The 67651-nt window shown below is 35.5% G+C and overlaps 1 protein-coding gene across 2 annotated transcripts; it reads left to right on the plus strand.

Moving 5' to 3' along the window:
• Positions 1-14935: 14935 nt before the first annotated feature.
• Positions 14936-58397, plus strand: TSC22D2 (TSC22 domain family member 2; the record flags this gene model as incomplete). 2 transcript variants are annotated; one of them, XM_084230962.1, is made up of 4 exons in its annotated part: positions 14936-16905; positions 28202-28273; positions 57135-57186; positions 58137-58397. In XM_084230962.1, 4 exons carry the CDS (start codon positions 14936-14938, stop codon positions 58395-58397), a joined length of 2355 nt encoding a protein of 784 aa, XP_084087088.1. The 2 variants fall into 2 exon arrangements, with proteins under 2 accessions (XP_084087088.1, XP_084087089.1); XM_084230963.1 differs by lacking the exon at positions 28202-28273.
• Positions 58398-67651: the final 9254 nt, after the last annotated feature.

The following is a 67651-nucleotide window of genomic DNA, read 5'->3' on the forward strand; positions in this document are numbered from 1 at the left end:
GAGCTCCTGGATGAATGCTGGAAGTAGACCCCACAGTAGGTCTTCACGGGTCTCAGTGAGCCTAAGAACAGGTCCTTGAAACAACCCTATTAGCAGTAGGCAGAATTCAGTGAGGCCCAGGAGGTCTTGGAAGCAGCCTTCACCACAGTGCCCAGAGCAGACGTCAGTGAGTCCCATGATGGGACTGAGAAGCAGGCCTACTGCAGTAGGCCCCCAGAGACCACAGCAAAACCCAAGGAAATTCCTGGGAAGTAACCAGACCTGGTAGGAGGTATCACAGTCCCAGACTGTACTATAAGAATAAAGTAATAAAACAGTATGGCATTGGAATAAAAATAGACACACATATCAGTGGGATCGAATTAAAAACCCAGAAATAACACCATATTTATATGGACATTTAATCTACAGAAAAGGAGCCAAGAATACATAATGAAAAAAATTCTCTTCAACATACTGTGCTGGGAAAACTGGACAACCATATGCAGAAAAATGAAACTAGACCACTCTCTTACACCATGCACAAAAATGAACTCAAAATGGATTTAATACTGGAATATAAGACCAGAAATCATAAAACAGAAAAAAACATGCAAAACACTCCATAACAGTGGCTTCAGAAATGTGATGGGGATTCATCTCTAGTGGCAAGACAAACAAAAGCAAATATAAAGAAATGGTATTCTATAAAACTAAAAAATTTTCTGAACAGTGAATGAAACTATCAGTAAAACAGAAAGACACCCTACTAAATGAGAGAAAATATTTGCACAAAATACATCTGACAAAAGGCTGATACCCAAATATATAAAGAACTCCTGCAACTCAACATAAAGAAAACAACCAACCCAATCAAAAAATGGGCATAAGAGCTAAATAGAGACTTCTCCAAAGAAGATGTGCAATTGGACAACTGGTATATGAAAAAAATGCTTATCATCAATTATAATCAGGAAATGCAAATCAAAACCACAATGAGATACCATCTCACACCCAGGAGAACAGCCCACCTCAGAACTACCAGAAACAAGTGTTTGTGACAATATGAGGGAAAAGGAATCCTTATACACTCGGTGGGATTGTAGACAGATCCAGTGCCTATGGAAAATTATAGAGGGTCCTCAAAATATTGATAAACCTATCTAACGCAAGCACGCATAGGGCAGGTTCACGATTGATTTAGGCAGAGAGATAAATGAGAGTCCCAGAGTCTTGGATTTTTCAGGCTTTGGATTTTTCAGGCTTTAATGCTCTCTCAGGGAACCAGATACACAGGTACACCAAGCAGGGCGGCTGGCACGCATAGAGACAGGCATAGGCCTGGCAGAGGGGGCTGGGAAGCAGGCAGGTAACCCATCCTCCCAGCCTCCCATGAATCCTTGTACTTTCTCTGGGCTTTCTCTGGCATTTTCTCATGGTCTTGCCTCTTCTATAGTCCTCTTGTAACTGTCATCCTGTAGCCATCCTTATGTCCCTGACCTTTAGGCTTAGGTGTGCACACTTATCCATGACCACACCCATGCTCTAGGTGTCCACAGATAGGCACATGTGCCCCACACCCACACTCTCAAGAACCTCCTGCATTAGTACAATCCAGACCACAGGTGATACCCACAGATGTTAGAGGCACACAAAGCCTGACTAATTCATTTAACCTACAACCTCCCATATGATCCAGTAATTCCATGTCTAGGTATCTATCCAAAGAATACAAAAACACTAATTTGAATGGATATATATATATATATATATATGCTCTCATTTTCACTGCAGCCCTCTTTACAATAGCTATGTTATGGAAACAGTCTGATTGCCCAAGAACAGATTAGTGGATCAGAAAAATGTGGTATATATAATGGAATACTATTCAACTATAAGAAAGGATGAACTCTTGCCATTTGAAACAACATGGACAGAATTGAGGTGATTATGCTATGTGAAATACATCAGAAGGAGAAGACAAATACCGGAAGCTTTCACTCACATATGAAATATTTTTTAAAGAAAATAAAAGAATTGTCAAAACTAATCCAAAACAAACCCTAGAAAAAACTGCCAAATTAAGGCTCCCAGAGGGGTAGAAAAGTTTGGTGTAGGAACAAAACAGGGAAAGGACCCAGTAGCTAGGGTCAAGCATAATGTATGCTTTGATGACCTATTCTTACAAATAATTTTAATGACTTCAAATTACAGGTATATTAAAACTTGAAATAATATTTCAAATGTAATAAGTAAAATATTATAAACACAGTAGATAGGCATAGAGAAATTCAGTGGAGAATACTTGTATAATGTAAATGAATCATCACTAATAATGTATCTTTCTTGAAAATATGCATTTTTGTGGGATGGTTTGATTTTGATTTTTTTCACCAAAAGGGACAAAGCTGTAGTGTATTGATGGAGTATCTATAAAATAAGTAAGATTGGGGACTGCTTGTGGTGCAAGGGGTTAAGCACCGCACTATGAAGCAATCCACAACCTCTGCAGCATGAGTTCGATCCCCGGCCAGCCAGGGAGCAACCCACATTGCACAGCAGACCTCTCCTGACTCGCCCGCTGCTCCCCTCAGCAGTGTACTTCGGTCGATTTGCCTGTTCTGTTCCCCACTCTGTCTCTGGTGGATCCTCTAACCCCCCACATCTTTGACCTGTGCCCCAGCTCTTGTATGCATAAATAAATAAATCTTTTAAAAAAATAAGTAAGATTGAATATTTATATCTAGTTAATTGAGTTTAAAAATTAAAGCTATAAAATAGATGTCACAGTAAAACTGCTATGATCATTCAAAATTTTATGGGCAATACAGGAACAACCCAAAAGTTAACATTTCTTTTTGATTTTGCATTTCTCCCCTATTTCTTCAATTTTCATTAGCTTTCTTCTTCTCCAAAAATCCAAGGTACAAATGGGGGATGGTAGTAGAAATTTGCAGAAGCAGTTCATTACGTGGCCATTTAAAGTAAATTTTTATACAAACATGGACCATGGCTTCAGCTTTCAATGAGCATGAATGCTGTCAAAGTAGGATTTCAAGTATTCTAAAGTTAAATGCTAAAAGTATTTTTTGTTTTCAGCCACAAAAGAGCTAGCAATTTTGGAATTAAAATATAACTGAATACAAAGTAGTCAAGATTCTATCTGTATCTTTCAATCCCTTAGTTCCTATGAATTAAAAGTAACCCAATAAACTAGGTTAGAATTACCTTTAAATTATCAGTCAAAAATACTTAGACCGTTATTCAAGTCTAAAGTCTTGACAAGTGTCTCCAATCGAACACATTTTTTTTTTTTTTGGGAGGGGGGGACCCTCGGTGGTGGCCGGGGATCAAACTGGCGCTGCAGAGGCTGCAGGCAGCCTCACAACCCAGCGCTCAACCGCTGCGCCACCAGGGGAGGCCCTGAACACGTTTTTTTTTTAAACTTTGTAGGTCAACAACAGTAAAATACAGAGGGAACTATATTCCAGAAGTTTAAAAATTGGTAATGTCTATCAATTTTTTTTTGTGTGTGTGTGTTAAATTATAACTTAAAATTACGGGTATATTAAAACTTGAAACAATAAATAATCACACCTGCATAAATATCCAAATTCATAAATACATGAAAGACTAGATGGTAACAATTTATCTCAACAAAGTATACACCATTAAATATGTGTAAATAATCAGTTCATCTATGACAGAATATGAATTCTTCATAAAGTCATGCATATGTAAGAACTGGTTTCTTTTTTAATTAATAAACGATATTGGAAACATTACTGCCAGGCCTCCCTGGTGGCACAGGGGTTCAACTCTCAACGCTATCAAGCCATCACCAGCCACTGTGGCTTGAGTTAGATCCCCAGTCAGGAGCTAACACAAATGGCACAGCAGACGTCTGTCTCACCTGCTGCTCCCCTCAACAATGTATCTCAGTAGATATGCTCTTTCTCTGGTCAATTTTCTCACCCTTCTCTCTCCCCCACAGGTCTGGCCTATATTCCAGTTCTTGTACACATAAAATAAATGAAAAAATAAATCTTAAAAAAAAATTACTGCTGATAGTATAATGTAGTTACTCCGTGGAGTGTTATGTAGTTTTTTAAAAAGATACAAAAATACTATCACATCTGTGATCTTTTCTTAGCCACTCTTTCAATGGAATTGGAAATGAATACCTACTGCTTCTTTTTAGTACCATAATGGGGAAACTGAGGGATTAATAGAACTGTTAGCAGTCACAAAACAAGTTTATGTCAAAACTGGAGCTTACTCTTGATTTCAAGTTTTGTTTTGTTTTTTTTTTCCAACTAGGTGATATGGATTTCTTTAATTTTATCACAAGTAGTCACATACACTATTAAAAAAGTTAATAATTTTTAATAATCATTAATAATTTTTCTTAAAGTTGCACAATATCACAGCATTTACATTAGATTTTGAAACATGAACTAATGTTTTAGATTTAAATTAAGTTCTATAATAAAATTCTTTTAATTAGGACATTAATTCAAAATGCATCTTTTCATCCACCAAACTACTATGTTTTGCCTGAATCTTAGGATTCAAGAAAATCTTTACTATTATAAAGAAGACAAAGACTGAATCCCACCCACCAGCCCAGCAAGCTAGGGTCTGCTCCAGAGGAAGCCCCAACCACTGCCCCCCCCAACCTGGTGAACACTCAGAATAAAGGGAGAAGACCCATTTCCAACAGAAGCACCAATTATGGCAGAGCAAACTTGAAAACAAACAATAGGGAGAAAGAAAAGTACAAATGGTCAAGCAAGTCCTTAGGGGAACAATACACAAAAGAAAGAAAACAAATACCTAGAATAAAACCACAATGATCTGAAGGAGCTTTACTTGTTATCAGATATTCTATGGGGACTACACCTGAGGGAGAGTGGGAAGAAACACTGTTTAAAAATGAACAGTGACGTAAAGATAGATAGATAGATAGATAGATAGATAGATAGATAGATAGATAGATAGATAGATAGATAGATAGATAAAAAAAAAGAATTCAAAATAACTAAGAAAATCAATGAATTGGAAAAACACAAGATAACTCAGAAAAACAGGTCAGAGATACACAAGAAAACTCAGGAAAAAATGCAATGATAAACACAATCAACAAACAGAGGATCAAAATTGGCAAGAAAATAACTGAATTGCATGATGTAAAAAGATCAATGAAGGGCCTCCCCGGTGGCGCAGCGGTTGAGCGCTGGGCTGTGAAGCAGCCCGCAGCCTCTGCAGCACCAGTTTGATCCCCGGCTGCTCCCAGGCCACCAGAGGAGGGTCCCACATGGCGCGCGGACCTCTCCTGCCACCCGCTGCTCCCCTCAGCAGTGTACTTCGGTCCTTCTGCCTGCTCTGCTCCCCTCTCTGGCTCAGGTGAATTCTCTCACCCTCCCATGCTTCCGACTGTACCCAGTGCTTGTATAAATAAATAAATAAATCTTTAAAAAAAAAAAAAAAAAGAAACTCTTTAAAAAAAAAAAAAGATCAATGAAGGTAAACATTTATGTAGAAAGCCATGGAAATAGAAGAAATCAAATAGAAGAACAAATCAGTGATACTGAAGACACAAATTGGGAAAGAAGCAAGGTAGAAACAGACACAAAGGTAAATACAAAGTATTTAGAAATACTTCAAGAATTTTCAGATACCATGAAGAAAGGAATATAAGAATCAGAGGAATCCCAGAAGGAGAAGAGAGAGAAAAGGTAATTGCAGAAAAAAAGAAATTAATAATGGAAGAAAACGTCCCAAACTTGAAGAAGTAACTGAACATACAAATATAGGAAGCTAGAAGAACACCAACCTGCCTAAATAAAAGGAGGCCCACAAGAAGACACATAGTAGTAAAGCTTCCAAGAATCTGAGACAAAGAAAAAATAATGAAATTGATGAGTGATAATGAAATCTTCAGATTTCTCTGAAGAAACATTACAGGCAGAAGGTAATAGAGTGACATATTCAAATACTCCAAGACAAAAAAATGCCAGTCAAGAATATTTTATCCTGCGAAATTCTCCTTCCCATATCAGGGAGAAATAAGGACATTCTCAGACAAACTTGGGGAGTTTGCAACAATTAAACCCACCATCCAAGAAATATTAAGAGGAGGTTTTGGTAACTAAACCAACCAGAGGAATGAACAGAAATAACGGAACAAGGAATTAAATAGAATCAAAAAACCTTGAAAAAAGTGGCAGTAACACATTCACATACCAATAATCACCCTAAATCTTGATAGAGTAAATTCTACAATAAAAAGACACAGAGTGCATGGATGGATTAGGAAACAGAATATAAATGTCTGCCTCCAGGAGATGCACCTAATTTTCAAGGATAAACTTAGAGTGAAAATAAAAGATTGGAAAACAATTCTACAAGAAAATGGCACTCAAAAGAAGGCAAAGACAGTCATCCTTATATCAGATAAAAGACTTCCAACTTAAAAAAAAAGTGAAAAGAGACAGGGATGGACACTATCAATGATCAAAGGAACAATAAAACAGGATGACGTAACACTCATCAATATATACTCACCAAATGAAAGTACACCAAATTATATTAGACAAATGCTTTCATATCTGAAGACAGACATTGGAGAAAATACATATGTGGTTGGAGACTACAAAAGCCCACTCTCACCAATGGAGATCAACAAGACAGAACACAACAAGGACACAATTGCCCTAAACAAAGATCTAAACCAAATGGGTTTAATAGACAAATATAGGGCAGTGCACACCCCAAAAACAATAAACACTGTTCTCACATGTGCATGGATCATTCTCTAGGATCCACAGACTCAGTCCTAAGACCAATATGAACAAGTACAGGAAAACTAAAATCATACAAAGTATCTTCTCTGACCATAAATTATCAGACTAGAAATCAACTACAAAAACAAAGCACAGAAATCCTCCAATATATACAGAATGGACAACACACTATTGAAGACAACTGGGTTAATGAGGAAAATCAAAGAAGGAATCAAAAAATACCTTGAGAAAAATGATAATCAGGACACAACTTTTCAGAACATATGGGAAACAGCAAAAGAGTACTAAAAGGAAAGTATACAGCAATGCAGGCCCACATCAAGAAACAAGAAACAGTCCAAAGTAACAACCTAATCTCTCATCTGAAGGAACTAGAAAAAGAAGAAAACTAAAGAGCCAGTAGAAAGAAGGAAATAATAAAAATTAAAGTATGAATAAATGAAATAAGTCAAAAAGATCGTTCAAAAGATCAATGAAACCCAAAGCGGGTTTTTTGAAAAAATAAACATAGTTGACGAACCTTCAGCAAGGCTCACAAAGATAAAGAGGGGAAAAATTCAAATGAATAGGTTCAAAAATGAAAGAGAAGTTAGAAAGTTACAACAGTGATGGCAGATATCCATAAAATAATAAGAGATTACAATGAACATTTATATGCAAACAAATTTAATCTAGATGAGATGGGCAAATTCTTAGAATTATATAATCATCCAAGGATTAATAAGGAAGAAATAGAAAATCTGAACAAACAAATCACAAGCAAAGGAATTGAAACAGTAATTAAAAGTTTCCAAAGATACAAAAGTCCAGAACCAGATGGTTTCACTGGTGAATTCTACCAAACATTCAAAGATGAAGTAATACCTACTCTGCTCAAACTCTTTCAAACAATTAAGAAAGAGGGAATACTTCCAAATACATTTTATGAGGTCGACATCACACTAATATCAAAACCAAACAAAGACATCACAAGAAAAGAAAACTAAAGGCCAATTTCCCTAATGAACACAGATGCTATGATCCTCAATAAAATCTTAGTAAATCAAATCCAGCAATGTATTAATTATTATACACATGGTCAAGTGGGATTTATTCCATGGACACAAGGATGGCTCAACATCCAAAATTCAATAAATGTATTTTACCACATCAACAAAGAGAAAAGTAGAAACCATCTGATCAGATCAATAGATGCCAAGAAAGCATGTAATAAAGTTCAACATCCAGTTATGATGCAAGTGCTCAAAAAACTTGATGTAAAAGGAGCATAGCTCAATAAAAACCATATATGACAAACCTACATCATTCTTAATGGTGAAAAATTGAAATCGTATCCATTAAAATACAGTACAAGACAAATACATCCGCTTTCACCACTACTTCAACATAGTAATGGAAGTTCTGACTAGAGCAATTAGGCAAGAGAAAGACATAAAAAGAATCCAAATTGCGAAAGAAGAAGTTAAGCTGACTTTTTACAGATGATATAATATATAGAGAAAGCCATAAAAAATCCACAGAAGTTGGGCCTCCCTGGTGGCACAGGGCCTAAAGACACAGCACTATCAAGCTATCGCCAGCCACTACAGCACAAGTTTGATGCCTGGTCTGCCAGGAAGCTAACCCTCATGTTACAGCGGACCTCTCCTGTGTTGCCTACTGCTCCCCTCAGTGTATTTCAGTGGATCTGCCTGTTCTGCCCCCCACTCTCTCTGGTGAGTCCTCTTACCCTCCACACCTCTGGCCTACACTCCAGTTCTTGTATGCATAAATAAATAAATCCTTTTAAAAAAATCCACAGAAAAACTTATTAAAACAATTAAACCAGTTCAGTCAAAAGGCAGGTTACAAAATCAACACACAAAAATCAGTTGCCTTCTTATATGTAAGCAATCAGTCTAAAAAGAAATAAATTAAGAAAACCATCCCATTTACAATTGTCCATCCCAAAATTAAATATCTGGAAATAAACCTATCAAAGGAGGTAAAGGAACTATATAAGGGAAATTTCTTTTACACTGTTAAAGAAATTGAAGAAGAAACAAAGGAATGGAAAGATATTTCCTGCTCATGGACTGAAAGAATAAACATTATCAAAATGGCCACCCTACCCAAAGCAATTTATTGATTCAATGTAATCCCAATAAAAATCTCAATGTCATTCTTCAAAAAAATGGAACAAAATTGCTGAAATTCATATTAAAACACAAAAGAATCCAAATAGCCAAATTTCTCCTTACTGAAAAGAGGGAAAATTGGAATACTGCACTCCCAAACTTCAAATTATACTATAAAACTATAAGAATTAAAATAGCATGGTACTGAAACAAAAATAGACACATGCAAAAAAATGGAATAGAACTGAGATCTCAGAAATAAAATCACACACATATAAATAACTAATCTATGACAAAGGGGCAAAGAATATACAGTGGAACAAGGAAAGTCTCTTCAATGAATGGTGTTGGAAAAATTGGACTGCCACATGCAAAAGAATGAAACTAAACCACTATCTCACACGATACAGGAAAATCAACTCAAAATGGATAAAATACTTGAATGTAAGACCAGAAACCATAAAATACACATAAAAAAACATAGGCAAAACACTCTATGACATAAACTTCAGAAACATCTCTGAAGACTCATCTCTAGCAGAAATGAAAACAAAGGGAAAATAAAGAGCTGGGCCCACATCAAACTAAAAAACTTCTGCACAGTGAAATAGGTAGTAACCAAATTGAAGAGACATCCTATTGAATGGGAGACATCCTACTGATGATTGCATGCCATACATCTGATAAGGGACTGTTACAGAGGATTGACAAAGAGCTCACGACTCAACAAAATCAAAGCAAACAACCAATTAAAAAAAATGGGCAGGAAATGTAAATAGGCACTTCTCCAAAGATATACAAATGGCCAGCAGGCATATGAAAAAATGTTCATCATCACTTATCATCTGGAAAATGTAAATCAAAACCATAATGAGATACCACCTCACACATAGGAGAATGGCCCCTACTAAAAAAAAAAAAAAACAAAAAAAAAAAACCCAGAAACAAGTGTTGACAAGCTTGTAGAGAAAAATGGAACCCTCTTACAAAGCTTGTGGGAATGTAGACTGGTCTAGCCACTAAGGAAAGCTGTGTGGAGGTTCCTCAGAACACTAAAAATGGATGTGCCGTATGATCTACCATCCATTCTTAGGACTCTACTCTCAAAACACAAAAACACTAATTCAAAAGAAATTTGCACTATGTTTATTGCAGCACTATTTACAATAACCAAGATATGGAAATAACCTAAATGACCCCAAACACATGAATGGATCAAGAAGATATAATATATATACACAATGGAATAAAAAAAGATAAACTCATATTATTTTTACCTATATGGATGGAGTTGGAAGGGATTAAATGAAACAAAATAAGTCAGAAGGAGAAAGATAAAAATGGGTTTCACTTATTCTTAAATGTGAAAATGTTAAGCACTTCATTGTCAAGTAAATTTCGTGCATCTCAATTAGATTATATATCCTTTTATAAACTTATTCATGGAATTTCATTCCTTCTTCATTGTATTTTTTTTTTCCTTTTTGGATAACATTACAAAATGGTCTCAATGCAAGAGGTTATTAAGATATTCTTTCAGAAATGGAACACAAGAAAATCATAGAAATAGATCAAGTGTCACTTGTTTAGACAACTGATACTAATTTCAACAAATGCTTTTGGGAACCTGAAAACTATTCTTTCACTTTGTCTTTTTCCTAACAATTGGGTAACATAAACAGAGAAATGAGCATAAGCTATTTATAAATCCCAGAAAAACTTGTTGGCTGAGATAACAGGCTGTCCAATTCTTAATGGACACAATAAGCAATCTATAAATGTACTGTATTAATTCTAAAGGGTTAGTTCTCTCAGCCTAGGCAGTTGCTTGCTTTTTACTGAGTGTGATTTTCTTTTCTCTATCCCAGAATGCTTACATTAAAATACCACCCCTATTTTAAATGTTTTCATTGAAAAAGTTAAGTCAGGTTTGTTGAGTATCTGCAGTTCACATTCCAGGATCTTGTGACTATGAAACAATTTACCATCTGATACTGATATGGTTAGATAACAATGTAGTAGAATTGGGAGTATGTTCTCATATTGCTGAAGTAGTTGCTTTTTTTTTTTAATCAGTGGAAACAGTTTTCAGTTTCTAAGTCATCTTTCCCCGTTTATTACTCTTTCTAAATGTACTCCCCATACATTGCTCAAAGTAAGTTTTTTTTTGTTTTTTAAGATTTATTTATTTATTTATACAAGCACTGGCCACAGTCAGAAGCGCTGGAGGGTGAGAGAACCCACCAGAGCCAGAGTGGGGAGCAGAACAGGCAGACTGATGAAGTACACTGCTGAGGGGAGCAGCGGGCGGCAGGAGAGGTCTGTGTGCCATGTGGGACCCTCGCCTGGTGGCCTGGGATCGAACGGGCGCTCAACCGCTGCGCAACCCAGCTCTCAACCGCTGCGCCACTGTTGAGGCCCGCAAAATAAGTTTTTGCTGGAAGTACTAGGTGTGAGGGACGTGCCAAGCTGGGTGACCTAAGAGTATAATCAAGGATTCCTGCTGTTTCTACCTAAGGTTTTTTGGGGCAGTCACAGAACCAAGACAGCTGTTTTAGGACCACTACTCTGGAAATTTGACAGTTCAGTGATCTCCCTAGCTTTAGTGAGTTAAGGTACTTGTTACGTATAACTCTACACAGGAAGCATATGTACTTGCAGGTACATCCTGCTTTTTATCATTTTTATTAGTTATGTGAAGGCTTTTAATCTATTCTGGACCAACCATGAATTATATAGCTTTTGGCAGTTAAATAATATGATTTTTTTGTCATATTATTTTTTTTGTCCTCAGTAAAATCATTTCAAAGCTATTTGGGTAACAACCAGAATTCTTATTTCTTCATAGCCGCTTTATGCAATAAATTCTCCACATTTTTGAAAGAACAAATGTGCAAAAGAAGCTGGGGCCTTTGAAACTTTGGGGAATTTCACTTTCAAGAGAATAATTTTATTAGTTTTAAAAACACTCAAATCTTTCAGCACCTAAGTAACAATTTTTAACTTTATAAATCTTATTTTTTGCTGAGGTTTCTTTTTTTAACACCTTTAATCAAACCCTTATCAGAAATATAGTCCATTTCTTGATCTCTTCTAAACTGTCTTTATCATCACTTGTATTTTATAACAAATCCTTTTCATGTTCTTTAGGAAGGAATGGTCTTACAAATTTTCCCGATTTTTTTCTTTAAATGTGTAAATTAAGAGTATCCTAACAGGTCCTCCCTGGTGGCTCAGCGGGTTGAGTGCAGTGCTGTGAAGCTGTCTGCAGCCTCTGCAATGCAGGTTCAATTCCTGGCCAAGGAAATTCCCACATGGAGCAGCAGACCTCTCCCTCTGCACCTGCTGCTCCCCTCAACAGTGCTGTCTCTGATGAATCCTCTCATCCTCCTGTACCCCTGGCCTGTACCCCAGCTATTGTATATACAAAAAATAAATTTTAAAAAAAGAGTGTCATAACAAGTAATCAAGGTTTATGTAATAAGATAATGTAATGGGACAAGCAGCAAATGATATTTATTTTTCAAATAACCCTTCTACATGCAACATCACCCACTGATCACCACTTTTAGCAAAATTATTTCTTTATAAGTTCATAACGAATTTAACCAGTTGATCTAAATTACTGGTGGAAAACTGTCTCTAACAATTACTGAAATTACAGATTTAGAAATGAACTATTCCATTAACTGTCTCTGCCACAATAGCAGAGATAATGTTACACTTCATTCCTTTACTCTTTCCCACCCGCTGAAGAAACGGGGGATGTTATTATGTGGTCTTATTTCACATCCTGACCTCAGTCACTTGGATTTGCAAGACAAGGCTTCTACTAAGGTTAAAAGACAGTATCTCTGTATATTATTTACAACTAAGGACCTAAAGTTATCTGTAAATTTTAATTATCAAACGATCCTTTATTCTTCAAAGATTATAGAACTGAGTAAAGTGATTAGCTGATTTCTGAAGTCACCAAAAAACGACTACTAAAGTTGTAATTAGATATATCTTAGATTTTACGTCAAATTTCAAAAGCTGCCCTCCCCATTTTTAAGAACTGCTTAAAAGAATGGCCTCATCATTTCTTTGGCCATTGAAAGTAACTAATATATGATAAATTCTTCAATACTTTCATAGCTGCTCTCTGTACTACGACAGGAAAGGGTGCTTTCTGACTTACTCTGGTTGTTCATGGCCCAATCCAAACCATATTACACTCCGCTCCAACCAAGAGTTTTAGTATAAACAAAAGAAAGAAATACAACTATTTAACGTAGTAGGTTCTACATTTATGGAGCCCATAAGCTGATTTCACGCTGAAAGTAAAAACAGTCTCAAGAGCTTAAATGAATTCTTCGGTGCTGGAATCATAGCAAATTCGGGAAAATTAGGAATATGTTGGTAACCTCTAATCTTTTTTAAACTGACCTCACCCTGGGCAAGTAACCATCTCCTGATGCCATTGTTGGAGACAGAACTTCTGGCTGAAAGATCCTTTTTTCTGACTCAATCTGACTTGCTGTTCTTGGTTAATCACCCCCATTTCTCTCAACAGTTCGCTCCTCTGACTATAGAGGTCAACATTTATTTACAGGAAATACTTTTTAAGTGATTGGGTGCCTCCTCTTTATCCTCTCGCAAATCTTCCCAACCCCCATTCCTATCGCCCTCGCTTCACTAAGGTTTTGCTAAACATTAGACACAGCCCGTGACCTCCAGCCCTCAGCGGCTGGGAGCAGACCGATACGGAAACGTCCCACGGGCGCGACCGACAGCGTCTCCACACTCGGGAGGTGAGCGTACTTTGCTCTCGAACTCTTCAAGACCCACAGCGCAAATTTCAAATTAAAACATTTTAAATACAAAAACCGCCCCCCTTTTTTTCACCTTTAGTCCCGCCCACCGCCTCCCCTCCAGCCGCCTCGCAAAACGCCGCAGGAAACCGGAGGGGGCGGGACGCTGACGTCACGACGCCGGTGCGTCACGGAACGGCGGCGACTGCGGCGCTGGCTGTGGCTGCGGCAGCGGCGGCATTTTAGTCGGCAGCGGCGGCGGCAGCGGCGCGGCTGCTCCTCCCAGCATCCCTGGCGCGGCCATTTCAGCCCCATCTTGGCCGACGGGCGAGCGCTGCGGCCGCCGCTTCAGCAGTTTGAGTTTCAGTTTCTCCGGGGTCTGCGAACCGGGTGCACGGAGAGGAGCCGAAGACGCTACCGCCACTACCTCACCCCCGGAGCGCCTCCGCCCGCCCGCCCTCCGCCGCCCCTCTCTCCAGCGCCGCGAGGAGGCCGAGACAGCCGCCGCCGCCCGCCGCGGGTGGCTCCCCCTGTCAGGGGAGGACGCGCCGCGCTCCCCGCCCCCGGAGCGGCTTCCGCCGAGACGGCCGACATGTCCCTGGGGCTGAGCTCCGGCTAGAACCGGGAGGGAGGGCCGCCTGCCGCGCCGGAGCCCCGCCGCCCGCCCGCCCGCCCGCGGCCCTTCGGCTCGCCCCGCCGCGCGGCTCCCGCCGAACCCCGACTCTCCGCCCGGAGTCGCCTCTCCTTCCCGGAGCGCCGGAGCCCCCGCGGCGGGCGCCGGCCCCGGCCTGAGGAGCCGGAGCGCGGCAGCACCGCCCCTCGCGCCGCCGCCGCCTCTCCGCCCTCCCACTCCCACCCCCGGCCTGGGCCTGCTGGCCGCGCCGCGCCGGCTGACCACGGCGGCCCCGCGGCGGGAGGAGGAGGCCGCCGGCCCGCCCCTGGGACTGCGCTCGCCCCGCCGCGGAGGGGATTGAATTGAGGCGCCGCGACTGCGGGAGGAGAAAAGGAAGGAGGAGCCGGCGCGGGAGCGGCCCGGGGCCTGGGACCGGCCCTGAGAAGGAAGCTGGAAGGAGGATGTCTCTCGGGGCGGCCGGCGCCGGCCCGTGACTCTCGCCGCGGCGGGCCCAGACCCTGCGCACGCTCGGACTTTGTCATCGGGGGCCCGTGCTCAGCCCTTCCTGGTTTCCGGCGACACCGCGGAGGAGCCGGCTCGCCTCTCTGCCCTCCCGCCTGCCTCGCCATGTCCAAGATGCCGGCCAAGAAGAAGAGCTGCTTCCAGATCACCAGTGTCACCACGGCCCAGGTGGCCACGAGCATCACCGAGGACACCGAGAGCCTGGACGACCCGGACGAGTCACGGACAGAAGACGTCTCCTCCGAGATATTCGACGTTTCTCGCGCCACGGATTACGGCCCCGAGGAGGTCTGCGAGCGCAGCTCCTCCGAAGAGACGCTTAACAATGTTGGAGATGCAGAGACTCCCGGGACGGTCTCCCCAAACCTGCTTCTCGACGGGCAGCTGGCGGCCGTCGCCGCTGCTCCCGCCAACGGAGGAGCGGTTTCGGCCCGGAACGTGGCCGGGGCGCTGGCCAATACCCTGGCGGCGGCCGCCACCTCGGCCCCCTCCGCGGGGACACCCGGCGGCCTACCGGCTGCGGGCTCCTCTGCGGGACCAGGACCTGCAACCCCCTCGCAGCCTCCCACCGCTTGTAGTTCGCGTTTCCGAGTGATCAAGCTGGACCACGGGAGCGGGGAGCCCTACAGACGGGGCCGATGGACGTGTATGGAGTACTATGAGCGGGATTCCGACAGCAGTGTCCTGACCCGGTCCGGGGATTGCATTAGGCACAGCAGTACTTTTGACCAGACTGCAGACCGCGATAGCGGCCTGGGCGCCACTGGAGGGTCGGTGGTGGTGGTGGTGGCCTCCATGCAGGGGGCGCACGGGCCCGACTCGGGAACTGACAGCTCCTTGACTGCTGTGTCACAGCTACCCCCATTGGAGAAAATGAGCCAGCCTGTTCCGGCCCAGCCGCTGGGTTTTGGCGTTGGGCAGCCACAGCCGCCGCCGCCCGTAGGTGGGGCTGTGGCTCAAAGCTCTGGTTCCCTGCCGCTGTTCCCGGGATCCGGGGCCGGGGCGCACCAGATGATGGCAGCCCAGCAGCCCAGCCAGCCCCAGGGAACTGGGCCCGGCGTCACCCCTGCGGGACCTAAGGGACAGGGCCTACCGCTGACGAATGTAACCCTGGCGCAGCCCGGCCTGTCCCTGCCTCCGCAGCCAGTCCCGGCGGTCGGCGCTTCAGTGTCCCAGCCGGCCCAGCAGTTCGCCTATCCCCAGCCTCCGATACCGCCCGGCCATTTGCTGCCGGTCCAGCCCTCTGGTCAGAGTGAGTACCTGCAGCAGCACGTGGCCGGCCTGCCGCCACCAACCCCTGTGCAGCCGGTGTCCACCGGCGCTGGAACGAGTCCCGCCACAGCGGCCAGCCTTCCTCTGGGAACCGGCCCGAGTGCCTCCGCGGTGGGCGCGCAGATACTGGGTGCCTCTTCCCTGCCCAACGAAGCGGTGGCCCCGGGGTCGGGACCCGCGCAGGGCGGGTCGGCGGCTCCTACTCAGCCGGCTGGAGTGCCCCCAACTGCTGTGGGAGGCGCGGTGCAACCAGGCCTGGTTTCTGCCGGGGCTGGACAACCCCATTCTGTGCCTCCGCCGCAGATGGGTGGTAGCGGTCCGACGCCAGCCGTGCCTGGTGGCTCTCACGCCGTGGTGTCCGGAGTTCCAATCGTGCCTGCAGCCGTGCCCGCCCCAAGCGTGCCTAGCGTGTCTACCACTTCTGTTACTATGCCAAATGTACCCGCGCCTCTGGCCCAGTCGCAGCAGCTGAGCAGCCATACTCCAGTCAGCAGGAGCAGCAGCATAATCCAGCATGTGGGGCTGTCCTTGGCGCAAGGCACACCCAGTGCACCAACGAGTCTACCACAGTCAGACCTAAGCCAGTTTCAGACCCAGACCCAGCCTTTAGTGGGGCAAGTCGACGATACTAGAAGAAAATCAGAACCCCTACCTCAACCACCACTTTCTCTCATTGCTGAAAATAAGCCTATTGTGAAACCTGTTGCAGATGCCCTGGCAAACCCCCTTCAGTTAACACCTATGAACAGTCTCACCACCTCTGTATTCAGCATAGCTATTCCTGTTGATGGTGATGAAGACAGGTATGGAAATCTTATTTAAAATATTTGACGGGAATGCTTGGCTAAACATACTTTTAGAATGCAACTTTGGGAAAGGAGGTTGTTGTTGTTATTTCAGTTTGAGGCCCTTAGTGCACCAAAATATAAAAGTTGATTTGTGATTTATCAGGTCTTGAAAAGACATTAGTTTTACATTTTTGCTGTAGAGGTGTGAAATGGGAGAATTTGGTCTTGTCACAGTAGTTTCAAAGTGCTAAAGTGGACAGGGATGCAGCATTGTTTATTTGAGCAGTTGGGTGTTAGCTTACTCCTCTATTTAAAGGTCATAGTCACTAGTTATGTCCCATAGATACTTGAACACTTACGGTAGAAAATTTTGTGACTTTTGAGACAGGATAAAATTAGGAGTTTCCCAATTTCGGGAAGCCAGAAGACCCTCTAGTAGAGGATCGTGTGGGTAAGGCATGTCCTTCAGTGTATCTGGAAAGACTAGAGAGATATGGTGAAAAATGTCAGATTTGGCTTTGAAGATCATATCTTCATTCAGCCCTTTAATAGAAGAGGGTAGAAGGTCAGGAGGCTTCCAGGGGTGACTGTAAGGTTTGTTGTTTTTTTTTTTTTTTAAGCAAGTGTATTGGAAAGATGTTCTAATCTTCCATCAGTCTTTACCGCTGAAAGGGGAATTATGAGAGACTTTGACAGACAAAAACTATTTCTTGAAATTAAGAGTAATGATAAAAATATAAGTGTTAATTATAGGCTTCCTCTATTAAAGGATGCTTTTTTAATACTTAAAGTGCAAATTGATGTATTGCCACACCAATTCTCCAATAGTTGATGTTTGGCTATGGTTTAATGAGAATTTTAAGTGGTTTTCAGGAAGTAACACTTGAAATTTGACATAATGCAAATTTCTGAAATCTGGCTTGTTGCAAAGCTTTAAAAGTACAGAGAAAGTTTAAGGTATCTAATAAGTAGACTTTTGCTGGGGGTTTTGTTTGAGAGATTAGTTTTAGATGTGTTAAAAAATCAAAACCTTTTATGGAGTTCCAGAATAATTAGTATGTAGAATACAGTGAGATCTGTTAAAGCCTTCTCTTTCTGTTTTATCCTGAGTTCCTTCACATTCTTAATTTTCTATTTCTAATTAGCCTTGTATTTTTGTTGTATACGTCTGTTGGTTTGAAAAATGCTCACTGAACTTCATCTTCTCTGATTTTTGTAATTCAAAGTTCATCTTTTTTTGTAGGTGACTTGCTTATGGGGGAGTCTTCCACTTGAGAACTCTTAGCGAAATCACATTTCCATAAGTGAGCTCAGCTAGCTAGTGGCTGAGAAATTTTATATGGATGGTACTACCAAAAAACTGTTTCCAATAGCCATTCTGAAAACAAAAAAATTCCTCTTTATACCTATATTTCACTTTTCATATACAAGGGCACACCTGAAATGCAGTTTGAGTTCATTTGTTCACCTTTGGTTAATAGTCAGCATCTTCCCTTTTTAGCTATTGGAAACCAATCTTTTCTGATGAGTTGATTAAAAAACCAGTTACCTCTCCACCCATGTTGTTTCTGCCCCATATTTCTTCAAGAAATGATGATCGCCTTAACCAGTCTCTTCTGTTTCCTCCTCCTCCCTCCCCCACACACATATGCATACCTATGAATGAAGAATGTATTTTTCCTCCTGTTCACACCTATATACAAAATATATAATTATAGTTCCCAGAATGTCAGTGTGATATGGTGTGAAGTAGAGAGATCTATTGACAGATGGAAACTCTGGGATTTGTATTCTCTGGGTGTGACCTCAAAGATGCATTTATTTCACCTCTTACTGTATTAAAAGAGTTGATAATCTCAGGAGTCACATCTCCAAACATGTAAATGTTTGAACTACAGATACTACTGTATCAGTGTTCTTATCAATTGCAACAATTAATCCACTGTAGGGGTTTTGATCTGTGCTGCAGTTTTATTTTAAATGTGACACTTTTCTCCCCACCCATTCTTTTAAAATCTGCTTTGCTCATCAAATGTGCATTTCTAAATTTTGTTATAGTCTTCCATTGATTTTTAATTTAACATGCTAATTTCCAAGATGTAATCTTACATACACATTTGACTATTTTATCACTGGACCGATATACCTGGTGAAGGAATAAATCCATTAAGTAGTAGTAGTTTTGAGGGTTTTTTTCTGATGGAAAATCTTTGTAAAAGAGAGGGCATTTTAAAGTTTTATGCTTGAAATTAAATAACACGGTTTTTCCAGGCCTATGTTTAAGTTACTGAAATGAGTGCGTTTGAAGACATAGTACTAACAATCCTAGTTTTAATACAGTGATTTTTTAACTGCTTTTTTAAATTAGAGTCTGCGTACAGTTTTATTAGCAGTCATTCATAATGTAAGCTGAAACATTGGAGTAAAAAGTCTTGAGTAATTATGATATAAACGTTATAAACAGATTGACAAATTTCAGCTCCTCAAAATGTAATGTTAAGATCTTAGTAATGTTAAGATCTTAGTTAACAGTCTAGGAGAAAAAAGGAAGGAAAATGGAAGGTTAACATTATCTTGTGATTTTATTTGCTTTACCTAATACAAGATTCTCTTGGTTCATTTTGAAACCACTTACTTTAAAGAATCAAACATTATATTACTACACGTTACTAATACTGCCTTTCAACAGGACTAATAGTTGTGTATACAAAGTAAGAAATTTCTTGAAGTTCTCAGTTAACATTGCTTACTGCTATAAAGGGAATAATAATTACATTATTACTATAAAGTTTATATATCATTCTATACATTTTCATTAGTCTGACTATGGTTAGTTGAGTTTCTTCAAATTGATTTTGTGTAAACTGGAGGATATGATGGCTGAAATATAGTTTATAGCAAAATGTATAGCCACTTTTATAGTGAATGTTAGAAATTTGCTTAAACTACCTACACATTTAACAGACGCCTTTTTGGTAAGTGGAGGGAGCCACAAAATATTATGACTGGCCCTTTTGGGAAAGCAACAGTGCAGATCATTTTCCATAGATAGCTCACCAATGTGAACTCTTTAGGCCACATTCCAAGGAACTCTTATGAATGACTGCGATTGTAAACTGTCAACTGCAACCAAGAGACTGTTGAAAACCTGATTGCAAGGATTTCTTGGTGGAAAATATCTTGTTAATGGTTTTATTTTGTGTAGTTTACTAATGACTACTGATAAAGTATTATAAATTGCAAATGTTAATTGGTGTGTCCTGGTATGTACTCTTAAGTACAAATTTGGTTTGCCCAGTTACAGATAACACACACATACATGTTTTTATGCAGTTTTTTTTTTTTCCACTTGGAGTTTAAATGTTATAGATATCCTATTAATGTATATCAGGAGGCAAAACTGTCTATCACTGGTACAAAATCTGTAGTAAAAATTCTTAGAACCCCAATAGTCTGAACTGCCTTTAGACTTTCAAAATGAAAGCTTTCTTGAATCTCCTTTTTTGGGAAGTTTATGTTTCTTCCATATTGTGGAGGTAATTTAGCCCTTCTTCCTTTATTATAGATGAATATTTAATCTATAGTGCATTTATTAAATGGCACAGTGATTACTAAGAATATAGTTTAGTCATAAACATGGCTCTAAGGAAATTACTGTAGGTTTTCAGAAACCCAAACCAAGAGTTGTGCCAGTAGAAGTATGGCCTCTCTCATCTACAGCAGTATATTGTTTAAAATCTTCTATGTACAAAATGATATAGGCTAAACATTTACTTTTTAGAAAACATAAGGGCTTATATGTGTGTGAATAACACACTCCAAATAACTAATTTAGTAACATTTGTTTTATCCTTGAAAAAAAACTTAAACTGAGTCACCTTTGTGAAAAATCATTTGATACAATACTGGTAGTGGGGTGTATGTGTTTTTTTTACTTTCTGAGAATAAATGTGGTAATGTTATTCTCTGAAGATGCTAATGGCACTAATTTGGAAATAGTAAAATATACTAGCTTTGTGTATCTAGTACTTGGCTAATTTGAAATGAAGTTTAGTTCTCTGAACCAAAAAAAAAAGATTGGAAGCAAACATACTATCTAGTGTGTACCAGTAAAAAAGAGAAGCCCCACTAATCAGGTGGCAAAGAAACCAAAATGAATCTCTTTCCTTAGGTATTCCTGATAGAAGAGTTCAGTTTGTACTCCACTATCTAAAAAGTCAGAAGTTGCCATTTGGGGTGATGTTAGAGTTGAGGGTAGTAGCAGAAAACCAAGACATAAGAAATTACATGAAGGAATAGGAGCTCCTGTTTCTAGGGAGGAACGGTGATATAATTCCTTTAAGTAATTGCTTTAGACCGAAATGTATTTTCTTTTCTGAATAGATTCTGTTTACTTCTTAATTGAATTATTCTTTAGTATTTCAGTATGAGGAAGAAAGGCAGATCTTGGTTAAATACAGCCTGAATAATCTCTATTTAGTTTCTTAAGAATGGGAGTAGATTTTTAATAAGAAAACTTAGTAATTGAAAATGTTTAAAAGGTACGTCTAGCAAAATTCCTGAATGGGAGTCAGTCCTTTATGTGTATGATTTGCCTTTCATAGTAAAGCAGTGGACTTGTAATTTGAAGCTACTTTTTTAGATAGTGTAATACAAATTACTGCATCCACACAGAGTATGCATACCTGAATCATTGGTGTAATATAGGTCTTTCCTATAATTCTTGTATATACCAAATTATTTAATATTTGTTATATTCTTAATCTGGCATTGTTGAGGGCAAAAATAAGGACTCCTCTGTAAAAATTTAGGAATATACCAACTAGTTGTATCAATCCTCTACACTGTTACATGACTTTGCATAGTATATTTCAATGTATCTACACTTCAAATTTGACTAGTAATACTAAATATATGTTGATTATCTGCTTTATTTCTAAAAAGTATGTGTATAATTTCTACTTGTAAATCATAAATCTCATCTGTGTCACTTTGGATTGCTTAACTTCTCAAATTTAAAACCCCAAATCAAAATTAAATGTGTTTTTATTTCTTATGCTAACATTTGTTTATAAAGAGTGAACTGTCATCCTTTAAGTGGAAATTCTGCAGATAATTGCATTAATAATTTTAATAGTGTTCACTTAAAGCATAGACTATTAGTAAATGTCTTACTAATTTATACTAGTCAGAATAGGCAAGATACTGGAATGTTAAGTTACATAAGGCTTCCATTCTCATAAGCATGCACTAAAATTTGACTAAAGGGTATTGATACATAGAAGAGAAACTGATTAATGTGTCAATTGTTGGTAAATAATGCTGGTGTGTTTTAAATGTTATTTTTAATGTTTTAGAATATTATTATTCATTATTACACAAGTAAATTGGTTACTCTGTGAATGAGAGATTTTCTAAAGTACTATTCCTAAATCTTTATAGAATTAGAATTCAGTATTACCAAATGGTTTTGTAAGTTAAACTAAAACATTTCCTTGCTTGATATGCGGCCATCCTAGCCAAGGGATAAGGGAGCTCTTGATCAAATGAAATCAACAGTGTTTAGTTAATGTATTTTAGTATATCATATAAGTAACCATTATAGATATAGAGTCATATATGCCTGGACTGAAATCCAACTGTGCTGTCAAGGTCAAATGCCTAAGCCTAGATTTTAACCCTCTAAGCCTCTTGTTTACCCATATGAAAAATGGGGATAATACCCACTTTGGAGACTGAGAGGATTAAATGAGGTAAGTGCAAATAATTTGTGAACAATACATAACAATGATATATTACAAGCATAAAATATAGCAATGTCAAATCCAGTGTCCAAACTGTGCTCCCAGATCTCCCTTTGATCTGCTAAAATCATACCAAGAGTCTTCAGCTTTGATCTGAATGTGTAATTGTATGGTATGGATGTAATTAGAGAAAAGAGACATTGTTTTAGGTCAGGAAAGTCAAATTAAATTCTAATCCTGACTCTTCTACCACTTAGTTGATTTCTTTCATCAGGTTACTTAACTTATCTTTTCCTCATTAGTAAAATTAGAATTTGGGACTTGGTCAGATTTTAAGGTTCCCTAAATGATGAGTCCCTATATTTAAACATGTTTTTTGAGAGAGCTGCCAACTTAAAACCTTCCTCTTGTCAAACTCCTAGACTGCCACCAGACTTGTGGATTGAAAGTGGTATTGCAGATACTCGTTATGTAAATTGAATGCCCAAGAAGACATTGAAAACAACCACTTCTCAATCATTCAATGTTGTGCTCTCTTAGTAATAATTACTGGAATATAGGAATAACACTATCCTGCCCTCCAAGATTTCATGCTATATGGAAATAGTTATCAGATGCATAGTTTGATGTACACTATAGGCTCTGAAAAGTAAATATAAGGTGCTAAAATAGGAAACAGTTTAAGATATCACATCAGATTGGTGTGGGGAAGAAGTAGTTAGATTGACTTCTGTTTAAGAATTAATTTATTCTCTGCATTTATACAGTTCAAACTTTAATCAAGAGTATAAATTGAAAGTCTGTCTGGCACATCTGTCCTCCGGCCACCCAGTTTTGTCCTCAGACTATTATTACCAGTGCACCCTTTTGAGCCTAACTCTTGAACTGAATCTTAAAAGGGTCATTCAGACTAGATCATAGATTAGAGAAAAGGTTGGTTTCTCCAAATAGGGAAGAAGGCAGTTTGTGTAACAATGTGGAAGAATGAGACTATGTCAGATTTGGAAAATGTGAATAATTGATAGGAACCAGAGTGAAGCTTCAATGTCATGGTAAGAAATTGAGATTTTCATCATAAGTTTATGGTTGCTATTAAAGGTTTTTCTTGAAACTCTTGTTAATATGTATCGTGGACCCATTTCAGTATCTTTTCAGTGATTGTTGTATTTGTGTGTGTGTGCACGCCTGATTGTTGTATTTTTAATTAGAATCCTGTGGTAAAGTTATGTATAGGGAATACCTGTGGCAGAGAGAGGAGTACAGGCTTTGAGTCCCAAAAGCCAGGGTTCTCAAGCGTTAGAATGTACTAGTTATTTTGGTATACCTAACTTTTGAGTTTAAGTATTCTGTTTTTCTTTAGGTATTCTATTTTTCTTTACTCTGCCTCTATATTACCTTAATAACAATGGAATATTTGATACATGTCAGTTAATAAGATACTGTACCAAAACTTGATTTTATTTACAGCATAATAAAATCTATAACCATATATTAAACACAAACCAAGCTTAATTGTGTCAGGTTTTATGTATATGTAATCTCATTTGATCTTCTTAGCAACCTGCAAGGAAGTGTTTTCCCCCTGGTTTTTATGGGTTAAGGGAACTGAGGCTTTGAGGAATTGACTCACAGCTGTTAAGTGGCAAAGAACTAAATTCAGACCCAGGTTTTCTGACACTAAAGCTGGTAGTTTTGGGTATCTCCAGACGTAGTTTTCTTTTATTACCTTGCTGACTGTAAGATAGGAGGGAAGGGTTAGTTTACCTGTAGACACTGATCTATTGCATTTACCGAAGGATATTTTTGTAAACATTTAAAATCCGTGGATGATAACTTTGGAGATGGCCTTTGTTGTGCCCTCTGTTTATTATAGAGTTCTCTAGTTTCTGTTTAGAGATCACTGAAGTTGTTTTAACATAGAAGTACAAGGTATTCATTGACTTCAAGGCTCATGTGCCTTGTCCCTTAAGCTTCAATAATTTTTGTAGCTTAGTTTTGAGGTGTAAAACTGTATGTATGTTTTTCTTATCAGTAATAGTTACTTTACAAAGATAGTATCTCAGTAAAGCAAGCAAATGCCACATACTTTGAATCACCTTTCATGTACTTGAAAATTAACATGGCAGGCTAGTATATAAACTCAAAGAATAAAAAATAACCTGTGGGTTTTGAAAAATGTCTGCAAATAGGAAAACAGCACCTTCATTTAGTGAGTAAAATAAATTCAGTTTAAACTACAGTTCATTCTTCCTAAAAGCTGTTTATTGGCTTTGTATTTAGATTTGTAATTTAACTTGACATCAAATAGGTTGTTAGAAAACTGGTTTTAAATTTTACTGCACAGGTCGAAGAGGATTTATAACCAAAACTGCATAATGTATTTCTTTATAATAAAGTTTTAACATGTCAGTTACCTCTTAGTGCCTTCAAATTTCGTAAGCTATAGCCTTGAAATGGCCCCCAATAGCAAGTGTTTTCCTTGGGCTGTTAATTTCCTCAATTTTACCCCACCCAAAACCAAAGTCTTTGATGATTAGGCCTTTGGGTATTTAGAAAGGACTCTTTTGAAGTTCTTGATTGGAAAGATTTCACTGGCTTGACTTATTTAATCTATGCTTGTTAATCACTGTTTTGAGACTCATTATTGTTAATATTTGCTAAAAATCTCAGTTTCTGCATAACATCCCAGCGAAAGTATTCTGCAATAACCCTAGAAATCAGAAATTTCCACTTTTATAATAAGAATCTAAACATTTAGAATTTTCAGTAATACATAGATTATATAACCCTGTATGGCTTCTTCATTTTGCATATATGGAGAAAGTGGTAACTGTCAACTTTTGCAAATGAAGTGTATTTGTTACATGTTCTAGACTTTTATCTGTTTACAGTGCTTTATTTCATAGGTTCTTTTCACATCCCAAAATATATAACTGTAGATATTTTTTTCACTTATACATTTGACTTACAAGAAACATTTTATTATTAAAGTCTGTGCTGTAAAATACTGAAATTTCCCACCTTATATCATCTAACTTCATTTAAAACCATTATGTGGCATATGAATTTTATTCAAATTATATATGTATAGATTTATACCTATTTTTCCAAAGTTGGTGGATCTAAACTTCTTTTAAAGAATTAGCCTTAAAAATACATTGTATAAATACTCTTTAATGAATTTTAAATTAATGACTTGCAGAATAACTTCTAAGTTTACTCTTTGTTATTCTCTTGTATTTGCTATCCATCTCTTTGAGTCACTATTTATTTTAAACCCAGGGTATCCAAACAGACCTGTGTGACTAGCAAACTGGTTCTGTGGTCCTGGGTAAGCCTGGTAATAAAAAAGCTGAATTGAGTTGCTACTTGGTTCAGTTGGCTTTCATTTAATTTGGCAAGCTGATTTCTAAGTACAGTGAAATGGGGGTTAGAGAGAGACCTGACAAATATATCTTGAAAGGTTGTAAACTTTAAACAGTAGTTAATAGTCTCTTAATCCTTTCCTGAAAATAGTAGACTAATCACTACCTTTGATTGCCTTAGACCTAGTCAGAAGAAAAGTAGAAAAAGGTTTGAATGAATAAAAAGGAGTTGAAGTAGGGCAAACAAATAGAAGTACATATTCTAAAGACTCCTAATTAATCAAACAGTTGCTTCAGTGACATTCTAGTGTCCACTGTCTGTCTGCCTTTCCTAATTTGTAGTAATCTAAGAGATAGGCTACTGAGTAAAATTTAAATGTTTTCTAAAAAAAAAATTTTAATACTGTAGATAACAACTCAAGCCTTAATCTGAATTTTGAAATTCTATTATTAGTTTTGTTTCATGGTTGTAAAATATTTTTCTTGTTGTACTGGTAACACTGCAGAGACTTTTTTTTTTTAGATTTTTTATTTTTTATTTATTTATGAATACAAGGACTTGGGTGTAGGCCAGAGATGCGGGGGGTGAGAGAATTCACCAGAGACAGTGATGAGCAGAACAGGAGAATCTATGGAAATGCACTGCTGAGGGTAGTAGCAGGAGAGGCAGGAGAGGCCTGCTGAACCATTTAGGTTAGCTCCCTGGCTGGGGATCAAACTCAGGCCGCAGTGGCTGATGATAGCTTGATAACTGCGCCACCAGGGAGGCCCTGCAGAGACTCTTTAAAGGCACTCAGAATTGCCATACTAATCTGAACCTCATTTTGATGTTAAAATAATAGCTGTTTATTGGCTGTTGGCTTATGCTAGGAATTTTATGTATAGTCTCAATTCCTCAGTTGCCTTGCAGGCTAGATATGAATGCAATTTAAGTGATAAAGACAGATCTATAGAGGTTAAAATTTAGCTCTACTATATGTTCAGCATAATCGTTTAAGAGCATAAATTCCAGGAAAGATTGCCTCCTACTAGCTCTGTGACATCCAAGTTACTTTTTTCCCCCACATTTTACAAGGACAGGTTTATTAGGAAAAGGAGAAAGAAAAAGAGGCACCTTCATAGTCACCATGCAGGAGAGCCGCCCGGGTTACTTTTTATCTGACCCAATTTTCTTTATGTATGAGATAGATATACATCTATCTACATACATACATCTACATCTTAGGGTTATTGCAGAATTGTCTAGTGTACAGTAAGTACTTGGGTTATCATATACTATATTATATACTGTATGTAATATTAAATACTGTATTGTACTATGCAATATACTGTTAAGGATAATATATTTTTAGCTTGCTCCTGTTAGTCTGATACAGCATGGGTTAAGAATTTTAGAAGCGATATGGCAAATTTTGTTGATTCCTAATGTACCGGTTAGGGGTGAGGGAGACTGGAAATATGCTTAGGTGGAAGAAAGGAAGTTTCTTCCTGGAGTTTGACCAGAAGAGCCCTCCAGTTTTTTCTAGTTTATAGCCCGAGGGAATGTTCCCTCAGGAAGTGTTGAAAAGGATGGCAATTATAGTGAATATGCCTTTAACCACTTAAGAGGGTCACAGCTTTGATGTAAGAAAGTTGCCATATAGTTGCAAAACCCTTTTTTTCTGCCCAAACCCAAAGAAACCACATATTAATAGATTATGACAGTGAAAATTGTTTCAAATCCAATCTAGAAGAGATCTTATTGTTCATCATCAAACCCTAGCAAATTGATCCTAAGAAGAATTTTTTATATCATGAAAATGTAGCTTATTTGACAACAGTACTATACCTGAGGACAGCTTTGGGATTTACAAAGGCATCTGATAGAGAGGTGTTGATTGAACTATGGTCATTCATGTACATATTTGTATAAGCATGTACACACACACATACACACACACAATTGGATACCAGTTAGTATTTAATTTTGTCGGTATTAGGTTTAGAACTGTGATCCTGAAATGTCAGGGTCCTCTGGATTTTCTCCAGGTTTTTAATTTCTTTTAAAATGTTTTTAAACAAGCTTAGATGGGTTTCCCCCTCATTTTTATTAAAGCAATTACACTGTATTAGAAATCTAAAATCTTCCACCTTTTTTTGAAAAGTAGTGATTTTTACTATACTTTCTCAACTTCATTTCCATTTGATTCTTGGATCTCACAGGAATCCTTCAACTGCTTTCTACCAAGCGTTCCATTTGAACACGTTTCAGGAATCAAAGAACCTCTGGGATAGGTATGAATACTTAAGTATAAAATGCATACATGCAAAAGTGTATGCATGAATTGCTTTGCACTGTACTGTTTTTTTCATCATTAACTGATCTTTATTATTTGTTGGGGGGAGGGGAGAGGGGAAATCATATGGTATCTAGCATGGTACAAAGCAGCAAAATAAACCAAAAGGACAATGTATTTTATATAGACTATATACATATTATTCTAACTGTACTTTTAAGAATATTCATATTTTATTGAATTTTATGTTAAATATCTACTTACCCATGTGTATTTTAATATAAAAACATAAAACTATCAAAAGTCATTTCAATTTTGAGCTATTTTATGTGATTTTTCTGTAAAAACCTTAGTGAAATTGGAGGAGGGATAAGACTAGGGTATCAAAGTAGTTATTGATTAATTCTTGGACAGAGACTTTAGCGTCAAGTAAGTTTGCTAGAATTCACTAGATTTGTATTACTGTTTTGTAAGTCCCCAAAATGGTTTGTTTTTTTCCACAGAAATATTATATAGATTATTTCTAAGTGTTTTAAATAAAGAATGAAGTCTTGGCATTCATTTATGGCACAAGATGCTTTGGTTTATCTTTCTGCTTAATACACATTTTAAGTAGTGTTCGCTCTATTCAGTTATTTTGATAATTATTAGCATTCCATCATTCTGTGTCTAATTAATAGAAATTAAGCATAAGCGATGTTTTTAAAATTCACACAAAGCTTTGTTAGATTCTTTTAACTCTGCCTGGCAACATATTTGTGTCCTTCAGCATAGTTTGGATACCACCCATGGCCTCTACTCCACCTCTTTCATTAGTAAAGAGTATTGCTAATAAGTACACGTACATGCCATGTTAAGACATGGTCTACATAGCCTAGAGATGGTAACAATCTTTTAATTCTTAGGCTTGATTCTGTGTGTGTCACTTTAAAGAAATTTTTTAACAAAGTATCTTTTCAGTGATATGTTCCTTGCTTACCTAAAAATGTTTTAAAATAATTACTTGTGGAACCAAGAGGTTTTAAAATTTGTAGTACCACAGTTATAAAATAGAATGTTTACTTGTGCTATGGAAATGTAAATAAAGTCATAAAGGTAAATTACAACATGAAACAGCAGGAAGGTTTAATCATTCAAATGCTTTATGAAATGTAGCCAGGGTGAGTACTTTGGGGTGGATTTATAGTTTTCCCTCAGAAAAAGGAAAAACAGTAATATATCTAGAAATGTATTAAGAATAGTTTTCAGATGTATGTTATGTTAGTTTATTTCAAATAGCTAACTTTAGTGAGCTGCTACATCAGTATGAATGATAGCTGTTATTTTCATCAAACTATGTAGAAAGTTTTAGCTTTACATTTTATAATTTGGATCTAATATTAAAAGATTGTTTTGTTGCATTATAAAACAATCGTAGAAGTTGCCTACTCATCATTTGTTGTTACAGCTAAATACTCCATATCTGTTTTCTTTTTTAGATACCAGAAACATTTAAGGTATCAGAAATGAGGCAAGTTGCTGTATTGTAGTTTCTGATAGGTTGAAATATTGTCTCTACTGGGAGCCTATTGTCCAGAACCAAAGAAGTTAGTGGATACTTCTCTGTAGTGTGTTAATGCCAAAACATTATCAGAATTTATATTCTAGATCAGCGATTCTTCACTTTAAGTTGACTTGTTGGTACTAAGGTAACAGGCCCATCTCAATAGAAATTAAGGACTTGTTTTAACTTTTCAGCTAACTTATTAAATTTACAATTTAAGAAGAGCAGTAGTGACTAGCTTTTTTTGTTCTAATTGTCTGTAACTTTTATTTGACCAAAAACTACAGACTTTTGTTGGTATATTAGCTATTTAAGTAGTGGGAATGTCCTTTTTAATTGAAGACAAAGTTGACAGTTCGTGTTAAACTTCAAAAATATATTAAATAAAACTTCTGGCCTTGTTTGTGTTGGCTGTTACCACATTGCCTTGTTCATTTTTGAATATTAGAAATTTGGGAGTTTTTTTGTTGTTGTTTTTTCTTTTTTTTTTTTTTTTACTAATTTGGTAAATAAGTATTTTGCAGGGATGATTCTGTCATGTAGAATCATTCGGGCATTTAAAAAACTATAAATTTCTACTTTGTTATAAATTTGCTTTTGAGTATTGATGGATGCCATATTTCAGACTCCAGTTTATGAAATCTTAAAAATCATTTTCAGTAAGGGCAGCTTTTAAGCCCTGTGCCAGTTTTTTATCTGCCCTAGAAATCTGAAGATACCTAGTTCTTCCTTATTTGAAAGACCGGAATCTTTTTTTTCCCTTAGGATTCTTTTGGCCAAGTATCTTAACTAAAATATAAGTAACTAACATACATTTCTCATTTTGAGTTAGATTTTCTAATGACCCCTTTTGTTTTTTCCTTTTTAGAGTTAGCAAATTGAGAAAATTTTCAACAGTCTGTCTGTATTTAAATATTCTTTCTGTCGATATTCAGTGCTTTGTTCTGTTACTGGACTAGAGTTTAACATATTTTCAAGCCTTCCTTTCCTTTTTCCTATAGGTGCCATCATTGTTTTCTGTCTTCCCTTTTTGTCATTTACAGTGTCATCATGGGATCAGCCAAATATAAGAGCAATGCATAATGATAGCATAAAAGTAAAAACTAAAACAACTCATAGGAAGCCCAAGCTGTTTACATTGACTATTAAAATTAATAATAATGTGGCTTCCATTGTACTCTTTCTGGAGAGTATCTTACTGTGAAGAAGTCAGTTTTTAGGAATAACCTAACCTATTGGCACTTTAGAATAATAAATTTAAAATTTGACCTCATATTTTTCTTTTTTAAAGTATTTGTTAGCATTGCTGTGTTTAATCAACAAAATTAGTTTAGAGACCTATCCTGGTGATCACTGGGGAGTAGATTCTCATTGGGAGTCCTTTGTTTCCAAAAGCGTAAACTAAAAATTCATAGCAAACAATTTTGCCCTCTTGTAAATATTTTATCTGTAAAGCCAAAGAGTACTAGAGGGCAGAAACTCTAGCTTAGGTTCACTCAAAGAAAAAATCAGATAGCTTATAAGGGTTTTTTTAACCTTATTGATAAACATGCAATATTGATGCCTTAAGAAGAAATGTATAAATGTAGTTAACAAATAAGAAAAACAGTTGCTAAATGCACCATCCCTTTGAGTTGGTTTTCCCTATGATAGCACCAGTATATAGAGAAATTAATAGGGAAAGTCATATACATGGGTTATTAAAGCGAACAAATGAGTATAATTATAGTAGGTATTTAAAGTTCTCTTTTAAATAACCACAAGTATTTGTGTTAGAAAAGGATTCTGGCATTTTCTATCATTTTCCCCTATAAGATTTTATTTTTGAAATTAGGAGCAAAACCAGTTAAGCTGCTTATGTCATAATACCACATGTACTCTCTGAGCCAATTTTCTTTTGCTCATCTAAGAAGCTTGTATATATCATTAACACCCTCCAATACTTGTTAACCCAAAATTCAGCTAATCTGATTTTTGAATGCTCAGTGATAGGACTTTGTAAAAGTCTTTCTATTGAATTGGTAATTTCTATCAGACAAATATACCATTCATAAATGTGCAGCTCAAACTGAACACCCCTGTGGAACTAGCACCCAGATTATGACACAGAATATTATAAATACTTTCATGATCTCTTCATCCCCCTTCATAGCCCCTGGCCTAGCTTAATTTGTGATAATCACATCTATGAATTTTGTCTGTTCTCTTTCACCCAGTAATATGTTTAGATCTGTATAGTTCTAGATCTAACGTACATACTTCTAAAGAATCACCAGGGTACGTTACTTGTTGGAGATCATTACTGGTTGAATATTCTCCAAATAGTTATATTGTAAGTACCTTGAGGATGTGAACCTAAACTATTTTGTTAACCACCACAAATGATATTCTCTAATAATTTGTGTTTAGTACTTATATAATTTATCATCTGATTACATTTTTACCTTTTTCAATTTAAAGATATCTTATAGAAGGTGGTAAAATTAGAGGATAAGTATTCAGTGACTTGTTACCTTAGATGATATCTTAAGGACATGCTTATTAAATGCTCAGATGGTATAAAAGCAGGAATTCATAGCTATTATTGACAACATTTATAAATTTATTGGTTTGTAGCATGTACAGTCATTTAGAAATTGAAAGAACTTGTTTGTACATTCAAGGAGGTTAAAACTTAAGTTGGTCTGGTAAAAATTAAATGGAAGAATTAGTTGACTACATCTTATACTATTGATTAGCAAGTGGCAGGCCTGCCACAAATGCTGATGTAATTTTAGGCAGTGTTTACAAAACTAAAATTAAATATGGTGATAAACCTCTAACACTTCATTTCTGTAGGATAGTCACTCTAAATATAAAGCTAATCTACTTTCCTTATACTCTACTTTCTAAAAGTAGATGGAACCCTTTGAAATAATCTCCTATCTCTCCAATTAATAAAGCTGTCTTCCTGGCTGTTAATCAGGAATGCTAACCTTGAGTGAGGCTCAGAATCAGTTATTTTTAACATCCCTATTCATTGGGAATGTTATTCCTATTCCCCTTTCTTCTAAAGGTAAAAGAGGTTAAAAATTTGGAGTTGAGCCCCTTCTGTTTTGTCACTTAATTGAAAGTGATAACTATCATTTAAAATTCAAGTACTGGGCCTCCCCGGTGGCCCAGCAGTTGAGCGCTGGGTTGCGAAGCTGCCCGCAGCCTCTACAGCGCTGGTTCGATCCCCAACCATCCCCTGCCATCGGGTGAGGGTCCCACATGGCATGTAAACCTCTCCTGCCACGCCCACTGCTCCCCTCAGCAGTGTGTTTCGTCAGTCTGCCTGTTCTGCTCTCCGCTCTGGCTCTGGTGAATTCTCCCACCCTCCCACTCTTCTAACTGTACCCAGTGCTTGTATAAATAAATAAATCTTAATAAAATAAAATTCAAGTACTTTATGCCTCTCAAGTGCAGCTGGAGGTACTAATAAAGACTTCATTTGTAGTAGCTTTTTCTACCTAGTTGGTGGGTAGAATTTGATCATTCAGTTAAAGAACTGAGGGAAAAGAACTGTTCCAGTTAGCGAAAATATTGTGTACCACTGTGAAAGTATAAAGCATATGTAATAAGGATAGTTAAATTTGATTAGTGCATCGTACATTTGAAGATGACAGAAAAAATGTTGGATTGGATAGAAATGAAAGATATTAGAATGGTAATGAAGGCCTGAATTAGCCAGTGGCAATCAGAAGAAATGGTTATCAAAGGGTAGAAATTATACTATTGCTTATGATAGGAAGCAGTCAAATTTGACTCTGAAGTGTCAAATGTAAATAATGAAGGCATGATGCACTGTTAGGAAGCATTAGTGAAAGAATCAGTTATGAAAGGAGAAATGTTGATGAGGTGTTTTTGTTTTTAGCTTGCTTGTTGAATGAGTTCAAGAGCTGGTAGAAAGTTAATGTAGAAATACTCAGGGTACAGCTAGGGCTATAGGTCTAAATTTTGGTAGAGAAGATAAGCCTAAAAGAGATGGAAGAATCTTTTTATTTCATTATTGTTGCTATTTTAGAATTCAAGCTTTAGGAAAGGCTGACATTGCCAAGGAGCAGATAACTCTCAAAGGGTTGAGCCAGGACCTTGGGAAACACATGTACATGTAGAGAAGAACAGAAACTCTAAAAGATAAGTGTCAGAGACTAGAAGACTTTGAAAATATTCCCTAACCAAAAACAAGTGGAAAATGTTTGGAACTTTACTTTGAAGCAATTTTGAATTTACAGAAAAATTGCAAGAACAGTACAAAGAACTTCAATAATATTGCCAAGATTCAACATTTGTTAACATTTTTTTCATTAACAGTTCTTTATTGTCTTAACACTTTAGCATCTATTTAATTGTAAATTGCAGATAATCTTATCCCTTTAACTCAAATATATTTTAGCATACATTTCCTAAGAAAAAAATTCAGCAGCAAAATTACCAAATTCAAATTTGATACTCCTTATCCAATATGTAATATATAATTCATTATCAGATTTTGCCAGTTGTCCCAGTGTTCCTTTCATGACCATTTTTCACCCGATCCAAAAGCCAGTGCATGACAACAGGTTACATTTAGTTATCAAACACCAATTTTTCCTCATGTCTTACATAAATGCATTTGTCTCCATAGGATTATTTAAAGTTTAAATATTCACCAAATATTAGCACCGAAAGAAGTGCTAATGTTCTGATTAAAATAGAAGACAAAAATGCATATTCCTCTCTAGTCTGTATTACAGGGAATGTTGCTGCCTAAAATCCAACTAAAATACATTCAGATTGAGAGATTTTATAAGAGGACACCTTTTATTTCTCAAAGTTTGGGAGTAGAGGTGGATGAGTGCTGGCAAGTGAAGAACTTGTGTATATTCATGTGGGGTAAATCCCTTCGATATAGGGATTGGGGTATTCAGTTCAGTACCACTTATTTTTTCTGATTTTTGTACATGTGCTAAGTTGTCACTTTAATTATCTTGAGTTGGAACAAGTGATGTAATTTGAAGATGCCTTTGCTCATTACTTGGATTTACTTACAAATTATGTAATTGTTATCCTTTGTTTACTACAACCTCAACCTCTTTCATTTTATTCTGTTAGTTGTGTCAGGTGGCATATATGCTGCCAGGCATCATCTGTGTCTTATTGTTTTAAGTATTTCAATGGATCCTAAACATTTCTTCTCCTCTCTCAGCTTTTCTGTGGCTAGCTGAAATTGGACAACTTATACACTGACATTTTCAGCACATGACTGAACTTCAGAATTGGTGATGAGAAATTAACTGCTCACCCATCATTACATACTTAAGTGTTGACCACCTCCTCTTAAGTTGGTAAATTCTCTCAACATAAATTACCACAGCCTGTTCTGAAAGGACATGATAATTATTTTCAGGATAAAATTTCACAAACAGTTGGAAAAGGTGAAAACAGTAGTTAATGTCTCTGGTTTTCATTTTCATTTCACCAAATGGGTTTTAAGTAAATCAAACGTTTGAATATAACAGAAACTTATTTGTGCGAAAGTGTGTAAACTGATTTCCTAAGCCTAATTTTTTCCACAGAATCTAGAACTCTGTTGCAAACCATTTAAAGAAAAAAAAAACAACTCTTATTGAACTTGCTCAGAGAAGGAAATTTAAATAGAACCTGAAATTGTTGAACCAGAGCAAACACATCTGGATTTTTATTTTTTTCACTCTAGTCCTCAGCAATTTAAAAATTTCAATTTGTGCCTATACCTCTTCGATGTATTTAATCCTGCAGATAATTTGACAACTTTTGGGGGAAAAAAGAAATATTACGTTAAATTATTTAATTTTTTCTCTTCATTAAGATCTGGGTTGGTAGGTAGTGGAATGAGAGAACTGTCATCTGATATTTTCTGTGTGTGTGTATGTGAATTCACGCAAGTGCTCCTGCGCATGCTTATACTGATATTCTAAGTTATTCAAATCAGGAAATATTTTAGATTCTGTTATTTATACATTGTTTAAATGTCTTAGTTTCTGTGTTTAGGTTTTAACTTGCAACTTCCAAAACAGTTTTCATATTTGAAGGAAATAAATGTACACAGGTCTTTGAAGGGGAACTAGGAGAGAGAAGAGTTGTAGTATTTGACTTGTCCAACTCCTGTTCACAGTAACTAGTAACCATTCAGCTGGAAATACCTGTTTGTTTATAGCCGCCTTTTCTCTTTTCCATGTTGCTAACTTGTCCAGGAAATACTGCTAAAATGTATATCTGGGATGGTTATACATAACTTTTCTTTCAAGAAATGAGATACCATCTCTTAAAATTATAGTATGTGATGGTATCTTAAATTTTAAGAAAAGTTGTGTTTCTTTTATGTTAACTGTTATAGTTAAATATGCTACTGTTAACAAACTCGCGAGGTCTTTACTACATACTTTTGAGTAATAACTGGGTTCCATCAGCTTTGTTTTTCAGTTTTTATCTTCTCCCAACTCCTAACTTTTATTTTTTTATTTTTATATTTTTTATAAGCTGTTTCTACTCCTTTTGATAGTATGAGTACAAATTATTTGTGAGTAAGCATGATCTGTAAAAAGAATCTATCCTGTTAGATCTATTTTTAAAGCAATGTTAATGAAATTTTTTAAGCTATATACTTTGTATATCTTCCACTAATAGGTACATTTGATACAAAGCATAATATAGTACACACATTATTTAGTCTTCAGCATAACTAGTCATGACTAGTTCAACCTCAGGTATTTGAGGCCTGTAATCTTGTATGTCTTTTTTTATGTGAATTTCTTGGAACACATTGTCTAGACTTCTTTTAGCTACTTTAGGATTGCTTTCTTTAAATTTATCTTTAATATATCTAGACTTATTTTCCCAATACATAATCTGTGGAAAGTCTATGTAATTTATTGGAGACATGTAGGGTTGCCCCACTTTCCTCTTTTCACCGTTAGGAAAAAAAAAGCATTTCTGACCTTTAGAGAAGAGAAGCATTTGATTTATTATGTCTATGATTTCTCAAGGCAGTGTAGTGTAAATTTATTAAAGAAATGTGGTTTGTATTTGAAAGTGAAATTTTCTATCAAATGAAACTTTTTTTTTTTACTCTAATAAGAAGTTCCTTTAGGAACCCTTATGATTTTGTTTCTTTTTGCCTATAAATTTTCAAATAACAACTTGGAAATTGCAAATCATCTACCTTTTGGCATGTAATTTTATTCTATCATTATAAATTTGCCATAAAGTTAAATAAATGATGGTAAAAAATTTAGCTATTCCTGGGACTATGATTCTAAGAACTTTTAGTAACCATCTCAGTTAAATGGATTTTTCCTTATCAGTTGAAAAAGAATGAATGAAATGTCAACTATAGGAAAAGTGTTCAGGATTTGTTTTTGATAGCAGTCTTGCCAGAAATTCAAGCTTATGATTGATATATTAGAATGATTTTTAAGTAAATATTCATTTATAGGAGAATTCTAATTTTAAATTAATTTTTAAAGGATGTCTGATTAACCTTTCCATCTTTAAGTACTTCAGCTACCCAATTTTATTTTGGATTTTTTATGAAGATTTCCTATTTGTTTGAATTTACTGATGGAAACTCTTCAGTGTAGCCCCAGTCTTTGGTAGGAACTAATTTTGAAAATGCTTTTGTTGGAAAAAAAACTGATACTGAAATATTATATTTTTTAAAAAATGTATACAACTCATAATTCCTAAATTTACCCTATGTTTATATAGTGCACACACCCTTTATAGTTTTTTCTACAAGTTTCATAGTAAAATAAAGTAGTTTTATATGGCTAGTTTAATTCTAAGTTCTAATGGCTTTCCAGGCATTTACCATAACATGCTTGTTGTTAGCAAGCCTTTAACAAAGGATCAGGTGGTCTGCATTTAGATTCAGTTCATCAAAGCCTTCTGGACCAGCAGTCTACCAGTATTACAGATGCATATATTTCAGGAAATATTTGTTTTACTAAATATGGCTAAGTATCAAATGGGACTTGTCTCACAAGGGAGTAAATCATTAAAATAACATTTTTTAAACTGTGATAGTATTTTGGTTGATAGAAGTTGAGTTGAATAAAAACTTTCTAAAATATTATGATGATCAGATGACCACAACTTTAAACTATATTTTGTCATTCTAAATAATGGATTTTTGCCTTCACCAGGTGATTACATTATAAAGAGGTGTTTTGAGAAGACAATAAAGTTGTATGATTTATTGAAGTCAAATGTGTTGTGAGATTACATTTGGAAAGATCATATTTGTAAGTTGGAAAAGTCCTAATAGTCCTTTGAATTGTATGAGAAACTTTTAAATGATCATGTGCAATAGAAAATTTTCATTTAAAGTTAAAATCTGTAGCAGCATAACCCCAGCCTCTACATTGGGTCAAATATTTCTGGACATAATTGCAGAGTTTCTTGTACAGTGCTGCCTTTGTATTTTCTATAGCTTTGCACATACTGGTCTTCCTTCTTAATGGCTTCTCCTTTTCCTGACCCATTGACCCTCCCCCTTGGACATTATATTTTATTTAGGGGGCTAATTAATGCATAAATATGTGGGGTTTTCTGGGTTATCTTTGGCTAAAATTATAAGTGAGCATTCTTACCAGACAGAAATCTTATTATATTACTCTTCAGCAATTAAAATAGATGCCCAAGTGAAAACTTTCTTGTTAAAAGTTTAATAAATTTAAGATTATATTTTAAATAAAGTTTTAAATCTTCCTACCCCCCTCCCCCGTTTTCTTCTATGTCCATATGCAGATAAGCAGTAGGACTGCTTCTGAATAGGATACATTGTTATGTCTATTATGTAAAATACATAATAAAATTTTATTCTTTCCATCATGTTGTCTAATCTTAAAATTGGGGGTATAGAGACAGACTAGGATTTGGGTCTAAAAATTGGATGCTGTTTTGAGCATTTAAATGATACAGATTTTACTGATTCCAGTTACCTGTGCTTTAAGTCCAGAAACTCACATATGGATGCGGACCAAACAGTAGAACTCAGGTGCCATTCTGCAGAACAACAAAGCTGTCTATAGCCGGTTATGGTGTTAAGTGATCATGATCATGATCTTAAACATTAATTGGTTCCATTTCTCCTTGACTCTTTACTAACAAGTATTCCTGATGGCCTGAGAGTCCATGTTGAAATTTAAAGTTTTAAGTGTCCAGATCAAATATGAAATTATTTTACATTAAAAAATACTTAAGTACAAAATATCAGTTGTGTAATCATGGTAAAAACATAAAACTTTGCTATAAAAGAATATTAAAGGCTATTTGATTAAAACACTTATTTACTTAAACTCTTTGCTAGAATTTTTTTTAGAATTCAGCATCGGAGGAGGAATGTGACATAATAATGATCGAAAGCCGAAAGTTTAAAAGTTGTGATGCCCTCACATGGTTGGAGGGTTATTCTAGCTTCTAAGGACTGAATGTTGTCCACAAGAGTGTCTCATCAGGTCATAAATTGGTAAGACTTAATGGATTAGATTTTATGTATTATACCTGATGTTATTGTATTGAGATGAATATTTATGAACAAAATGAGCACATTGTATAAGAGTATAGATTTAAATATAAGGTAAAAATTGGAATTTTAAATACTTGGAGTATGTAATCCATTTGAAGTCTCATGTGGCTGATGGCCATATCTTTGCAGTGGTGTTTAATAAATAGTGTTTTAAATAAAGTGAAATCCTGTATTACCATAAGATTATTTAAATATTGCTATTGCATCTATTGTAGATGCTTATCATGTAGTTAACAGCCCCAAATACTTTGTAGTTATTATCCCAGGAGATTTTTGAGGAACAATATAATCTTTTATTTTAAAAAGAAGTTACATCCATTTTCCTCATAAAATACAGTCTGAATTTATTTTATTTCCTTGGGGACTTTATTTTCCCTAGTAAAAGACATTTTTCTTCTAAATGTTTCTAAAATAAAAAATTTTCCTGATTCTTAATTCTCTTCCCAATTCTCTGAGAACACTTAAGATTCCCATGTCAAATGAAAATATACTAGATAAACATTTTTGTATGCCCTAAAAATTGAAACATTTCCTTTCAGAATTTTATTTTGCATAGACAAGACTGAAATTTTGTTTACATTCTTATTTTGCTTTGTTTTGCACTGCTGTATTTTGTAGGAAGAATCTTAGAATAATACACTTTAAATCAGGATGTACCTTTAATCTTCAACCCGAAGACCATCATACTTCGCAGATGGAAGAAAAAACCCATGTTATAAGTACAAGTTTGTAGAAAAGTGTGGTGCACATAGCCTGTAAATCTATCAAAGATTATTTGAAATTACCATCTAAACAGGCTACCGTTATCTATTTCTGTTTTTATTCTTAATCAGAGAGATGATTTTCTTCCCCTGCACACACAAGCACATACACTCACACTCATTCTCTTTTGAATACTAGTCTCAATTGCTTCTGATATGATATCCATGACTTTGTGTTAATATTCTATAACCTTACCTTTCTTAAACCAGTATTTGCAATCAATGGTAGTCTTAAAGGAAACGCAGAAAAACTAATAGTCTTTCCCTTACTCCATTCTGATTTGTTTTATTATCTTATAATAAAGCTACATTACTTTGGTAATTAGGAAAATAAAATTTTCTTTATGATATCTGTGTGTAATAGTCAAGGGAAGGACTCCAAGAGATTATGAACCCTTTGTAATCTTGGGTAGAACTTTATGTTCAGTTTTCAATGAAAGGTTCAGAACATTTGTCATAGATCCTAAGATTGGTAAGGAACACTGCTAGTGAATATTTGTATTCAAAGAGTAAGGTTTTTTTAGAACCTAAGTCTGTGACTAATGAAAGAAACTTTTAATGAGTACATTGACTCTGCAACTCTTGCTATAAGAGGCTAGTTTATTTTAAGTGACCATTACACTGATGGAACACATTAGAGCCTAAGCTACTTTCAGTTAGGAATTTCATACTGTCAGTCTCTGTGGTCAAGTGTTGATTAGATTTCTCCACATAGGTATTTTCTATTGAGTGGTTACTATGTGTCAGGCTCTGTACTAAGTATTTTATGCATGTTACCTTGTTTAATTTTCACAGCCATGTTATATAGATACTATCAGTAGCCTCACTTTGTAGAGAAGGAAATTGAAAAATTATAGAGATTAAGTAATTTGCTCAGGTCACAGAACTAGGATTCAAATCTTGCTTTCTAACTGAATTCTCAATTGTTATGCGAGTGTGCAGAGTAACCCTAGAGAACTAGAAAGATAAAGTAAGGGAGAATTTTACATTCTATGAATATGTGAATACAGAAATTTGATTCCCTTTGAACTTAAATAATAATGAATTACCATCTATCATAAAACCATCTTTTAAAGCACTTGCCACAAAATAAATTTGATTAGTTGCCTACCATATAAAATTGTTTATTGCATTAGAAAATAGCATCTATTCAAATTTAATGCTTATGACTAAAAAGATGTATATATTAGATAAGTACTAATACTTAATTGATAGTATTGTGCTATGTGTAACCATTAAGGACTCACTCTTTAATATTTAAGATTTATAAATAGCAAACACTGGAAAGCATTTTAATAGCTACTTTGGGCTGCAATATTTCTTGGGGTAGGAAGATAAAGCACATCTAAAACCCCCTACTAAATGCTACATCAGTTTCCTGTTTGCTCTTAGTTTTAATTCTAGTAAAAAATCTTTTATGTCTGCTTATGAAACATTTCTGTGGCAAAATTTGTATTACGGATATATGGGTTTTTTTTAATCAAGCATCTACTTTGTTTGCACAAAGAATTTGCTGCTTTTGCTTCATTTAATTTTATTCTCAGATGACTGCCAAACCTAATAACCTTTCCCTATTTTTAAGTGTTTATAACATAATTTCTGTGTCTAAACACGGTTTACAGTTAAATCCACAGTGATGATATTGGTTAGAACAAAAACAAGTAAAACCATAGCATTTATTTATTCTTAAATTGAAGTAATGTGTACATTAAGTACAAACTTAATTTCCTCAGGTCCTTGGTTAAAAATGTACATCTAAAAAAAAGAAGACATGAGTCCTGTCTTGAAAACCTTCTTTTAGACATTACATTTGTATCCTAGTTTCTTTAGTAGTAATTTATCTTCTCAAAATTAAAACTATGGAAAGTTTGAAAAATAGAATATGAAGATTCATACCTAAACTAAGTTTTTAACACAATTACTATCTCAGTGTTCACATACTCTCTTCCAGATATATCATGGATAGTAATAGTTGCAATAATGGTTAATAGCTTTTAAATAATTTTTACTATTTCAAATATTTACCCATTTGTACAAATACTGATCTATAATAGGTTTTGAATTTTATATTGATATTATGACAGGAATGTGGTATCTTCCCTTCCAGTTTTTCTTAATTCTCTGCTTGTTTCTTCTCAGTCCTTTTGGCATGCATTTCCTTTGTCCTTTGGTTTTAAGTATTGTTGGTATTCTCAGGATGCTTTCCAGACCCTCTCTGTCACATTCCTTATCTTGTTAATAACATTATAGATGGCTTTGTGTGTCATCTGTCATATAAAGCCATTCACATGCTCTAAGTACTCAAATTTATTACCTTAGCATTTCTCTTTATATTCAAACTTCAATGATCTCTCATAAGCCAGTTAATTACAGAGTACTGCCATTTCTCTATCCTGTGTATTTCTTTATCATCTCCACTCAGGTCATAGTCTTTCTTCTGTGGAAATGTAGCAGTCTTCTTTTTTTTTTTTTTAACTATTTTATTTTATATAATTCTTACATCATTTTTCATTTTTGCACAATATGCATTTTCATTTTGGTTATATTCCCCATACAATTGCACCCCCGCCCTTATTTTGACCCTAATCCTTCCTCTCCCCGTCCCCTACCCTCCACCTCCACCCCCGTAGTGTGTCTCTGGTTTATAGTTGCTTGTTGATTTTGATTTTTACTTTGTATTAATTAGTCTTTTTCCTGGTCCCTTATTTAGGTTTTCTAAATTCCTGCTATGAGTGAGACCATCTGGTATTTTTCTTTTTCTTTCTAACTTATTTCACTGAGCATGAGCCCTTCTAGCTCCATCCATGTTGCTGCAAACTGCATGTGTTTATCTTTGTTGATTGCTGAGTAATAGTCCATTGTGTATATGTACCACATCTTCTTGATCCAGTCATCTATTTTTGGGCATTTGGGTTGTTTCCAAAGCTTAGCTATTGTAAATAGTGCTGCTATTAACATAGGGGTGCAGGTGCTCTTTGGAATTAATGTTTCTGTGTCATTTGGGTACTGGCTACATTATTTGAATTTCCTAATTTGGCAAAATGTACCTACAGTTCTTTTTACTTGGAACATTGTGTGGCCTTTGCTTTACCTAACTGGCACTTCCTGTATTAAACATTCTTTTTTGACTCTACATCTAGTTTGTGCCCTCAAAATATCCTTAAAAATCTTTCCCTGACTTTGCATTTATCACACTTTTAACTTGTCTGTTTTCTATAATCTGTCAACTATTTAATCCCGAGATTGTGCTTCTTACTGTAGCCCCAGCATCTGATGTTTAAATACATTAAAGCCCCTCTGGAATGTGTCACCACAAACTATTTTATCTGGAAAAAATATTAGATATTATTGTATACAGTCAAAAATAAGAGTCAGATATAAAAGCCAGATCACATAATTCCTAAATCAGCATCTCTTGTGTATTTCATATTTAAATTTGGATCACTATCCCTTACTAATACAAATTATATAATTAACATGTATTTATCAACTTGTGCCAGATACTACTACATTATCTCAATGAATACTGATCCTGGTTCTATTATTATCTTCTGTAGAGGCTAAATAATTGTGAAATCTAAGATCTTAAGTCTAAGTCTAAATCTAAATCCACTTTAAAGACATGGCAATTTGTATTGTCTTTATCTGATGTCATTAAACCAGCAAGATTTTGGGCCTCCTCTTTCTGCCTTCAGAATTCTTTCACTTCGTCCCTTTAGACTCTATTGTAATTGTCTACAGAAAATGGTATTGGGCAATTGAGAGAACCCACAGGTACATAGTTATGAAGTATAATTATACAATTACGTCTTTGGCTGTATTTACAAAACAGTTTTTTCCTAAACCTATGATTCTAAGATGGAAAGGTCTTAGTTGAGGTTTTTATCCAGAAGATCCTTAAAAGTCTTTGAAGCCCATTTTATTTTCCACCATGACTCTCTGACTTTGTCACTGCCATATCCATATATAAAACTGCTGAGTTTCACTCTCATGATTTCAGCAGAAGTAACCTGAAAGTCCACAGAGCACTAACTTTTCTATTCCTCAGATTTTTTTTTTTTACTTCAATTGACCATATTATATAGAAATGGTTATACTTTCTTCCTCCTCACTCAAAACCTGTCACAAGGAATATCACCAAGAGGTTTTTGGTTTTTTGTTTAAACTGTCTTTATGAGGGAGAAAAAAAAATTTCTTATGAGGTCTGCTCATTTTTGCTGTGTTCCAGTGACACCCTTCAAATTAGTCCCTAATAGTTTAAATAGCAAGTAAATTTCTTTTTTGTCTCCACATGATAAACCCAACATGGTTTGTGGCGAGCTTACAAAATATATAATTAGGTAATATGTTGAAAAACGTAAGTTTATTTCATCTTTTTCTTTAAATATTTAATATCAGTTATATGCAGAATGTTGCAGTAAGAAGAACCTTAAGATGGACAAATTTCCCACCTTTAAGGTGTAATTCAAGGGGAAATAGTCAATACAGGCACCAAATCAAAATTTATTTTTCTAAGAATCAGAGAAGTGGGACTGATTGGCATGAAAGGAAGAGAGCAAAGTGAATGTAGGTGAGGCATCACATTTCAGGTGAGTCTTTTTACAATCTAAGTTGATTTAACAAATTTCAGGTCATGATATAATATAGATTTTATACAAATTGATGTATGTAAACTATTACAAAATACTGTCATTCACCAAATCTATATTATAGATTATAGGCCCGAGTTGAAACTTTCTGTCACTGAACATGTACCTATTTGAGTATAGTTCTGCTTGAGTGAAAGAAAGCCTTACAGCTCTTTAATTTTTGTAGTAATGCTATTTTACTTTATTTTTCTTTTTTGTCCACCAGAATCCCTTTTTTGAATTAGGTGGCTCTAAAACTGATTCTCAATTAGAGTAACACATGGTTTAGAAACAAAACAAGACTAAAACTAGCCCCATTGTTTGATTTATTTTATAGTAATATTTAAAATTAAAGAAAGGCAGAGTTAGTTTAGGCTAACCACTTTTTTGAAAGTGGTCATCAATTAAATTAATTCAATTCTAACTCAGGGTCCTTTTGAAAAATTTCCCACTGCTTAGATTATTTTTATTCTAAGCAGTGAGACACTGAGATCCTAAACCAGAACAGTAGAACTCTATTAGTTCAAGCTACAGAAATGCTTTGCTTAATAAATATTAATGTAAGTTTAAATCTCAAGTAAAACAATTTTTACTAGCATAAGTTTTTCGAGTGCATCATATCTTTACAATTTGAGTAATTGAGGATATCAAGTAAATTTAAGGAATAACTATGATTATTTCATTCCTTGGGGTAAAACAAATACAAATATTTGTTTTTTAATAATCGTAATTGATTTTTATTTGTGCCTCACTGCTTTTATTGTAAATTTAAGGTATGCTGGGATAGTATAGTATACTTTATACAATGTCAAATTCCAAGTTGATCCAAATAACATAAAGATCTAAAATTTTTAAAGGGCTTAACTATTATAAGCAGCAATCCTTTGAAATATATATATCTTTGACTCCATTTTATGGATGAACAAACTGATTTCAGTATGTTAAACTTGATAGGATCACCCCATGAGTAAGTAGTGGGATTGAGATTTAATACCAGATTGTCTAATTCCAAAACTTATGTTCTTAAACCATTCTATTATTCTCAAGAATTCTAATTTTTGCTAAGGCTGCTGCTAAGAGATAAGCTGTTTTATACCCAGAGTGTCTGCCCCCAGAATGAAATAAAGAGAAAAACAGTTACACCAGGTGTTAGTACTCTGAAAACCTAGACAACTTTCAACTCGGGCCTATTCACATACTTTCTTTGCATTAAAGATGAGCAATTCAATTATTTGCTCCCAAACCCAAGCCATTCTAAATTTTTAAGACTTCCTACATGGAAAACTTTCATTGATTTATTAAAAGTAATATACACCTGATTATTTTCCCTCATATGATATTCTGTTCATTTCATTCAGGGAGGATGACTGTCTTTGTATTGTCTCTAGTCTAAATCAGAAGAAGGCATCTATCTCTTAAAATCTCACGAGACTCATTCTTCTCGGTTTATCCCTATTTTGAAACAGCTTCCTGATAAAGTCCTTTGTTACTATTATTGTTATCCCTGGACATCGGAGACAGATTAAGAAAGTAAACATAAGGTGGCAAGAACATTTAATTAATAACCTAGGGGAAAAAAAACTGGGTTTTTTGGTCAAATAATTCTAAGAACTAACCCAGTATAATTCAGGTGTGTTAAATATGTTATCCATAGAATTATGCTTTTTCTATAAAACTTTTTAAACATTTCTGTGCCTTTTTAAGAAGTAGCCATAAATGAAAAGATTAGCTATAAGATGAACAAACTTACATCCTACTAACTAGTATTTAGCATTTCACATTCTGAAAGGAATAATCTTCATTTTCACTCATTTGGTTAAGCCTCATTGTGGGAATGGGAGGATTTGTTGTTCAAAAATAACTTTTGATAGGTAAAATAGTACATAGAATTCTTGAGAAAGAAGAGGCAAATATGAGATTGTAAGAAATAATTAGCTTTCCCATGAATGGGAATTTCTTCCCAAATCCATCTTCTTTCCTAACTTTTTTCACATTGCTTTTCTCCAATGTTTGGACTCCATTTTTCTTCTCACTATTTAAGCAAGCTCATCTTCTCAGTTTGAGCTACGTCCTACATTCTGACAACGCTGAAATCTAGACTCCTAGGAGAAAGATTACTCTTGAGTTCTAGAGGCCTATTTCCTGCTTTGTGTGTTTCTCCACCAAGATCTATATTCCAGATACCTCAAAATTCAACAGTCTCAAGTGAAACTTAAATTTCTCATTTTGTCATCTTTATTCCAAGATTCCTCTGCCACTCCTTCTCCCAAAAATGTAGCCACCTTCCAGTGACACATTAACAATCTCCCCACTCAGATTAACCATCTACCCACTCTTAGTTGCTCCAAGCTAAAAACTCCAGTCATGCCTGGCATTTTCTTTATTATAGGTGAGTCCTTTATCATCACTCTGATCTCTTACGAATTCCCTATGCTTCAATTGTAAAAACTATTCCATTTTACCTTGCCTTTATGCCTCTGACCAAGCAGTGTCCTCTTGGCCTTTGCTTGCTTAGGAATTCCCTTTTTTCAAGACCTGTGCTGAAAGTTATGGTCTTTCCCGCATATAAGCCCACACATACAAAAATACATCTGGGTGGTTATACCAAGATATATAAAAGTCTTTGGAACTAAATGATGAAGCAGAAAGCCCAATGAAAGTAACTTCCCTAAAGACATAGTGAATCTGAGATGAGGCCAAGCTGTGACAGATAACTAATCCACATCTAGTGATCTTCCCACCAGTGGACACTGTCCAGCATCATATTCTTCCATCCAATATTTGTTAGGTTTGGGCATTGTTCAGTGAAGACAGATTGGAATTTATCATTTTTTACAAATGTCATCTGGATGGATAAATGTTACTGAGATGTGACAATATAGGAAGATAATAAACATGAGATATTATGATCTAGGAGTCAAAGTGGGTTATAATTGCCTCCACAAGAATTTAGATAACCTCAATGTATGAATTAGGTACTAGGGAACAATAGCACAATGGCAGGCTTAATTTCAGACTGATACTGAGGAACAGATTAAAAAAATCTTTCCCAGCTTTTTTGAATTCAGTTTGATAGCATTACCAATTTCCATTAGATAGCAATGACTGCTTAGGAAAAGTCAGTTTTGCCGTTGAATGTAGAAAAATGGCTCCGAAGATCATCCGATACAGCTATCTTATGTTATAGATAGAAAAAAAAAAGCCCCAAAGACAAAGTAACAAGTAATAAATATACCAGGACTGAGCCTCTAAGTATACAGTTTGTGAGTTCAGACTTCTTAAAGTATATACATTATTTAGTGGGTGGCTACCAGCCTCATGGTAGATTTTGCACAGCACATAGAAATTTGAAAGATGGTAGATTCAACTGTTAATCTGGTAAGTGTCACAATCTCTGTGGCTATTGCCATAATAGTAATGTGGTGTGTGTGTCTTCTGGAAGGATTAGAAAAGCATTTACAGAATAGAGAAATATTTAGCTGATACCTGTAAAAGAATGGTAGGATTTCCACAGATGTGTTTCGAGAGTGAAAAACAGTATGAGCGAAGACTGGAAGCAAACTGGAGTGTCTCAAGAAGTTTAGCATAACCTAGTTTAAAAATTGAACAGGCATTTGGAATGTGGAGAAGAAAGTAAAGGTTAGCATTAGAAATAAACTTAACTGTCCTCCATTAGTAAACTAGTTTCTGATTTTTTTCCCCCTTTGCCCTATTTTTATGCCACTGCTGAATAATTCTGAGTTAACTTTTAGAAATGTTACTTAATTTAACTTCATAAAAAAGGTTGTTTTCATAATAGAACCATTACAGGGTGAAAATGTATTCAGTGCTTATTGGTCTCTGAAATGAAACACAAATCTTAAAAAAGCCCTACATTTTATTTACCATAACATTCTTTTTCATTGTGTTCTTCCAGTTTTGTTCATTTTCATACACTTACACCATGAAAATGTCCTTAGGTAGCAAAACTGCTATTATTTCCTTATAGTCAAAGGAAAAGAATTCTTTTTGTTAACCTTTTAAAGATGAATTATCTTTACTATAAAATGACTATTAAACATAGACCTTACGCTACAAGATCTTTTCTTAATCTTTATCCTTTTCCTAAAACAGCTCAAATAATTTGAACCATTATGTGCTTTTAATATCTTCAGTCAAGTTGAAAATTTGCAGTTTTTCTCTATTTAAATTTTGTGTTTTTAGGGAAGATAATACTTAAAATTAGCATGAGAAATACAGATCTATAACTAGATTAAATTATACTTTAATCACTAAATTCTGATATCTTTAGAAGTTAAACATTAGCTTTTATTAGACATCATTTGGCAAAATTTGAAATCCTTTCTAAATCCTCCCCTTACTTCTGAGGTGCCAGGGTATCTACAGTCCATTGTCAGCCCTAAATTTTTCCAGGTCTGCAGGAGGTAAATTAAAGTAACCAAGAGTATACTGTCAAATTTTTATTTGCCTTAAGCCCCTTTGCCTCTGTATCCTTTATTCCCCAGAAATGATGTATATAATCATCAAATTACCTCTTGCTGCTGTGTAAACAGTACAATGAAATCTCCTTCAAGAGCCTGCTATAAATGTAATCATCGGAGTATTGAGGAAAATGCCACCTTCTTCCTACCCCTTTCTCACACCCTTTCACCTATCAGTCTGACTCAGAAGAAGGAAAATTTTTTCATTCTGTCAAACCTTGCCTAATGTCAGCCTAGTAAGAAATAACTACCAAGTGCATAAACTCCTTTTTTACCTTAAGTAGATAGGATATGTTAACATTTTTTGTATTTAACTTAAAATAGTGGAATAGTAATTACTTTTTTATTTTGAATATTTGGCTGACAGTGGTAAAATGGCTATGCATATCTTATTCTTGTATTCTCCAGTTTGTCAAGAATGAATTTTTACATCTTCTATCTTGAGTGTTTTAATAAATTTTTAGTTTAGTTAGTTTTAAAATTAAGTTTACTTAGAGTAGCCCTTTTAAGAATTTTATAACCAAGAATTAAGAATTTGATATCCCCAAAATGTAGTTTGGAATGGAAAACATCTGGAAAAAAGAAGGTAAATTTAGGGCCTCCCTGGTGGCACAAGGGGTTAAGCACCGCACTATGAAGCAATCCGCAGCCTCTGCAGCACAAGTTCAGTCCCACCGGCCAGGGAGAAACCCACATGGCACAGCAGACCTCTCCTGTCTCGCCTGCTGCTCCCCTCAGCAGTGTATTTCAGTCAGTCTGCCTGTTCTGTTCCCGCTCTGTCTCTGGTGAATCCTCTCACCCGCCCCCCCAGCATCTCTGGCCTGTACCCCAGCTCTTGTGTGCATAAATGAATAAATCTTTAAAAAAAAAAAAGTGATTTAAAAAAAGGTAAATTTAATGCTGTCTATACCTTTGGAAAGCATTTTTAATATACATTGTTTACATAGCCTGTTGTATCATAGATGTTTACCACAAACGTCAACTATGCACTTACCAGAACCACAACCACTATTCTGTTTATAACTATACTAAGAGTTATAAACATTATGTACACTATATTTTGAGTGGTTATAATTCACCCTAAACCAAGGAACTAAGTTTTACAAATCACAAATATCACGTTGTGATGGTGCCTATTGCAACAGTCATTAATACCTTATCTTGCAGAATGAAATAGTTCTAAAGAAAGTGGAGTTGTTGGCTCTTCTGTTCCTTTCTTTCCCCTTTTTCTTGGTTCCTGTTGTTACTTTTCCTGCCTTTTGTTCATATCTTGGGTTAACACTGTACAGGGTAATAACTCCTTCATGAGTCGTTTTCATTTTGGAATGTGTCAGTCAGTATTCTCCAAAGTGCAGTGAAAGTAGTCTTGCTTCTATCCCTGCCCCCTAGCTACTTTCCTTCCTAAACAGATACACTTTCATAGATTTTGTGAATATACTTCCAGTTTCTTTATTCATATTTAAGCAAATATGTATTATCTCCCATCACACAAATAATTTACTCGTATCTGTACCTTTACTTTTAAAGATCTCCAAGATACATTGTTGTCTTATAGCACAGAGAAAAGTATCTTTGTGGGTTTTAGTGGGGTTTTTTTATTGTTAAGAGGTTTTTTGGGGTTTTTTTAGTAAGTTGAATGGATGACTGTGCCATGATTTACAGTCAGTTCCCCATTGATAAAAGCCTTGCAACACAGTGGTGTAATATGTAGCATTATAAACACATTACTTCCTATGTATGTAGAAATAACAATAGGATAAATCCCCAGGTGTAGGATGGCTGGCTCAAAGAATGAATAAGTGTGTGTGTGTGTGTGTGTGTGTGTGTGTGTGTGTGTAAAATTGTGTTAGGGATAAAACAAAATTGCTCTCTATAGGAATTATAACACTGTGCCACTTGTACCAGCAATGTATGCGAAGGCTCATTTTCTCACAGCCTCACTAACAAAATATTAAAATTTTGTATGTCTGCCAGTCTGATTAGAGAGATGGTATTGATTACATTGTAGCTTTAATCTATATTTTTATTATGAACGAAATGTTGAGTATATTTTCATGCCTTTTTTTTTTCATCTTGGTTAACTGTCCATGTGAACTCTACCCATTTTTCCATTAAGCTTTGGCTCTTACAGATTTCTAGAAGTACATTTTATTTCTTCAGGAAAATTATTGAAAAGGTTTTCCATCTTCCTATATTTTTAGGCATACTAGAAAGGCCTCTCCCACTTAAAAAGCATATTTAAAAAATTCTCCATAAATGAGTTTTTTTAAAAGGCTATTAATACAAACAATAGGGTTGACTTGAACAGAGGTGGTCTGAGGTGGAGAAAGGAAGGCTTTGGTTAATCACCTACCTTTTGTGTATATTTTTCACTTTTATTTTGAAATAGAGATAAGGAGTTGCCCCCCCCCCCCCAAAAAAAACCAAGGGACCTTGGTTCCAGGTACTCTTCCCCCAGTGGTAACATTTTACATGACTGTAGTACAACAGCAAAACCAGAAAATTGATGCTGATGCATTACATAGCAAGCAAACTTTTTAAAACATTTATTTTCTAGCCCAGGAATTTGACCTAAAATTAATTAGTAATAGATGAATTTAAAACATGCTGAGGGCATGGGTGAGCAAGGTTTTGTAGATGCTAAAAATAAATGTCAATCATGATATAAACATTTAATTTGGGCTTTTAATAGTTCTTGGTAAAAGCTTTTTTTACACCATTGTAAAACTGGTTACTTGATAAAATTAATAACATTTAGTTTTGCAAACAGCCATTTTACATACTTGCCTGGCATGAATAATAACTTTTATGATCCACAAAAATTGCTTATTTTGCATTACTAATAATGAAACTCTCCATAGAGCATTTTTGTGAGTTTTTAAATCACAAAATAGTCTTTACATGTGTTGAACTTATGAATCACTAATTAGAATATGTAAAATTTTGAGTTTTTAATTTACTATTAACTTCATCTGGTGATTTTATTCATAATCTTAAGAATTTTGCACATGGCCAGAGATTAAATCTACTTGAATTTTATTTGTGTAGGCTCTTTTTTGGAAGGATAATCATTATTTACTCTTAAATTATGTTAAACTATAAACTTTAAATTCCTCTTACAAAAGAGTGATATTTTTATTCTATTTATCCTTCTAAGACTTGAACCATAGATTCATTAGATGAGTGTTATGTTGTTATTTTTTTTTTTTTTTGCAGTCAGTGACAACAGTTACTTTCTAAAACAAAACATGCATTGCTTAGTGAAGAGGCAAAACATTCAGATTAAAAGTAATGTACTTTAATAATGATGATGTTACTGTAGAACGTATTGTGGCATGTGAGAGGGGGATGAAGGTTGTAGATAATTTACTAGAAACAGTACATTATTCTTAGACTGGCCTCCAAGAAAGGTTGTAGCTTCTGCTTGTGAGTTTATGAAGAATCATTTTTACCTGGTTTGGGTGAGGGAATTGAAGTATAAATATGTCAGATTTGCCAACTCAAAGAATTTTGTACTTAATACAAAATATTTGATTTTGTAATTTGGGAAATTCCTATAATTAGAAAATTTTGATTGTAACTCAACCCAGAAAGTATGCGTCTTTGAGTCAAGCCCTTGCTCTTTTTTTTTTAAAAAAAAAGATATTTTTACAACACCTTGCATATAGAGGCATACAATTTTAAGGTATCATCAGCTTTCTAACAGACCAATAGAACATTTTAGTTGTTAATGAGTAGTAAACTATAAGGCCTGTCTAAAGATCAATGAGCTAAGTGTCTTTTCCAAGACGTTACCTCCCATGTTCTCAGAGTGGTACCTCTTCTAGGAATGTGCTAGGTAAGATAAATGGCATATTATGAACATAGTTTAATTTTTGGATCCATGCTTAATACTTGGTGCTTAAAGTTACTCTTCATAATATATACATATAGCTCTGAATTTCTTTTAGATCATTGTAGATACTTGCTTTTTTCCTTTCCTAGTCTTATTATTAGGATACAAAAAGCATGTGTTTTGATTTTAATTAGATTTTGTTTTGATAGGTTTGAATCCTGTTCCTAGCGTTGTGTCTTGGAGCAAGTTACTTGACCTTAGTTTCATCAGTGTAAACAGAGTGTAGCTCTGGCTTGTTGTAAGGACTCTAAGGTGATGTGTCTGCCATACAGTGGGGCAGTGATTAGTGTTCTTTTTGTCTACTTTGTCACTGTTAATTAGCATTTGTATTGGAAGAACAGAAGATAGTCAAAATGTGACCACTTTAAAATAGAGAAGAAATTTGCATTATTTATGTTTTAAACAAGTAGCCATGATAGTGCTGTCCACATTATTAATACAGATAAAGAAAAGTTTGTCTCAAAAGATTTTTTAATAACTGTGAAACCAAGTTAGCCTAACTTTCCTTTCACTGATTTGAATTTTTAGGGAGGAAAGATGGGATGATTTGGATGATTTGCAGAATCGCTGAGCTTTGAAGCTTTGATGAAGCAGTTAGCCTATTAAGAAGGATGAAAATGTAGAAAACGTGTGAAGCCAGAGGTTTATCTGACCTCTTGTCTTCTCATTGAGGTTGCAAGTAATCTATTGTGGTAAGAGTAAGGAGGCCTGGGAAGAAAAGCTGTGGTGGTAGCCAGTCAGGATAAAATGAAATGAACAGTATGGAACATCAAGCAGTCTTACTTGTGTTGGGTGGTTGGGAAAATCATGATGTATTTTTGCTTCAAAACCATAAAAGATACATCATGACTTTTCTGACAACCCTATCTAGCATTGATACTTTGAGTTTTACTTTTCCTGTGAATGTGATTGTAATTTACTTAAACACTAAATTCAAGCTCATTTAGCTCTTCTGAGCATTGCACTTACAAGTAAATAAAAATTTGTCATAAAAATTAATGTAGCCATTCTTCTTGCCTTTTCCCCCACAGAAAATATATATTCCTGTCCATTCTTTCCATAGCCATAGTTTTTATTCATCTGGTAAGGGTTGATAATGGTATGATTTGACTCTAAAAGAGTAGCCCATTGTAAACAGCTTTTTTTTTAAAAACTGTCCCTTGCCTTTAGAATATATTAGCACAGTATAGTTTAATAGTGACAAAGTCTTGGGAAGCCTTCCCTTAAAGAATTTAAATTCAAAAAAACTGGATAAAACCATCAAGATAATGTATGGTTAATACAATAATAAAAATGAAAATAATATGTAATACTATAACGTAAGGGCAAAGGAGCAAACCTGAAGAAAACATTCATTCTGCCTCAGTTGATCTTTCCTACTTTACAAGAGTGTGAAACGCAAACCATCATGTTGATTTTGAACACAATAGAAAATGTGTTGCCCTCTTTGAAAGATACTCTTTAGCCATGTTTTGGGTCTTGAAATAGAATATACTCTTAGTTGTTTATTTAAGACTACCAAATTGATATCTTTCTTATAAATCAGGCTATTTAAACCAGTGGTTCTCAAATTTAGTTTTTATCAGAATCAGTTTGGGGGAGTTATTAAACTAGATTTCCTGGGCCACACCTCAGTAGTATGTAATGTAGTAGGTCTGGGTAGAACCAAATATTTACATTTCTAACAAGTTCCCAGGTGATACTTGTGCTAGATCCTCACCTTGAGAATAACTGATACAGTCAAACACAAAAATTTCTGGTAACTTCCTAGTATGAGCTTCTAATTGTTTCAGATCTAATTATCATCATGTTGACTATGCAATTGAGCTCCTGTTTGTCAAGCACTGTTTGTCCTCACAAAGGTGAAGAAGATTAGGTATGTCCCTAATGGAGCTTGGTCTAGTAGAGTAAATAATGGCAGTATTATTTAAACTCAAACTTCACAGGTGTTTTATGAATTGGGGCATATAAACATTGTTTTAGATGGAAAAAACTGAGGTCTACAAAGGTTAAATAGTTTTCCAGAATTCACTCAGTAAGTATATAGGGGAACCATAATTTGCTGTTCTGCCCTCCTGGTCATATGCACTTACAAAAATTTGTGAAGATTAGTGGATCATTGGAGGAATGGAGTAATCAGCTCTACCTTAGGAAATCAGAAATGCTATCACAAAAGAGTTGGCCCTGGAACATCTTAAAGAATAAGTAAAAGATAGCCAGATGAATTGGAACTGTGACCATTTCCAGCTGAGGGAGCAGTTTCTGCATAGCCATGGAAACCTGAGAGAGCATATGTTCTGCAGACTGCAAATAGTTACATAGGACACTAACACAATAGACCAGATGGAGTATGAGAGGAGGGAAGACCATTGAAGGCAAGGGTCAAGGTCATGCATGAAGGGTTTTGTATACCAGACTTTTAAATAATTAGGCTATTTTTAATTCTTTGTCTTATGGTTCTCAAAGCATGGTCAGGTTGTGGAATCAGAACACCTGGAAACTTGTTAGAAATGCAGATTCCTGGGCCCCACCCAACACCTGCTAAATCAGAAACTGAAGTGGAGCCCAGCAATCTGTTTTTAACAAGACCTCCAGGTGACTTTGGTACATACTAAAGTTTGAGAACCACTACAGTAGGGTCTAGAATTCTTAAACACCTTCAAAATAGCCAAAGGTCACTATAGTAGCAGTAAATGTTTCTCCAGCTGATTTCATTTTGTTAAATTGCAATGCTTAACAAAATTAAAATAATAGTGCTTTTTAAGGGACACATAATTTCAACATGATCCATTTATTCTTTGCACCAGTTCCTCTGTTGCTGTAAAAGAGGTCTGAGTCAGGATTAGAGTTTATTAGGTCAGCATGCAAAGAATAGCAGTGTAGTTATTTTATTGTTCCTTAGCTAAGGGAATGCTCTGGAAACTTGCTGACTGATTTTATTTTAATTACCCAAAAAAAAGCAATAAACCCTTTTTGTGAGGCTTTGGGGTTTTTACAATTGTCTTGCATTGGTTGCTTGTTAAAGTTTTCCACATTGATCAAAATTTCAAAGATTTAGAAGTTGAAAGTCCATTGATGCATTGATACCAGCCACTTCATTTTATAAATGAGGAAACTAAGGTCCAGAGAAATTAAATAGTTGATTTGCTGATGACTGTAGTAGTAGTAAAACCACGATTATAACCAGATTGCTGTGAATTACATATAGGGACCACTACATTAGACAGAATATTTCACACCATCAATCTGACATAACATTGAGGGGTCAACACCATCTAAAGTAAGAGCTTTCAGATACATTAACACCTAAATTATTTTAGGTGGGATATTCTTTATGAATAGTATTTAAAGTTTTGTATAAAAAGTATTTAAAAACCTCTTACGTATTGATACCTAAAGTATCAGATTTGTCTTTACAAAGGGAAAAAACCTAGTAATTGTTCTTCAGAGTTTACCAAACACCAAGGGACGACTATAGATCCTTACTACTCCTAATATTTAATATATGAGAGGAGAAAATTATTCAACCTTCTGTGTCAAATCTGTAGAGAAAAAAAATATCATCTGAATTTTAATGCAGTAAGTGATCACTGGGATTTCCACATTAAAGGCAATTAGGATATATAGTTGGTAAGTGAAGAATTTAAGAGTATGCTCATTCAAAACTTATCCTTTTAAATAAAGTTCACTGAATTGAGAATTACCAAATAGAATTGGGAATTACTTTTAAAATAACATATTTGTGTCATAGGCAAATTAAAAATGTTGAAACTACAAAGGATTTTTAAAAGTCATCTATTTACTGAGAACCTCATTTTCAAAATGAGAACTCTGGGTACTGAAATTACAAGAATAGACTTTTACTACTATTTTAAATTACTTTCTGGTTTTAAGTAAAACAAATGTTTTTAATTACTTTTAGCTGGAAGGGAAGTTACATTTTTTAGAATAATTTAATGAAATACTCTAATTTTTTCCAGTGCATCTGGGGGAGGTGGTGTAGCCATTGACAACAAAATAGAACAAGCAATGGTAAGTAAAAGCTTATAGTTCCCAAATATCGTTGGTTCTGTGAAGTGCTTGCTTTATCATTTCTAAGAAATAGCTAATGTTTATTTAGGTGACCAAATTATGTTTTTTTAATAATGATGTTTAGTTGAAGATGCTAGAATATTGAGAATTTTTAGTCTTGAAATACCAATGCAGTAAATATTTTCCTGTTTATGCATCTCACGTTTCATGCAGTACCATTGTTAGGGCCTGGGGCGGGGAGGGGGGGGCCATGTAATTAAAGTATATTATGTCCCCCCAAATACTTTAGCATTAGAGATAGAGACAAGAGTTTTAAAATGAAAGGTCTAATTGAAAATTATCCTTTTTTTGCATCATTTATAGGCACTATTACTCAGATTCAGTAAATGCACTTATTTCTGATGATTCTGGTTCTGATTTCTGGTGTCAGTTTTTTGGTTCCCTTAAAGATACTCTGTTCATACTGTATAAAATAGTCAATTCGAGTTTTTATAAACAAGATAGGTTGTAATAAGAGCTGCTAGTCTTAAACTGTTAAAAAAAATCTTTAATGGCAGCTTTTATCTCTTAAAGCAGTATTATGACTTGGGGTAATATCAGACAGTTTAACACCCTTGTTTTCTCTTTTTCTAACAGATAAGCATGTGATTTTAAACTTTATATTCCAAACTTGTGACAATTTAAGGAGCTACTTAAATTTTAGTGATTTTTGGAAATTGCTCAAAACCTTAAAGGAAAATGCAGGGCTTGCGGCCCTAGTCAGAAACTGGATTTATTCCATTCCATCTTCTTTAGAGGCAAGATGCAGTAGAGACATTGGGGGGGGGGGGGGGGACAAAAGCAGGAAAACTAACATATAACCACTTCATGCTTATTTAGGTAGGCTACAACTGAAGAGCAATACCTTTCCCTTTCACTGATTTTGACATTCCTAATTTTGTTTTTCACAGGATCTGGTGAAAAGCCATTTGATGTATGCAGTAAGAGAAGAAGTGGAAGTTCTAAAGGAACAAATAAAAGAATTAGTTGAAAGAAACTCTTTACTTGAACGAGAAAATGCACTGTTAAAATCTCTTTCAAACAACGATCAATTATCCCAACTCCCAACCCAACAGGCCAATCCTGGTAGCACTTCTCAACAGCAAGCAGTGATAGCACAGCCTCCGCAGCCAACGCAACCTCCACAGCAGCCGAATGTCTCCTCAGCATAAAGCTTTCTTGCCTCGTTAAGAAAAAACTGAAAGCAATCTATCCCTGTGTGCCACTGGTGTTCTTTCCACTTTATACGAAAGCAAGTAGCCATGCTTCGGTTGTGTGTTTGGCCTTTTCAGTATTAGACAATCATTCTACAAGAGCTTTTCCTCTCTTTGAGATGTCATGCAGCACTGTTGATGTCCAGTTCTATGTCATCAGTACACAAGGAGACTAATAGATGGTGGTTATCAAAGCAAGCAACATCTGCATTCTACCTGGTGCGCATGAGTGGGGTCTTTTAAGAGCTTGGTGGCTCTCCGTGTTTCCATTACCCGTGGATTTTCCCTGAGCCTTCCTATCACATAAATAACAGTTCATCTAAAGAGCCACTTTCTTTCAATATCAGTAACATTTGCCTATATAAGTTTTCATTTATTTGTGTTTTATTTATTTACAGGGCTGCTATTTTCATAATGTACATGAACAATGTCACAGAATTTTTTAATTTTTTTGAATAATTATAAGTATCAGTAAAGGAACTGAAAGACAGGATTGCATTTAATAGCTAAAACATTTAGGCAATAATTGAACAAAAGAATCCTGGCATATTTCTAACACTAATGGCAATTTACCTTTGGTATTTATTTTCAGTAGTAAAGACCCAGCTTGAATGTAAATTTTGTATAGTGTAAGTATGAAGAACATAGTGCAACTGTACAGGTAGTCACCAGTTATTGTGGTATAATAAATAATTGGGCTATTTTGATGAAGAAAACTGTTCATTTGTTTCTACTTTCTAATAGAGAAATTGCCACGATTCCTCTGCTTTTTGACATTTCGTATGACTTTTTTTTTTTTTTTTTTTCCGGGTGGGAATAAAAAGCTGTGAAATTGTTCAACCTACTTTGTAACCAAAGAAGCAAAGCTGTGTAATAGTTTGTTTTTGTTTTTGTTTTTTTTTTTTTATAATGCACATTCTTTATGTATTTTTATTTAGTGTTTTCTCGGTCACAATTTTCTTTGCTGTCTAGCATGATCTGCATGACCTATAATCTTTGAACCACTTTCGTACCTCATGTTTTTATCCAGCACTCTTATTGTAATATGTACTAGTCTGTGAACAATGTTAAATAAAAAAAGAACGAACAGGTAGTACGGTGGAGCTGACCTAGTGTACTCTACACTAGTTATTAAAAAAAATGAAGTGAGCCATCTTTTTGTTCATTTAAAATGGTGTTTTGAATTTCGTATGCAGAAAATGTTTTGTTACATTGCAGATTTTAATGTATTTAATAAATGCAACATGGCAGATTAAGTGCAGTGTATACTGAGTATTTAAATTAAAATGTACATTTCATAAATACAGTTTCAAAAGAAAGCATCATTTTGTGTATACTAACACATTAAGTGTATGTCAGAAATTGATGTATAAATATATATTTTAACACATTTTCTGAAATTAAACTGCAGTTTTGTTGAAATATTTGGCTCTATATGTGTTCAAAATTTAATTTGACTAGATTTGTATCTTCACAGTTCAATTCCTTAAATGAAAACCTGTTACTAGTGACTTCATGACAGTTCTTAGATTTTCATAGAAAAATAACTTAAAGAATGCAAGAATGGTGAGCAATATTTGTACTCAATACTCATGTCACTGACATTTAAAGAGGAATCCTTGTCTACCAAAACTTTTACTTGAATTCAGAAAGGTGCCTGTAGTAATTAACATGCTCTGAATCTATAACTAGCTAGTGAATGAGGAATTAATGAGAACCCACAACAGCTAGCTCTCTGTGCTAAGAGTATAAATAAGTGTTCTTTATTAAAATTAAAACTTTATCAGATTAACCACAAACTAAATGCATAAAATCAGGGTTGTTTATGTGGGATTACCAAATATTTTTATTCTGGTTGTACTGCAGAATATATTCTATATAAATAATTTTAATGTTAATGAGTACCATTAAAAATAAAAGAAAAAGTTCAGTTCATAGGTTTAAAGAAGCAATCCTAGTGATGTGGAATAAGATTTTTAAGTGGAGCACCACAGGTGAGAGAGAGAGTGAAGCTTCCATGTCGAAATACTAACCAAATGGCTCATTAGGTGTGCCCTTCAGGTTCTAACTAGTAATACAAGCAGAGAAAAACTAGTCTTAGAAAAAAATGAGGGTTTTTTGATGAAAATGCAGAAATTTTGCTCTGGGGATTGAAACTATCAACATAAAAGTAATCATCACAAAGGAAACTGGTGTTATTTTAAGATAATTAAAAGCAATTATTACTATGTTTACATTTAAAAGAGCCACAATAGAAAAGAGAACATGGATAGTACACAGAAGAAATAAATGGCAGTTTCTAAAGTTTCAACCTCTAATAATCAAAGAAGTGTAAATTAATACTTTTAACTAATTGTTGCATCTTAAATAGCAGAAAGGCAATTTAATGTGGAAAATTAAAACACTCCTGTGTACATCTTGTAATTTGGCAATATATATCAAGGACCCTAAATGTTAATAAATTTTTCATTTTAATAAAATGAGAAGATACTCAACTTTCGGTGCAGAGTTCAAAAAGTGCAACAGTGCCTGTCCTCTTCTCTCCCATTCCCACCCCTGTTTTCCTGGATCCCTGGAGATCCAACCTTCCCCCGTACATAAACCCCAAATGTGAAAGGAAGCCTTTATATCCAAATGTACTCTCGTGAGGCTCATCCCCATTCCAAAGTCGAGAAGAAATTTAAAGTTGAGGAAGCTGTTGTGCTTTTTAGCATGTATATGTTGTATTTGGAAACCACATCAAGCATTCCCCTAATTCAATTGTGTAGGATCATAAATTTCAGTTTTACCTTGGTGAACTAGGGTCACCAGCTCCACATAACAGGAATATTAATTTGAAATGCCAAGTTGAGACACAGCCTTTCAGAAATGCCACCTATAATTGTCTCAATGCCCACAGACCAGAATGCCACATAAATTTTGTGTCAGTTTATTTTAGCCAGACAGAAAATGGCAGAAAATTTTCTCACATGGCAATATGTCTGAAAACTTAACTACCCCCCCAAAAAAAATCATTTTAGATCATTGATAAAATTTACAGCTTGCTTACAAAAGAAAAAGGATGACAGGTATTAAGTATGCAGTTTACTTCCATAATCCTAATGTCTGAAATAGCTGGATATTTTCTTCTGAGCTAAGTAGAAATATTAAGGATGCTTTTATCATTAAGCTCCCCTCTTCCCCCACAGTTACAGATTTTATTATTCACAGGTCCACAGATGTCAGGTCAGAGATAGTTATTTCACTAAATTCCAAAATAATCACCCCAGGGCCTTTAAAAAGGGGGTAGAGGAGTTCTTAAAATTACCAAAATATCTGTTCTCCATGGAAATGTATCTTTGTAGAACCAGAAATTGCTAGTTTTCTAAAACAGACTTTTAAGATGATCTGCAGTGACGTGTTTAGTTTTGTTTTTTGTTTTTTTTAAAGAAGCTTTATAACTCAGTGGTAGGCACTTTATGACATGACAATTCTCTTCAATAATCCAGTTTACAGTTTGAGGAAATACAACATATACAATGCAATAATAAAGACAGTCATAGATGGCTTGACAAAAGTTTACACCTGAGTCTTAAGTGTACATAAGAAAACTACTCAAAGGCTTAAGGCGAGCATACACAAAGCTCTGAGTAGCCACAGAATTGTGTCACAGAAGGCAGATGGACAATGACTGCCACTCCCACCTTAGTAGTTGGGCATCTCTTCAGAAAGCAAGAATGATTTATTGAATGATTTTAAGAAAGGGGATTGTGGTCAGACTTAATTTTTTTAAAACTCTTCTAGTGGCAGGTGGGAGGAAAATTACAGGACTAAAACTGGAAGCTGAGGAATAATTTCTGGGGGAGAACAATTATCCAGAATAGAAGTGAATATGCAGTTATATTAGATAATCTGGTGACTTTCATGAAGTTTTTCAGGTTTTTCTGTACCATTTTTTCCCTCCACAATGAATATTCTATCCCCAACATCTTTCTTGCTCCAAATCTTTAATTTTCTTCTAACAGCTATATCTCTCTGAAATCAAAGTCTGTTTTCTACTAAAGGAATTTCAAGAATTAGCAAAAGGATGAGGGTAGGAGGAATAGAGGAACGTGACTGTCACTCCATGTCTCTGTGTAAATTCAGCTCTGAAAAACTAAAAGTCCTTATGTGGAGAGGACTAGCATGACCCAGGAGCTTGAATTCAATGCCTATCCCTTGTTTCTCAAAAAAGACAATATGGATTCTGTCCCTGTCACAGATACTGACAGCACAAGTCACAGTAGGTTTTGCTAGGCTTCTGCCTTTCATTCTTTGACACAGGTTGATTCAGAAGCTGTTTTCCATATAAATCTGTCTAAGCAAAACAGGACTTTTCACCCATCTCTCCCACCACAAGCCAAGTAATCTGTGTTTCCACCCCAGTCCATGATTCTATTTTGCTGGTAATCCATGTTTCTATTTTCTAGCAATACTAATAGTTTATTGTTTAGTAGTGTGTATTGGTGCCCTATTTTCTTCTTTTTTGGATGTTCCAAAGTGCATCCTTGTTTCATGTATTTCTATAATAGGTCTGTTCTATAGCAAGACCTGTCTTTGAATGCACATACTTCTTCTGTTAGTGGTACAATTGGTGTTCACTGTTAAAAAATGCTTAAGTGAGATGCTATACACAGCAAATTAAAGGTCATAGATAACCTCTTTATAATAGAAGTATCATGAATAAAGTAAAGACAGCAATGTTCAGGATTTGGCATGGGGAAGTAAGAAGCTGGTATTTTGCACAATCCTCTTGATTGTAGAACTTAACATACCTAGATGATACAGCTTTATTTTTCCTTCTCATCAGAGAAAATGATGGATTAGGGAATTCGGTGTCTGCTCTCATAGGTTAGTATAAAGAGACCGTCTAAGTTTATGAACTAAGTAAGACATTGCCCAGAGAAGCCAAAGTTCCCTTTGAAAGAGGGTAGGAAAAAGTATGCTAATGTAGGTCATAAAATAACTGATATTTTTTAAACGAGGTAAATGCCACAGTCCAATGCTTACATTTGAAAAATTGAGTGCAGCTTTTCACTTTGCTTGTTTGCATGCCTAATACACTACTCTACATAACAATTTTACAGCATCCTTGCCCACTGCAATCCGAAATGTTTTCCAAGTCACAGTTCTGCTGTCACTTCACAGGCAAGCAGTGTATCCTAAGATAGATCATTCCCAAGGAAGTCCATGGACAGGGAGGGAACATTTACCCCAGACTTGAACGTGAAATAACATCAGAGCATTGTCCAGTTCTAGTGTCACTATGTATATATTTTAATCAGGTGACAGATGGATAAAAATAAAGTATGTAAAGCTTTGTAAAACCCCTAAAGCGAAGGTTTTATTTTGAGAAATTTGGATTTTATTTTTTATTTTATGAAAATATTACAATTCAATTCTATTTCACTGTTGGTGCTGTACCCTGCACTAGATATTTGGGGATAGGAAAATGAATGGGACATGATTTTTATGCTCTAGGATCTTATAGTTCAGTGTAAAAATAAAGTCTTAAGTGCCATATTGTTTATTCAAAGTACATGTCATAGTTTGTGGACCTGATAACATTTGTTGAATAAAAAATTCATGTAAAACAACACTAATATTGCCATGCTATATGAAGTCCTTAGACATTTCCAGGAAACAACTTTAAATCGCCAACAAGCATTAACATCGTCAACTAATAGTTCTAGAAGGAGGGGAACTGATAAAAACCCTCCCTTCTCTACATTGGAACTGTGAGATGTCCCCTAAAAAAGAGTTCATCTGAGAGAGATTTATGCATATCTTTACTGTTCTGTGTTTGTATATATAATGGAGTGGATTTAAAACAAGCTTAACTAGAATAGGATATGTGTGTCGTAAATTATATCATCTATTGTCTTATTAGCAATACGCTGATTATCTTGGCTGACAACATCAGCTACCATTAAGTGAACTAAGTTAAGAATAACTCAGGTGACTTATGCCAAAAATAAATCTGTGATAAAACTGAGAATCTAGAAACAAACACAAATACATATTGAGCAAATTATAAAAGTGGCATTTCAAATCAGTAAGGGAAGAATGGATTATTTGACAAATAGTATTTGGGACAGCATAACCACAAAGGGAAAAAAAAATAATTTTGTTCTCTAACTCACAAAAAATTAATTCTGGCTAGACTAGAACTGAATGTTATACTTTTGAGTCATATATTCCTTTTAGAAATTGAGAAATTTTCCACCCTCTCCTGTGAAAATGTTCATAAGCAAAATGTTTCACAAAGAGATTATGGAGAGATATTCAACCTCAGCACAATGAGGGAAATGTGCATTAAAATGTAAGAAATCTCAGATTCAATTGGCAAATGTTTAAAATATATATAAACCAAGAGCTGGTAAGGAAATCCCATGTTGCTGGTGAGTGTATAAACTGGCCATTTTAAGACTTAAAATTCTCATGTCCTGTGACCTAACAATTTCAACTTTTAATGAAATACACTCTACATACTTGTAAGTTCACCAGGCAGCTTGTACAATGATGTCAATTGTACCTTTGTAAGAGTATAAAATTGGAAAAACAAAACCACCAAGAAGATGGAGCATGGTACATATTACGAAGTGCCTGGCATCACTAAAAAAGAATGAGAATCCTACATATACTGACATGAAAAGATATTTAAAATCTTAAGTTTTTTAAAAGTTTGGGAAAAAGTTGAATGACAATACATGTAATGCATATACCACTGATGTTAAAAGACGTATCACACGCATTCACACACAAACACTATATAGTACACTTTTTAAGTACCTGTTGGTGTATAATAAAAATGTAGAGGGAGGGTCTGGAAGGATACTAACCAAACTGTAAACTGTAGCTTGAAAGAGTGCATTAGCTTTAACTGTAATGTTTGATGTTTCTGAGTATGCATTCATGTATTGTTTATGTAATGACAAATTAATAAATAGAAATAAAATAAAATAGGTGTCTGTCTGCTAATGTTTCTTCTGGTGCTCTGGATCTCATGGTCTTCTGCTTTCTCCCCTCCCCTGCTTGTTTTTCTCTTTCTCCCCTATCTCTTCTACTTTGCGCTCTCCTCTGGCATCATCACTTCACTATTTGTATAGACTCAATCAATAAATGATCAATAAATAAGCAAGAATCCTGTTAGATCAGTTTAGCAAGAATCTCTCTACCCTTGGTATCTCCCCTTAATAATTTTCCATCCACCAATCCTTCCCTCAACTTGCTCCTTGACTACAAATTCCCACTTTTCCTTCCTGTATTTGTAATAGAGCCAGTTCTTTGCTGAAGTCTATTTTGCCCTATTGCTAGTGTGCCTGAATAAAATTGACTTTTACCATTTTAAAAAGTAAATAAATAAGTAATCCTCTTTTAGCTGGCAATGTGCCTCCTCCATTTGCTTTTTCTGCTACTTCTTTTCATTTCCACTTACTACTTGTCACACCCAGTGTGACTGAGGTTCTAGCACTCCCCAAACTATTCTCATCAGTCACCAGTGATCACTTTGTTGTTAATCATATCTGTTTCAGCTCTTAGGTTATTTAATGGTTTTACCTAATTTCTGTTTACTACCATTTGTTCAGTCTAGTAGATACTTTTGTATCTATCTTTCTGCTTTTTTTAATTTAAGGAATTTCTATTGTAAAAAAAAAGTCATAATTTTTATTAAAAATTCAAATTGGATTGAAAAATCTTTTAGTAAATTAATCTGTACTGACTTGTTATTATTACTGTCATATAGATGCATTTCTACCATATTATTTTGTGTTTTCTCCTTAAAGTATTTTCTGGATTCTTCCCTTTTTCTGGCTTTTATTAAATTGATCAGTTTCTCATTTGTTTTTATCCCTTTAATGGGTAGGAAGTTGTATATTCCATGTCCATTCTTTCAGTGGTTTATCTTACCAATTTTTTCAATTATCCCATTGTGGCAATTTTCAATCATGTACAAAAGTAAACAGTATAACGAATTCCTATGTAACTATTATCCCATGCAAACAAATACCTACTCATGACCGTTGTATTATTTACACTTGTACCCACTTTCTCCATGATCCTCTGGATTATTTTGAAAAAAATGCAAGATATAATATCATCCACCATTTACAGATATTATATTTCAGTATGCCTGTGTAACAATTTTTTTGAATAATCATTACACCATTACTTTGAATTCAGGTCAAGATAAGGTCAATTACAATTATAATTACAATTTTTGTACAATATTTTATCCATATTCATATACAGTAGTATATTCTTCCATCACATAATGTCTGGTTGTGTCTAATTTGTGATGTTAGCAGAATTGATAATCATTGCCTAGACCCATTAGCCTATTAATTCTATCATTTCTTCTCACTCATTAGTAAAGCATTTCTCAGCAGAGAAACTTGTCCTGATCAACTGTTCAGTTACTTTGAGCTATAATTCATATAAAAAAGCAGGGGTTTAATTCTTTCATTTCTTGGTTGTCAAAATATTGAGTCAAATACCTAGAATGGAATAAAAATAAGTAGTGATTGAGGAAGACTTACTCTAATAGTTTGCTCTGAGAAAAAGGAAGAGAGAACTAAGTGAGTTGATTTAGGATGCAATGTTTCAGGTATTGGTAGAAACCAGGAAATAATAGCCTCAAAAAGTATGAGGCCTGGACATTTCCTGGAGACCTGGCTGAGTTTGGAGTTACTTCTGAATCAAGAATAACTTGAGGGAATGCAGGTCAGAAGTCCATATATGGGTAGAGTGGGGGCTGGTTCAGAAGCAGCATCAGCAGCAAGAAAAAGTAGGTCAAAGTACCCTGAGGATGAAAAGTGTGAGAGTTCACCTTCTGCCAGATGGAGACTAGACCCACTCTCTTTACAAGAGCAAGTCAGGATGTTTCCTAAGTAGTTCAGCCTGGCATCAGTAACATATAGCTTATGCAGCATGACTTCTAAGGTCAACCGTGAAGATCAGCAGCATAGTACCCATGTGTTCTATTGTCTTTGCCAACCTTGTGTTGACTCTCCATGAAAATCAATTTCTTGGGCCTCCCCGGTAGCACAGTGGGTTGTGCGCAGCGCTGTGAAGCTATCTGCAGACTCTGCAGTGCGGTTTCTATCCCTGCTGGCTGGGTAGATACCCACATGGCGCAGCAGACCTCTCCTGCATCACCCGCTGCTCCCCTCAGCAGTGTTTTCGGTCGTCTG

The sequence above is a fragment of the Talpa europaea genome (assembly GCF_964194135.1).
Source record: "Talpa europaea genome assembly, chromosome: 4".
In the NCBI taxonomy this organism is placed as follows: domain Eukaryota; kingdom Metazoa; phylum Chordata; class Mammalia; order Eulipotyphla; family Talpidae; genus Talpa; species Talpa europaea.